Below are 67197 nucleotides of genomic sequence, written 5' to 3' on the forward strand. Positions count from 1 at the left end.
TATATAGAAGCAGTGAAATATACGTTTCTAATACGAAACTAGTGCAATTCCTGGTGCTAGCATTAGTCCTAGAAAACTGCGATTATAATGGCCTTGCTGCCCCTGCTGTTTAGCATCCTGCTAAGTTATCCCAGATTTTTGCTGCCTATTTTGCCCAAATTTTTCCTTAAGTAATAAATTCTCTCTCACCAAAGATCTATGATTCACGGCGCTTCACAAAAACAAGTCCAACGAGATCCATTTGAGGCGCTAAGTAGATCATTCGACATCATCGGGATCGTTACTAAGCCGGTTACCGAACTTGGCGTCCAAAATATCAGTCGATGGCGCAATATATTGCAGAATCTTAAGACGACGCAAATATATGCCTTCTTTTACAGTATCAATTTGCTTGCCGTCTTCTGAAAATATTTTACTTTACTCTTTTTGAATTAGTATTTGACTGATCAGCTGCAGATCGAAATTTGAACTCTTGTAGATCCACTTTATCTCTAAAATACCAGTTAAGACTTGGGATACCTACTAGTTTTGTGGTAAGTAGTTGCAAAACTAGTACTAGTTCTATTTGATTGCAAACTTACTTCACTACAACTCTACCAGCTCACTTTCATATTTCCAGCTATTCTTTGCGCCATCTGTGGTTGCCACCTTTCCGGCAACTGCTCTGTGGCCCACAACAATGCAGCATTTGTAATGCGCTTCACCGTCTCGCTCACTAAGTGCGTTTCGCCACAAAATTCAACGTCTCAAAAGTTGCGAAAAAATCACTATAATTTGTACAGCAAATAGAATTTGCAATTTTAATTTGTTTACTTCGCTGGCATTGTTATTGTTGCTGCCACGAGTATTGAGTGCATGCAAATAGTTGGAAAGAGCCATCCATTCTTTGACTTTCGCGCATGTACAAGTATGTCGACTAGTTGTGTTTATAATTATTGTGGCATTCTAGGTAATTAGTGTACTGAAATGTTTGTGGTAGTGAATGTGCAAAATGTATTTAAAATACTCAAAATATGCTCAACGACTTTTAATGAAGTTGAAATAAATTTTTAAAACTTTTTGGTTTTCTCGGGAAAGAAAAAAATATTTTTTTTTATATAAGAAATAAATATATGATAGTTTTTTTCGGAAAAGAAATAATGATTTTTTGTGTATTGGAAGTAAATATAGCATACTTATATGTTAGGTTTCGTATATTCTACACTCAGCGCTGAAATTTCGCATCTAATTTTGACAATTGATTGCAAAAAACTACATATAGCATTGGTTCTTAAACTTGGATATAGAAACCAACAGACATTTTTTTTCAAAACTCTGCCTATGACGCGGCCTTGAATGCTAAAGGTGAGATATAGTTTCAGCCTCAGAACCTATACACCAAACAACAAAATTATCACTTAATCTTTATAACCAGTTATGACTAGGCGCAAGCTTTTTTGAATATTTGAAAACCAGATAAAATTACAGCGATTTAAAAAAGTGCATTTTTTGACAAAGAAGCCCAAGCTAAAAACGACTAAAAATCGAAAAAAAAAATCTTCCAAAAAAGCTCGTGTTTAAACATCGCGAGATGTTTGGTGCAGCAGTGGCAGTTTACAGATTTCGAATATCTTGTATAGTTTTTAGACTCGTGGCAGATTAAGCAAGTAAGTAAGGCCTAACTTTGGGTGTAGCCGAGCTTTCTATATTCTTACAATTAGCAAAACCAAATGCCGGGAAAATACTTTCAGGTGTTGCAAAACTTAAAAAAAAGTCACATTAAGCATATTCATATGCTGACCGGTATAAAGTAAACAAGTTCGAAAATTTTTATATTAAAGGGCTAATGTAAGCATCGACCCGATTTTACCTTGTTTGAACTCAAGGGTACACTAATAACAAAACAAGATTCTCTCTGCTTTTCCATACAATTTCGTTTAAAGTTTAAACCATATTTTCGGTATAAAATAATCTATAGGCACTGAGTTTCACATGTTCGGCGTCTGTGGACTTGATAAACTATTATCCGATTTCAACTATTTTTGGATTTTGCTCAAGTTTTTATTCCATCACTACATTGGTGTTTGATTTAAATTCTATAAAGTGCAAGAGTCAGATGCAATTTAATAGTTTGTTATAGGCAAAGTAGGCGTGGCTGCTGTCCGATTTCGCTCATTTCACATAGTAACATAGGGCTCTTAAAGTTATGTCACACGCCAAATATAGTTGAAATCAGTCAAGTTGCTACTGAGATATAGGAATTCACCTTAAAGTGGGCGGTGCTACGCCCATTGTCCAATTTTTATACTCGGGCTTATAAATCCTTTCCATACTATTTTGATTGTGAAATGTAATGCTTGTGCCGCATTTACTCAGTGAGTCATCGCACTTTTCGTGGTTTTAATTTTAAACGTTATATAGGGAGTGGGCGTGGTTATTATTTAATTTTACCTATTTTTACAGTGTATGAAGAAGTGCTAAAAAAAACTTTTTCACTGCATATTTGGTTGATTTAGCTTCAGCAGTTTGGAAGATATACCAACTAGGGGGCGGAGTCACGCCTACTTAAAAAAAATTTAGCCAACTGCTGGTTATCATTTAATAGCGTTTTGTGGGCGTGGCAATGGTCCGATTTCCCCCACCAATCCCCTTTTGCGCCAGGAATCATGTGCACAAAGTTTCATTACCATAACTCAAGTTGTACTCAAGTTATCGCTTGCACGGACAAACGGACGGACCGACAGTCACCCGGACTTCAACGCGTCTTGTTATCCTGATCATTTATATATGTATAAATAACCCTATATCGTACTCGATGATTTTTAAGTGATACAAACAGCCGTTGGGTGAACAAAGCTGTTTATTTGTGAAGGTGCAACCGAAGTGAATGTTTTTTTCTTGTTTTATAATTAAACTAAACCCTCTTTTAGTTAAATATTTACTTCTATATACTTCACTCTGAACTGACATAGAGATATTCATTATTCTCAGATCATCTTTCTTAGTCCCATAACCTTGACAATTCAATCATTAAACCCCTGGTAGCTTTCCGCCAACTCAAATGTTAGAAAATAATGCTTCTGTTCATAACTTAAAGCTCAACAATTTTTTAAGTATGCTAAGCACCGTTAAGCCTGCAATATTTCACAGCAGAAATACATTCATAGCGAAGACAAGCTCAGAAGAAGAAATAAATTAAAATTTTTAAATAAGCATTGCCGCAGATAATCTTCAGCTAAGCGTGTGAGCAGGCAACTCTCAACATAAACAACTAAGCGGTAAAGATAACAAATGTACGAAGAAACAAAACACTTTATACCCAGTGGAACGACGAACCAGAGTAAGAAAAATTTTAGATAAGAAAAGGTTGAAAATCTAAAAATGAATATTCAAATGAAAAAAATCTACTTTTTGCGCCTGCGGAACTTCGTAATACTTCGTACAAGTTTGGAATTATAGCGGAGTTGTACTATGTGAGATACTCCTCTCCCCTGCCGAACTTCATACTAGTTCCGGACTATAGAAAAGGTGTGCTAAAGGAAGCAAACGACTCGCCACGACACGGTATTTCTTTCTCTTTATTCATATGAAAGAAAGCGCTGAGTGCGGACCAGCAATGATGTTTGGAGCGCTCGATCCAAAGTAACGCCAAGCTAGTGCACTTCACCGCAGGGTACAAGCATGCGACCCTGCGCAGGCATGCGGCTGTGCTTCAAAAAGACAATCGGCTAATGCGCTGCACCGAAGTGAGTAGCACAAGACTGAGGATATGCGCTCATAAATATGAATGTCACGACACGCTGTTTGAGGTGTTGAAGAGTAGACAAGTGTGAGTAGAGATATATGAGTACATCTACACACACACACACATGCGTATACTCGTGTATATATGCTATATATACACGTTATCTTTATTTTTGTCGCATGTAGCGGCTCATCCGTTTATGCACCTGCAAACATTTATGTATTCAAAGTCATATATCCACTTTTCCTGCTTGCTATTTTGTATAGTAGTTTGTGTGTATATGCTTTTTTTTTATTTATATATGTGTGTGTCTGTGTTCGTTTGTGCTTGCGTGTCTTTTGTGACACCAGCGTGAGAACAATTGCCTTTGGGAACAAAATTGCCGTCATAGCATTAAAGGAACACACTCTTTTACACACACACGTACACACACACGCGCTTTTACGAAACAGCAACTCTCGCAGCCTCACAGCCTCGCCGCATTGGCCACCTTGCGGCACACAAACACTTCGTTGCGCCGTTTCTTTTGGTGCTACGTTTGACTGTGGCACCTGCGGCTGTGCTGTGGCAAGCAACAGACAAGTAGGTGTAGCATAAAATATGTCAAAGTGCAGGTAAACAATGAAACGAAAAAGTGCAGATATGTTGCCAATTCATATAAATATCTAGTTTTTGCCTCCTTTCTCTTTTTTTCCGTTTTTCTTTTCGCTTATTTATTTGCTTTTGCCTTGCTTTTTTATTATATTGCCGGCAAAGCACATCAAAAAGCTACCACACTTTAGGCTCTTCATCGTGGATGTGTGTATTCTTTTGCGCGATAACTTGGTAAATACGCTATTGTTGTTGCACAGCTGTTTATCGTCCCACTGATAGCATGTATTTGTAGGGATTTTCCATTTGTTAGCGCCTTAAATGCGCCGTGCTAAGCTTACTATATTTACATGTTTGTTTATAAATAATGTATGTTACTCGCGTTTTATTAACTTAAATATTTTTATAAACATGTGTATATTTGTATAGCATACATACAAAGCAGCGAAAGTAATTTCTTTAGCAAACTTTTGCTTGGTGCATCTGCTTGAGTGTAGTAGGCAGGTTACTCATACGCACAGCTGTACTGTGAAGTTTTAGCATTCGTAATAAAATTTATTTCAGAAAAACATTTTTTTTTTTAGTTGATAAACGTTATTTTTTAAGAACAAACGTGCACATATCAAGTAAGTTGTTAAAAAAAAGCAAGTGACTGGAAATGGTTAGCGAACTGAAAATACTACTTTATTTATTTCATATCTCAGTTCTATTTTCAATTCAGCACATATCAATCCCTTAGCAAAACACATGTGTATTATAAAAGCGCAAATAAAATTTAATTTCAATTTAGTAACAATTTTCAATCACATAAACTCATTCAAAACGATGAAAAAAAAATATTTTTAAACAATATTTCAGCGAGTTGTTATACATAAAATGAAATATTTTTCATTTTTTTCCCGCTGCATGCATATATACTTTTTAACTATATGATATATTTATTATACCCTACATTTAACATACCCAAATTTGCCGCAAAGTTTGTAACACCCAGAAGCAACCGGCAGAAACCATGTAAAGATGATACATAAATGAACAGTATGGCAAGCTCCGTCGATTTAGCCTTATTAGTCTGTCTGTATGTACGCGAACTAGTCTCTCAGTTTTTGAGATATCGTTCTGAAATTTTGCACACATCCTTTTCTCTCCAATAAGCTACTCATTTGATGAGATATCTTCACGAAATTCGGCCGAGATTATTAACTGAGGCAACAATGTAATCTCCTTAAAAATTGGTCATTTCGGATCACTAAAGCATATAGCTGCCATACAAACTGAACGATCGAAATCAAGTGCTTGTATGAAAAACTTTTTCATTTGATGAGATATCTTCATGAAATTTAGCAAGAATTATTCGCTAAAGCAATAATATAATCACTGAAGAAGTTATTCAGATCGGAACACAATAACATATAATTGCCATACAACTGATCAAACAAATTCAAGTCCTTCTATGGAAGATTTTTTTTATTTTACAAGGTATCTTCACGACGTTTGGCAAAAATTATTGTTAAAAACAATGCCATATTCTCCAAATGAATTGTTTAGATCGAATCACTATAGCATATAGCTGTCATACAAACTGAACGATTAGTATCAAATGTTTGTATGAAAAACTTTTTCATTTGACAAGATATCTTCAGAAAATTTCGCGCAGATTATTGTCAAACGCAACGCTATAAGCTCCGAAAATATTGTTCAGATCGGACCACTATAGCATATAGCATGTCATACTGACTGATCAAAATCAGTGTAAAAATATTTTTATACCTTTTTATGTTATAAGAAATACACCTGTGAAGGGTACTATATGTTTTTATCGATTTTATTTCGATTTTTTTACATATGACAAATAGTTGCGTATACGCAAAGGTGCCTTCAATGTTATCGTTTAAAAAAAAACTATAAATATAAAATAAATGAATGTCCATACTATTGTAGAAACGTCACAGGATTTTATAAGGTTTCGTTGATAGCATTCTTTTATAATAGCATAGTTTGCATAATTAAACCTTTAACCTACAATATTAGAGATCATATTTCTTCACCCTTGGCAGTTGTATAAAAAATGTGACTTAACAAAAAAATAAAAAATACCTCTAACAATTTTACGCATAAAATTTGCTCGTAAAATGTTTTTCATTTTTACCTTTTTTTAATGCGAAAAAATCACATAATGTGCAATTCTGATTTTGGAAACCATATTTACAAAAAATTTTCCAGCACTTTAATTTTCCACAACGTGCCGCTCTCACTAAGCACTTCTTTGCTTTTTATTATGGGTAATTAAGTACTTTTTTTATATATTTATATACACAATTGTAAATGAAATCACTTCAACGTGCTGCTAAAAACAATTAGTTATCACTTTCAGCATTTTAACCTATATTCTACATGTACTTTGTTCATACTTTTTTTTCGCTGCAATGTCACCACTAAACAGCATAATTAATTAGACCACAACACGCTTGTTGCAACCACTTTTTGTGACGACTCTGCTGGCAACTCACTGCACTTGCTGGCTTTCACTATTAATTTTAAATTATTTTAATTACATTTTTTTGTTTTTGCTACAATTGTACACAGCGGCTAAAACAAGAAAAAAATAACAACATTTTTTATTATTTTTTAATAAATTAAAAAGTCTGCATGAAATTAAGTATTCTAAACTTTATGCAATAGACGATTGTTGGTGTTCGTGTTTGTATGTGTGTGTGTGTGTGTGTTGTTTTTAACCGCAATTCCATATAAATTGTTAAATTATAAATACGCAAATTATTTCTGTGTAATATTAGTGTCACTTCGCATATGTTTTACTTACTCACAACCACAAATACAGTAATTAAAACTCTGAATTGCGGTTTAACACCAGCCATCTGTGTATTTATTCGCATTCATATTGCATCAATTTGTGGCCTACACACACAAACACAAGCAACCAGACAGTACTTTCTAATAGATAATAAAGTATGTCAAATGCAATTTATTATGAATTTACACATGCTCAGTCATGCACGAGTTTTTGAAATAAATACATTTAGACTTGAGTTATGGTGTTTATATTGAGTAATTACAATTGTTTTCTTTTTTCAAACTATAGAAAATTCAACCGGAAATTACAGATATTAAAAAATGTAAAGCTTTAACAACTCCGAAGCACACAATTTCCCTGTCTGCTAATTTATAGAAATAATTAAAACTGAAACAGAAAAAAGTAACAGTATCGCAATCAAAAGTCTTCGGAAAAACTGTCGATTCTCATTCGCGGACCATTAATCATTACCTCAAGCTCTTAATGCATAACGGACGGTAATGTTCGAAAGAGTTCTTATGCTGCTCGCTGATACTGCCAAACGGTGAGCATCACCTGATACGGTCAAACCTCAGACAGGGATCGAGCGACATACACTTGCATGAAGATAATAGCAGTTTATAGTATACAGATGAAGTATTATTTAGTATTATCGTCTTTGCACCACTGTACAGCCCTCTGTAATCGATAGCCGCACTGTTGATTAAGCAGTATCTACGTTTGCCACCAAATTTTGCCAGTCCAAATGGAAATGATATAAAAAATTAAAGAAAAATCGTATATACATATACAAAATTCTAACCGCTTCAAAGCGAATTAAAAGGGTTTGAATAACCCTTCCAGCTTGTTAATATTGATTGTGTGCGATATTGCGTGATAATTATCGAAGCGAACATGTGCACACAGACATATGCTAGCTACATATATATATGTTTCCATTCACCGCAAAAATGTCAAAACTTCACAACGCACCTGTTGCAACCACTGACATGCCGATAAAAAAAGTTAACTCGCATTACCTTTGCACTTCATGCCAACTCCATTAATACATGCTCAAATTTGGGTTACGTTGACTTCTAACAATGAGGCTTCGTATAGTTATGAACTCATTCCGATTGCAAGGTAAAAATACGATGCCTGTGAACTTAACCTCACTCGTGTTTGCTTCGAACTATTTCAGGCTCATTTTGGTGTCTGATTGTAGCGGAATCACTGAACTATAAGGTGGATGAGCTTGCAAGTACCAACGTCTCCTAGCCGTCGCGCAGTTTACTATTGAACAGCTGAACCTTACGTGAGCTCTTCGAGCGTTGTGTGACGAGGTCCTTTTGATACAATGTCAATCTTATGATGTGATCTTCTGGTTTCTTTCTGGGGACCTTAAATATCATTGATTTAACTACACAGGAAAATAATCGGGCATTGAAATGAATCGCTTTATCCGATATGTGATAAATTCAAGATGTTTGATTGATATATAAATATTGATTCCATGCTCTGGATGTATATAGTGATGTATATAAACAGAACTGAGTGGAAAGAAATTAATTATGGAGCTTTACGACCTGGTACGCCAGGCAAATCGTCAAGTCCACACTTTAAATTTTCGGCACAACAAAATGAAGTAAAAAAGGTTAACTTCTATTGCAACAAAGCTATAATACCTATCACAAAGGTAGAAAAGTTTCCTTACAAGAACTTGATTCCGATTGTTCAGTTTGTATGGCAGTGATACGATTTATTGCCCAAATCAAATTTCGTGAAGATATCTCGTCAAACAAAAACTCCCTAACAGAGCTTGACTTCGATCGTTCAGTTTGTATGGCAGCTATACGCGATAATTTTCCGATATCGGCGGCTCCGACAAATTATCAGCTTCTTGAAGAGAAAAGAATGTGTTTAAAATTTTAGACCGATAACTCGAAAATTGAGACACTAGTTCGCATACATACAGATGTATAGGGCTAAATCGACTCAGCGTCACGCTGATCATTTATATAAAATATACTTTATAGAGTCGCCGACTATTCTTTTTGAGTGTTACAAACATCGTGGCGAACTTTATATACCCGGTTTCGGGTATAAATATGCTATCCGAACCAAACGCTGACTCTCTCTGTGGTAGGAATGAGCAGCGAGTTATGCATTGACTTTGGGTAGTATCGTAAAGAAAATGAGATTATTCAACAAAGTCATATTTTTCGAGTTTTCGAGCTACGCTAAGCGCCTTACAGCAAATAGATAAGGAACTCAACCTAATTTCTAGAAGAATAGTGTGAGGTCTCTGTGCAAATTCTTCCACATCTTGATACGAGAAATGCAAGATGTGCTGCACTGAATATTAAGTCTATGACTCTCTCATCCATATACGCAAATTTCACTTCGTCTCCATGAGCGAAACTTACCTAACGCTACGCTCATTTAAATTCCAAAACAACATTTTAATGAATTTTCTCATATGCAAATAAATTTAAAAGCATTTCAGCGCTCTGCCAAAAAACCAAAAACATGTGTGTAGTCTTCTACACACTGAAGTACGCAAAGTTGCGACGCATTCTAGGCACGTTTGCCGAAACATCAAACCGCACACGTTGTGGCACACTCGCGCCGCGCCAGGATGCGCTGATACAAGCAAATACCTGCACTCTGGGGAGCGTGCACTGATTTTTCCTAGCTACATATGTTGTGCTTGTTGCTGTTGTTGTCATGGCAAATGTGTTGTTGTCACCTGTTAATGGAAGGGTTTCGCAGGCACAACGATCGCGCTGTTGATGATATCGCTGCAGTTCTACTGTTGTTGTTGTTGTGCAACCATTCGCAGTGCAACTAATATGCAGTTAAGCATCAGAGAGACATGTGCTCCATCGACGACATAGTACCACTCCCTCAACAACAACCAGCCTTGCAACAACAGCGCCGTGCACCATCGCTGCATCAGTGACCCGGCTGCCGCTCTGTCATCCCTAGTTTGTCGGCTGCCTGCCGGGAGTGCAGATTGAAAAACGTTTAAACGCCTCTAAGCCGAAAAATACGTGACCTGCATTGTGGTTGGTTGCACACAAATACAAGTGGTGCATGCAACATGACGCATATGCAGCGTATTGATGCACGTCCCCGCCCGCTCATCGCTCGCAAATGTAAGCAATCTGTGAAAATGTGAATGCTCTCATAGATTTACTGCTTAAATGCTCATACTATGCCATGCCATGCTGTGCTACGTTATGCTATGCGGTGGCTGTCTTTTTTATGCTCTGCAATATTTCTGCAGTCACACGTGCCAATTGGCTTGTTGCACACACGGTACACATGACACATGCGAATTGGTGCGCCGCATTAGGTGTACCATTGAGCTCCACACATGTACCCGCACCGTTTCGGTTGAAATGCAATTATTGCCGACCCGCAAATTGCATTGTTGAAATGTGAACATTTAATGCTGCCACCGCGTTGTTGAAATTTAATTGTCATGCCCTAATTAGATTGGCTAGCGCTGGTGCATGCGAGGGTGCACAGCAAAGGGTGTGGTGTGTAGAAAAAAAATCGGCGATTTTCGCCGGTGTTAATGAAATACTCCATTAGTTGTGGTTGCTGTCACACCAAATTACGATTTCAACGCTCGCATTCGCATGCTCGGGGATATAGTGGTACAACTGTGGATGAAATATCTTGTACAGCATGGACGTAAAGCTGGCAGAGTTGAAACTTGAAGAGTGACTTAACGGCGTCGACGGTGTGAAAATTGTGCACGAGTGCCTTTTATAGAACGAGTCAGAAATTCGTGTTCCAAAAATATAATGTAGTGAATGAATCCAAGCAATTCGAATGATGAAATAGCATTTAAAGCACTGTAGATCAATAAAAAGGAGCTCGCTTAGCCGTTTCTCTCAATAAATTTTGGACTAGATTTCTAGATTAACAGTGACTATTTTCTACTCTTATGAGCGCTATTTCAGCACAATGTCAAAGGCGGTTAGACGCAGAATTAAGCTTTATCGAAAAAGCGATAAAATCTGACTATCGAATCTAAATTTTTTCAAATCAAATTTTTATACCCTGAACAGGGTATATAAAGTACGTCCAAAGTTTGTAAGATCCAAAAGGAAAGGTCGAAGACCCTATGAAGTATATACCTATACGTATACAAACGATCTGCAAGACGATATGAGGCGATTTAGCTAGCTATTTAAACTATTTAGAGAATATTTTCCGCAGTTTTTGAGATATCGATCAGAAATTATGCATACCTTCATTTCTTCGCAAGAAGATGCTTATTTGTTGGAATCGAAGATATCGGATTGATATTGGATATAGCTGTCATATAAGCTGTCGTTCAAAATCACGCCCTTGTACAGAAAGTTTTTTTATTTGACGAGACATCTTCACGAAATTTGTCCGACTTACTGCCCAAGACAATGCTATAATAACTGAAAAATTTTTCCGCATTGGTTCACTATAGCATACAAGCAGAACGATCAAAATCAAGTTCTTGCATGTAAACTTCTTTATTTGTAAAGGATTTCTAGCTGCGGTACAACCGAAGTTAATGTTTTTTCTTGTTTTTAGCTCAAATCAGTTCAGCTAAAGCATAAATATTGCTGATCATGCGTAAAACATTCCTCCAAAATTGGTTCGAATTATTCCTCAGGCTTGGTTCACTTTATACTACCGCTAACTACGTGAAGGGTAACAATGAGCATTCTCTTGAGCTCTGAATGTTACATGAGTATTGATCTATGCGGAAGCAATTTAAAACCAAATCATGCAATTTTGATATACAACATTATATGTAATGATTTCCACCTCTGTTATATGCGATACAAGGATCATATTGGTCAGAAGACAAAATATCTTAATGAAAATAAGTGAGGAGGTTTCGACAGAAGCAAACTATGAACTTATACCAAAAACCGATCTAGACTTTCTACTCCTCACTACGAGGAATACGAGATGTGTTCAGAAAAGTAGGTATGAGTGGCGGTCTGCCGACGCACCTAGGCCTATAGGAGGCCCATTGTGATACCACCAGTATACATGTTCTCTCACTCTATTGTCTCCTCTCTGAACCAACCCGTGCTTCCGTTGAAGTTCATCAGTATAAAAATAACGCTATAAGGATGCCCCAGCCTCCATATTCGACCGACATGCCGCCGTGTGAATTTTTGCAGAAGGCTATCCAAAAATCGAGTTTGAGTAGTGTTTCGACGATTTGAGAAAGCGCTGGCATAGGTGCATAATAACGAATAGGAACTATTTTGAAGGCAACAACATTAATGTAGACGAATAATTTTTTTTTTTTTTTTTAACTGAAATTCTCGTAATTTTTGAAACACACCTGCTTTCCTTTAATCGGCTTGTCTTCGAAATATATATTTGGGATACTAAGTAAGTGTGTTGCCTATCGTAGAAGTTAAATTCATACCAAAAATTAGCGTAATCGGTTCATGACTTTGCCAAATCACGATTACAGATTACATAAGTTTAATGATTGTATTTTGGTTTGGTTGTAATTAAATTTGAATACCTCAGTTATAAAACCGTTTTGAATTAATGATTATGTCGAGTGATTATCTTTATATAGGGGAAGGCTATGAGCAAAAGTACATCCCGCTATTTGACATGAGCGTCGTTTTGTTATCGTATATCATGTTTATAATACCAAATTAAATTTAAAAGCTCTGTTATACAACTTTTCTAACATAACCACACAAATGCATTGTCATATACCATTTCGAGTGCCAAGCTTTTTCTTTAAACCATTTTGATATTCAACAGCATTGTTTGCACATATACATATGCATAAATTTTTAAATAAAAATTAAAATAAAAATATTATTTTTTTATTGAAAAAGAACCACTGAACCCTTAACAGCGCTCGCTGCTATGTAAATTACAGACGGATATGGAAAACGGCGCGCAAAATGTCCTTTATACAAATTGCTCAACACTCATACATAAATTTATGATATACATATGCAAGTATAATCTCTTGTATATAACTACACAAAGCACACTTACATTTGTTTGAGGAAAAAAATGTAAATGCAAAAATGTTTGCACTTTAAAGCAGAGAAAACAAGGCTGTTAAATATTTGTAAAACCTTTATGTGCGTTTTTATACACCTTTACCGTAAGTGGTGAGTTCAAAGGTAGCATATGCAAACACACAATCACTACATGCATACATATGTACATATGTACGTAATTTTTTTTTATGTAAACACACATACCATATTTTGTAATAAAACAAATGAGGAAAACGAATGAGCAGCTGGTCGAGTTGGTCTGCCCACAAACACACACACACACATACGTGACCTGTTAACGAGCATCCTTCCGCCAACCGAGTCAGCAGCGTCGTCGCGTCGCGCCGCAAGTCTTATGAAATGGAGTTAAAAACCAAAATTGTGAAAATAAAAATGAAATGAGAAATCCGAAAATATTACACGGAAAACTGTGGGCGACGGAACAGCTGTTCCATATAAGTTTAACAAATCCACGAATGTAACTTACGATTGCATATTAAAAAATTTTAGTAGATAAGAAAATATATAATTGTATGATTATACATATATGTATATAGGTAGGTAGGTAGAATGGATATCTGACGACGCAGTTAGGTCTTTAGCAGCCCCATTGTGAAACCACCGAGACTAAAATCCTCTCACTCTATTATGTCCTCTCTGAAACACCCTGTGCTGCTGATGTAGTTCATTAATACAAAAAATTGTATCTGTGCAACGTCAAGAAACCATTGACCGATGGTTGCGATTATTTTCCTAAGAAAGCCTGGTAGCATTTATTAATGGCGGTATAACTTCTGAAAGTATGTGTTTCCTAGTAAACAATACTAGCTTTATCTTGCTAGCATTTAAGTTTAGTCTGCACTATACGTTCCAACTATTTATGTCATGTTATATTGTTGAACGAGCGTATTTGAGAATTTATTTCTAACGAAGACCGTCACGTCATCAACATAGGCCACAACATGTACGCCCTTCATTTCTAGATCTAACAAAATTCAATAAGGTCCATAACTCATCCTGAGATCAATGATTTTTACTGATGTCAATGGAATTTTCGTTTACATTTAGTGAAGATAACAACCCTTTTTGAGGTTATTGACCCTTTTGTTTATCTTTAGCGAGATCAACAACCCCTAGTAAGGTTAGTGCCCCTTGAGGTTGTTGACTTCGCTAAGGGTCATTGAATATTGATTCTTCAATTGATTTTGTTGAAATATTTCCGACGGTTAGTTTTAAAAGGACGTTTTGGCTTAAGTCTTTAGTTGACTAAATACTGTCAAATACTTAGATAAAAACTAAAGAGAAGATTTGGTGGGAAAACTTAGAAGGTTGTTATTTGTTTGAAGGTAGAACCAAGAATCACTATAATAATGGGCAAGAACTGAACGCTCGACAGCATTACTCATAACTATTTAGTGAATGGTTTCTACCGCTACAACAACTTAGGGTTTTAATAACGTATTATATCACTGCGAATTTTTCAGTTCAAGCTTCAGTCTGCATAAAAATCTAGAATTGGTGCAAAACTAAATAAAAAAATGCGCAGTTACAACAAATTTCAATATATCTTAAGATGGATTCTTTAAGAAAATGAACATATGTCACTGGACATATGTCACGAAACATTTGAACAGGTCTTTGCTGATATTGATACTAAATTAGTAAGTAGAAATCGTTTATCTGTTTCGTTGGTAAATTGCAGATATGTCTAATTGCTAGTGGCTTTATTATTTCCCACTACCGTCCAAACCATCTGAACGGGTTTTTACTCTCTCATATAATTTTCATTTCACTTTGCTGGAGTTATCTACTAATTAAAAAAGTAGAAAAACCATTACTTGTACTTATTATTGCACTTATTAATTAGTGCTGTGATAATGAGCAGCTGTAAATTCAAGGATAAGTTCTCAGATGGCCTTGAGAAGCAGTTATACGTTTTATATTATATTATATATAGCTGCATTGTATATAAGCAACATTGTAGTAGTTCCAATAATTAATCAGTTTCCTTAGTTATTTATATAATCTAACAAGTCAAGGACAGCACGACATTGTTAGTGTAATTAATTGAGACAAACTGGTATATAAATTATAGAGATGATTTTATATCTACATGTGCTTATGCGAACTCTAACAAGTGCGAAATCGAACAGACAACTGATATAAATTAAATAGACTTGCAAAATGAAAGAAATGAAAATGCTAAAAAATTATACAAGAAGCTTGTTACTCTGAAGCTTGAACATTTTTGAGGAGCACCCACCTGTCCGAAAATAAAATTTACTTCAAAATATTATTAAAGATGGATAGCGAAGACATTACAGGTAAACAGAAAAATAATCATTTGAAAGAACGTTGAAACCTTCTTCAAAGTGTATTTATATATTATTGTCATTATTTTTTCTCAAATACAACTCGTTGCTCCCTGCTTCTAAAGACATTCTCTGACGTAATGCGATGTGAGATTATTGCCTTAATTGCCGCCTGGTTATCGACGTTTATATTGATCTTCTTTATGTTGTTGCCTGCGTTCTTAGCTATCTCAGCCGCTTTTCTGACCGCAAAAGACTTTCGCCTAGAAGATACACCTGGGTCATATGATTGATTTTATTATTGAGAAATGCTGGTATATTCGCTATTTACTTCAACTGATAGTATGTAAACAAAATGTTGGAAATATTTAAAAAAAAATGTTAACTACACAAATGATCCCCTAACAGATTATGACCTCCATTGGAGTATATATTTGTGCAAAATTTGTATTAACCGTAAATCCACCCTCTTTAAATAGGCAGTAAAGTACTCATTTCAGCAACAAATTTGTCGGAGTACATCAAGTAGTATGTTGAACACCTAATACGTATAATCCTATAAAACTTCGAATCATTTTTCAACGCTTTAGCAAAGCAAGTAGTAGAAGCACCGAGCACAGTAGAACCTCACACCTTCTCAGAGAGATTATGCAAATCAAAATATATAAAATCATAGTTTTAATACAGCGCATCATTAGCAAAAAAAAATCTCTAATCTCTAACGAGATAATATTGGATGCGCATAACTATAAGTTTGATGTAGAAATATTTGTAAGCGCCACAGATTAAAGCTCAGTATACTCAGAAGCAGTAGCCTTTCTTCTTTTCGCAGCACATGACACTTTCCAACACTGTTTGTCCATAAAAAAAAGCATTTGTTTTAGTATAATCACACTGTGGCAAAGAAAAACGACAAACTAATCTTTAAACTAGTAAGGAAGAACGGTTGAGTGCCGAAACGGAATATGTTAAGTTGTGGAAACTCCTAAAATATCAAAAGTCCGAAAAACTTGGATAGGTCGTTTGGTTTGTTTCTGAACTTATTCATATAAGTATATTAAGGCAACCAGAGAGTGAGCATCGAAAGCCGATGTCTCAATATCTACTTACTGCTGCCGATAATCTAAATTAATATCAGCGAATCCGAAAAAACAATTTATGCGACGAGGAATGTTTAACACGATCCACGAAAGAGTGTAAACATGACGGGTTTGAATTATAGCAGAAAGGAAGACTATTAGGAAACCCTAAGGTGATTTACAGATAAGTATTAGCAAACCCTACTTGTATATTTATACCCATCATTATGCATAGTAAAAAAGTTAAAAATCAAATTATTAATTGAACAAAACTATTATACTCTTTGTCAAATATGGTTAGCGTATAAAAGCATGACACCAGTCAAGGGCGATTCTTTATTGTTTTAATTTTTGTCCATGCTTTATCTTGGTTACATCACAACGTTGCTTGCTGTAGAAATTGCAGCGCGTCTGCAAACACCCAGTTTTATGCTTCATTTTGTGAGCAAGTCACTATTCTCCATGATGGCCAATGGACCTTAGAGCAACACACATACAATCTACAATATTCTCTCATCTACTTAATAAGGCTAGGAGCATAGTGATGGTACATTAACATCAGAGTTAGTAGGAGAAATCAGACACAGGCTAAAGGTCTACTCAAGCATTAAAGAATGTAAAAGTTCGTCTACCGCAGTTTAATTATTTACAGTTGGCTTTTCAGACAACTGTTTGAGTCGTCTATGTTTTACCATACAAACGCTCTTTGATTGGCTCTCTTGGAGTAAAGCGCACGAACCCAATGTCTATATACATCCTTCTGCTATTTAAAGAGGTCAGTTCGTCAGTTTCTGATTTACACTCGTCGTTGCTGTGTTCGACGCTTTACTGTAGACCTAGCTTAAGTACTGCGCACGTTTCTATGAAATTCGCATTGCTCGCCGTTTTGTTTTAAACTTTTTGCACTAAATTGTGCAAATATTTGTTGAACAACGGAACCAGCGCATATCAGCAGAAAGCAGTTAACTCATTCGCGGTATAGAATATCGGCGGAATAACGGCGTTTGCTCAGCGCACACGTAAGTGGCGTCATTTTGGTGGTGATTTTTGAATAATATGAGGTTTTTATTTTTATTTTGATTTCAAAGTTGTTATAAATTTAAATCTACTCTGCTTTGATTAGTTGATATTAACCTAAAAGAGTATACAGTATTACTATTGTAGGCACCTCAAGACATTTAAATAATAAGATTGCATGAAATATTACAGATTTCAGTTTAAAACCAGAAACAACATTAAATTAGGCTGCACCGAAGCCATAAAACCTTTCACAGATGCATTGTTTATATAATAGTATAAAAAGGTATACAAAGATTTTTATTCTGATTTTGATCGCCCCGTTTATATGACAGCTTTAAGCTTTAGTGGTATGATCTGAACATTATTTTCAGAAATTATAGCAATGCCTTAGATAATAATATATGCCAAACCACATGAAGATAGCTTGACAAACAAAAGAGTTTTGCATACAAGCGCTTGATTTCGAACGTACAGGTTGTATGGCAGCTATATACATATATGCTATAGTTTTCTGTTAACGGTTATTACTATTGTTGTGGTTTTGAAAATTTTTCAAAGTAGAGATATTTTGAAAATTTTGTGAAAGAGTTTTCCATTACATTTATGCCTCAAAAACTACAGACAAATCCGACGCTCCTACATTTACTTTATTTTTTAGAGAATTAAAAACAAAACTCACCAAAGTCACCATCATTTATGTACATTATAAAACATAATTAACGGCAGAGTAAAGACAAAACCATAAAAAAATTAAATTGCTCCACAACATTATTATTTCGCCATTTCTTTAGCTTCTTTGCACATTTTCATAAAAAATGCAGCAAAAACGATGAAAAAATACAGCTAACAAGCGCCATAATGATAACATTAGCGACATACCAGCCTTGTTGTTGTGATAAATGTTAGAAAGCGAGAAAAAGCGCTTAGTTAAGGCAATTTTCGCCTCCTGGTCGACAGCGAAACCAAGTCACGATTTTATTCAATTAATATGTACATGATTGCTGCATTTGTGGCCGCATTGTGAAAAGTGGCAACACTGCATGGCTACTAAGGCAGTGGAAAAAAATATTTAAATCTATTGTGTAGATTAATGAAGAGATTGTGACCTGGTATATAAAAAACAGTCCTTAACTTAAACTTAAGCTTCTGCGCGAAATTCTAAAGTTAAGCTAGATTTGGTTTAATGGCAACCGGTAAAATTATCAAACTTACCGCGTGAACAGCGACAGTGTAATGACCAGTTAGCACACCTAGAACTAAGCAAAGTCTAACCTTGAGTCAAAAGGAATAAGATAGCCTAAACAGTACTCGATTCGTCAAAATTTAGAGAGTAGCGAATCGAACAACAATCTGGTGTAAATTAAATTCGTTTAACTAAGTTAAGTTAATGTTTTGGCATAATTAGTTTACATTTAATTTATATGCAAATTAATTATGATAATTATATGGTAGTATATGGTATACTAGTTTAAGTCCTTATGGTTGACTAAACTGTATATATCGGTCAAACAATAAGCAATTATGCTAATTTGAAATTTACCTAAGCATCATCAGCATTGGTAAGGTAGGCATCAATAAGCGAAAAGTATTGCAGAAACCTTAAGGATTGCGACAAATAAATACACACGCAGAGATATACAAGTATGTAGATATATGGTACATATAGCTAAACATGCAATGGTGACAGCTGCAGATGAGAAGTGACTTTCTTATGCCTAAAGTGCGAATTCACATATGACTGGTTCCCACCGCGGAGACAAATATACGAAGTGCTGCTAAATTTTCATGCATCTGTTCTCTATTTAAAGGCACATTAATCATTTCATGATTTAGTTGTGAACCGTACGTTGGTACAGAGCAAACCACATAACTCATATCGCTGAAATAAGTGCAAGACTAAACTTCTGGGGGCCTGACTCAGTTAAGGTAAAGTTAATTTGTTAAAAAACATGTAAAGAGTTTAAAAGGAATTGAAAAAGAAAACTGTTGAAAATACTAACAAAATGTAAGCAAATAAAATATTTCGACAAGCGTATAAAATAGTCAATAAAAAAGTTTAGCGCAAGAAGGAATAAATAAAATTCAGGAATAAATATAGTGTGAAATGAACATATCTCTGAAACAAAACATTTTATACTCTTGCAACTTGCAAGAATCTAAGCCCAGGAAATTCTTTCAGGTTCTGGCAAAACTTTATATTAAATAATGTTGCGAAAGAATTAAGCATCCATTATTTGATGAAATCGTAAATAAATTACAATCAAACTTGGTTCCTGCTTGACCTTTATTGAAGGCCATAAACTTAGCTTTATTCCTATATTTTAGTTTATTATTAATTATAATAAAGAATATATTGAAAACACCTTCAAATGAGATAGTATTTGTATGTGATATTAATTGACCGAAGAGCCCAAATTTAATGCACTAAGTTGATGTGTAAAACGATAACCGGAGGATCGGGATTCATTATATGAGAGATATGAGGTTTAGGCCAAGGTATAGACCAAATCCCGTGTAATTCAGCGCTAAACCACATAATTTTTAAGAAACTTGTTCAATTGTCGGTTAGAAGACAGGTGGAAGACGGAAATCATTTTACGGGGTATATTGGCGATAAAGAAAGAGACGGGGCATTAATGTTGATATTTCTCAGGTATACTCGAGAACATATTTGAAGCATATAATAAGCAAAATTATATATGAAAAATACTCACTGACCGACATATTTGGCATAAAACTTGTTAGAATAACGAAAATCGTTATAGATAGTATATGCGAGTAAAGTCAGCCGGATGTTCGAATATTCTGATATTATTTGTATGGGGGCTAGGTCAAGTTTGCACCCAATTTTATCCGTTATAGATCCAAATATACACTGTTATGATTAAAACACGCCCTCTACTTTTATTGAGATAACTCACATATTAGCCGATATATGCAGTATAAAGTTACCCGGAAATTCAAATATTCTTATGTTAGCTGTATGGGGGCTAAAGAAAGTATTGACCCGATTAAATCCATTTTTAATATACAGACGTACTATTATCAGGAAATGATCCGCACTGAATTTCAATTATATAGCTCACACATTGACCGTTATTTTCCGTAAAAAGTTAACTATAGGTACTGGGTGGACATATTCGGTAGCTAGAGGCTTGAACAGTTATAAGGTGGTATAAGGTGATATAATTTAAAGGAATAATTCGGGCAAAGTTGTATCCCGATTTTTGCTTGATTTTTGCATACTAGAAAGTGAGAGAATCAGATGGAATTTAACACGAACTACAATAACAAAAATAAAATCAAAGGAAAGAAAATAAAAGTTCTTTACCTCTAAATAATACAGCTGTTGTATTGTTCAGCCACAGACAAAGTAGTTTCCTTTAAAAACTTTTGAGCCCAAATTAACTAATCATATCAAAGCAAACTGCAGTTTTGAAAACTACGAAAAAAATCGCGCCATGCTGGCAACTAGTCCTAATATCTACAAGAATATTGTATATGATCATCTCCATATTTCTGATAAGTTTATTTTATTAGTATATACATATCGGAGAGTATGTGAAATATAAAAAGAAAAGGTTAAAATATCTTTCAGACAAATACGCAAGAGACTGGAAGTCAACAGCACCATGACTAACTACGAAAATCTACCGTTATATGCAATGAATGTAAAAGTATTTGTTAAACTGGGACTCATCGACTCAAGTGACTGGACGAAGCGATTCCTGTTTAGCTTAATATTAGTAATAACATTAGTGGGACTAGTGGTAAATATGTTTAAGACATGGGATGAGGACATTGGCGAGACGAGTATGAATATTCACAAGTTGTTGGCACTGACACATTGTTCAATTCGTTGTTGCATCATGGTGAAGAAGGCCAAAAAATTCGAGAGATTATTTCAAAGCATCGAGCAGTGGTACAGAGATATCGAGGTAGGTATTAGAAGACATAAACTGGTATGATATCCTAATTATATTTTGTGGCACACATAAAAAGCGCAACGGCGATCCAGAAATACTCAGCACACTACAGGAAATCAACAGAAAAACTGACAAACTGAGTAAAATGACTATCTATTTAGCAGCTATGGCAGCGTTAGCCGGCCTCCTCTATCCATTATCATATAATACACGCAGTAAGCTACATAGAAAATCATTTTATTTTAAATTTCTCATTACTCTCATTTAATATGTTTTAAACTCGCTCTTCAAATTGCCTTTTAAACTCAAAAGCACATATGGTAACCGTACAATATCCATTCATCGATGCGCTCCAAACACCATTCTTTGAATTCTTTTTTCTCATACAAGTGTTGTGGTTAACGCCCACAGTTTTAGTTATTTCTCTACCGTTTATGAATATTTTCCTCATAACTTTTACGTTCGGTGTACTGGCTTTAAAGGATTTGTGTGGGAAACTTAGAAATATACGTAGTGAGAATGAAGAAACTATGCTACAAGAGTTCAAGGAGTGCATTGTGTATCACCGAAAGGTTATCAAGTAAGATAATGCACAAGCCACATACGTTCTCACTTTATTTTATTTTTATTTTATAGGTTGTGTGATGATCTTGAAGATTTGATTTCAATAGATGGATTCTTTAACTTGGCGCTCTTTGGGATGATGCTCTGCATTCTACTCTTCTTCCTCTCAATGGTAAGTGCTTATAGTATTACAAAATGAAGTGTTGCTACTGGTGCGGGCTATACAAAAAGATAATTTAAGCTCTTTGCCGTAATCGTATCGAAACGCAAGTGTTTCTCTCTCTCTCTGTCTCTCTCTCTAATTATCTCTCTTCGCCTATGTAAGGGCTAATAAGTTCACAGAACTTAATTTAGAATTATATAATACTGTTGTGTAGCTGATAAAAGGAAACCGCTTATAGTATCCCCTTTAGCATTTTTCCATTTTTAACTAGATAGATGATCTCCGACTTATCCTAGTGGGGCTGGTATTTGTCAGTCTCAATACTTATATGATTGGCATTACCTATTACTATGCAAACAATCTGGCAACTGAGGTAAGTTGAATTTTTAACCTTTTTCCATACCTCCATTACAAATATAATATATGTTATTTTTTTTTTTTTGCTTAACCTTAGAGCGTAGAGGTTGCCAACGCCGCCTACGACACGCCTTGGTATATGGGAAATTTGGAAATGCGTAAATGTGTCACTATTATGATCGCAAGATGTCAAAAGCCTATACAAGTACTAAAATTATTTATTATTTACTAATACAAAAAGATTTGCTTCCTTCTAGATCACGGCCGGTGGACTATATCCGATGAATATGGAGAATTTCCAAGCCATTTTACGTATTTCATATTCATATTTTTCTCTACTGCAAGGTCTCAGTCAACAATAACTCAGAGAAACGGTACCTTAGTGCACTCTAGACCAATAGTTAAATACTTTTCAAATAAACTTAATTTATAATATACCTATAAAGAGTTTTTTTTAAACATGTATAATAATGTCAATAGTATTAGTCAAAGCATTGGCCATCCGAAGCTTATCATTTTCCCATCTCTCTGACAATTTGTGTGTGTTATCTCAAAATAACTGCGCTGGCTTGGCGGCTAGGAACACATCAAGACAAATTTTGATACTCTATAACTTTTATTGTAGCGTTCATGCAATATTTCTGCCATGCAAAATCGTCTTTCAGCATTTCTTGGATTCCATTCATATGATATCAAACTTCCTTACATTTGAATGTTTCTGGCTACTTTTAAAAATTTTGAATTGGTTGCTTGCGTGCTACCAACGACTCTTCAAGCTTTTCTTGTGTTTGGCAACAATCTTCATCTAGTAATACATACAGTCTCTCATCTTTAAGCTTGTCTTGTCATCTTTTGGCCATATCTGCTTCGCTATCTTATATTTGGTACTAGATTTCAATATGTTTTGAGCTTCATATTTATTCAAATTGGTCGTTCTTAGCGGAAACGTATTTGTACGCTTCAAATGAATGACATATACTGAAAAATACGCACAAGGATAAAAGCTTTCCAAAGCATGTTCGGAATATTGAAACATTGGAGCAATAATTACTCCATTTCTTAGCTAAGTGCACTAATATGGTTATAGATCCAATAGTATTTATTTTTACCTTTAGAAGAAGATATATGGGTGTCGCCATAGTCACATTATTATCTAAGAGTATATTTATTCTCCAGTTTGTGTCATATTCGAGGTACCTACTGGCAAGAACAAGGTATAGCTTTTTGCTCATATAATTGATAAATTAATCTACCAGGTATATAAAAGCTTTGGTGGTTTTTTTTAAACCAAATCTATCTTCTTCCTCTACTTAATTTATACTCAAGTTATCGCTTGGGTGGACAAACGAAACAGAAGCCAATTCCTCTCGTCATCCTGATCTTATTAAACTATATAGCCCATATCTGTCTCTGTTATTTTTAGATATTAAAAATAACCGTTAAACGAACAGAACTACCATATTTCGAGAATGGACTGAACTACTGTAAGAGAGTATTCTTAAAGTATGAAATTATTTTCGAAGGTAAAATATCATTCGTTCCCAAATAATTATCCTATCTTCTTGTTATGGGAGTTTCTACACGTCAATACATAACTATGTTTAAACTGTCAATTAAGAATCCTCGCTTTACTCGACCTTTAAGCTTTTAACACATACGTGGAACTGCACTCAAATATTATGCAATTGGCAAAAAACAACAACAACAACTGCTCATGATTCGCATTAATTATAACTTAAATACTTGTACATACAAACTTTTACGAGTACACATCCGTTGACGTAAATTGCAGCCGCGTCTGTGAGAATGTCTTCTTAACACACATTGAAAAATTATTTGCATATTGATTTCCAAAGTAGCTGTATACATATACAGTGATATGTCTGATTTTGCCTCCTTTTCCGTGAAGATTATATTTTACTTAATGGCACATTACTCATTTTGTCAGACAGCTGTCGACCGAATCCTGCAACAGCGTTGGCCACAGCTTAATAAATTTAAGAAGTCATTTAAGACAACTCGTGTAATACGATTTCAATCATTTTTTTTTTGTTTTAAGAAGATTGAAAAATACGCGAAGTTTATTTTACAAAAGAACTAAGGCAGGATGTGGTTGTATTTAATTAATACATGACACCAAATAACCATTTACTAAGTCAAGTCTCACCTAATATTATTCAGTTATCTTTCATAGTAACCGATATATATGGGCAAGTTAAATTAAAAGCCAAATATATATATATTTTTTTATATAGGGAGTCTAGTTGAATTATACATCGATTTAATTAACTTGTGGTCCAATTAAAGTCTTTCAGCCTTTTATATTTCGGGATTTGGCAACCTTAGTGTTGCAATCTGACAACTCACAGCTTTATCGTTAAGTTTGACATTTTTGATGTTATACATACTCAGAATGTTTTGACATATAAGCGCTATTTGTGTTGTTTACAGTAACTTAAAATATTCATATTGTCAAAAAAATTTAATTAAACTGTGTACATTTTCGCGCGATTATTTTTTACAACTTTCGATGTAGATTAACTTAGCATTGATGCATAGATAAACTTAATTTTATTTTTGACGATGAAACTCCATCAAGGACCAGTGTTTATCGATGGTATCGTGAATTCAATCGAGGTCGTAGATCACTCCAAGACAAATTTTGTAAAGATCGTTCAAAAGCAATTGTTATTCCGGAAACTATTGATGCTGAGCGCAAACTGATATTGCATGATCGTCATGTGACCTATCGTGAGATTGTGGCAACGATGACATCATGGAAGCCCGAAAGTAAGCAGTCAACTGAATGGGTGTTTCAAGATGAGCTGTATCCAAAAAGAAAGAACAGTAAATTCTGAGTGGTACATAACCATTTGTTTGTCAGTTGTCTTTCAAGAAATCAGGAAAACCAACATTTACCATGAAAATACGAATACTCACACATCGACTGAAACAACTACAATTTTGAGGACTCAAAACATCGATTTGATGGGTCATCAAATCCGAATAGTCCTGACTTCGCACCGAGTGACTTCTTTTTATTCCCGTACGTAAAAAATAAGCTAAAAAGTCAACGTTTTTCGTCACCTGAAAGGCGGTTAATGCGTTCAGAACGCATGCCTTGAAGATAACTCAATCATCAGAGTGGGAAAAGTTCTTGGGCAATTGGCAACTTGCCAACAATTCCATGAGAGTTTACAACTTTCTGCGAGAACATAATTAATTTCATTCAACAATAATTATTTTCTCTTCTTCTTTAAATTGTTAATCTGTTAATGTTTCGTAAAAATATTTTTTTCTGCACGAGCGGTCCGACATCATCCTTCTTGCCAAGCACCAGAGAACGGCTACGCTTTCGTAGCCCTGTTAAACACACAGACGTTGAAGAAAAACAATTGTTGGCGATTCGTATTAATTACAGCTGAGACATACATATGTACATATCTGCTCTTCCTTTGATTTAAAATTCCGCCGCGCAATTGAGATAAGAGCACATTCTCACGTCCACAACGTAGAACCAATTGTATACTTATTTGGAAGCGGTCCGACATCATCCTTCTTGCCAAGCACCAGAGAACGGCTACGCTTTCGTAGCCCTGTTAAACACACAGACGTTGAAGAAAAACAATTGTTGGCGATTCGTATTAATTACAGCTGAGACATACATATGTACATATCTGCTCTTCCTTTGATTTAAAATTCCGCCGCGCAATTGAGATAAGAGCACATTCTCACGTCCACAACGTAGAACCAATTGTATACTTATTTGGAAGTAGATTTATGTATTTACAGTTAATGAGTAAGCACATGCCTGTTTTCCCAGTGACATATTCGCATGGCCGAGAATCATTCGGACGCATCGAAGAGCATACGAGTGTGTATAATTGTGCTGTTTTTTAGTATTCTTCACATTCACTCAATATGCTCCAGTTAATGGAACTGGAATCAATTTGTCAGACCGTTCAAAGAAGAAATACCAAATGACCATTTACTAAGTCAAGTCAACGGTTTAGTGTAGTTTGTAGGCCGGTGGAATCATCGGTCCATACCGTCAATGTCGACCGTTATCGTGCCATGATGGCCGACTATTTGATGCCTGAAATTGAAGCTAGTGATCTGGCGACATTTAGTTTCAACAAAACGGCGCCACTTCCCACACATCGCATCAATCAATGGATTTATTGAGATAACACTTCGGTAAGCAGATAATTTCAGGTTTTGGGCCGGTCGATTGGCCAAAGAGATCGTGTGATATTACATCGTTAGACTTTTTCCTGTGAAAATATGTAAAGTCTAAAGACTATACGGACAAACTCGCTTCGATTCAGGCCTTGAAGCAAAACATCACGCGTGTCGTTCGCCAGTTACCAGTCGAAATGCTTGAACGAGTCATCGAAAATTGGACTCAATGGTTGGACCATCTGGGACGTAGCCATGGCCAACATTTGAAAGAGATTATCTGTGATATGATAATAAACCTTTAACCATTAAATTTGAACTTTCTCTCTTTTTTTCTTTAAACCAATAGGGAATTTCAAAATGGATCATCCTATAGAAAAACATATGTATGTCTAATATATGTATGTGCAAATACACATATGACTGGTTCACACTGCAGCGACAATTATAAAAAGTCCTGCTAAATTTTCACGCATTTGTTCTCTATGTAGAGGCACATTAATCATTTTATGAATTAGTTATGAACTGTGTTTGCTATAGTAAGTTAACAAAAAGGCACATACCGCTAAAAGAAGTGCACGGAGAAAATTTTGGGAGCCTGACTCAGTTAAGGTAAGTCACAGGTTAATTTCATTAAGGGAATCCCGACGTATTGAATTCTGTGCAATTTTTGCCAAAATATCGATAGTTGAACGAGATATAACAATCAAACTAGAAGAGCTGTGTTTCCCTGCTAATAGTGTGTGTAATATAAAAAGTTTCAAATTGCCGGTTGATCTTATACCATATATGTATACCTATATATCGGCAAATATCATATATGATTTATCTTAAACAAACTGAGGGACAAATGAGAAATATGCTTAAGATATGGAATGAAGACATTGTCGAGATGATGGATTTTCAAGTATTGTTGCTTTTGACACATTGTTAAATTCGTTTTTGGGTCGTGATCAAGAAGGGCATGAAATTTGAACGACTCTTTCAATGCATCGAGCAGTGGTAAAGAGAAATCGAGGTAGGTGTTAGAAGACATAAGCTAGTATAAAATCCTAAATCTATTTTCTGGCCCACACAAAAATCGCAACGGCAATCCAGGAATTGTTAGCAAACTACAGAAAAACACCAAAAAAGCTCAAAAGCTGACCAAGATGATCGTCTATGTATCCGCTGTAGCCTCGTTAGTCGCATTCTTATATCCACAACCATAATTTGAATTTTGCATTATTTTAAAATAATATATTTTTAACTTATTCTTCAAATTGTCTTTTAAACTCAACCATACCATGTAGTAACCATACAATACCAATTTTTCGATGGCTTCCAAACACCATTCTTTGAATTATTTTATCTCACACAAATCGTGTTGGTAACGTCGGCATTTATGCACTTTTATAACACATTTGCGAATATTTTTCTCATATCTCTTATGGGGTACTACTCGTACGGGGTACTGGTCTTAAAACCTTTGTGTTTGAAGCTTAGAAATTATACGTAATAAGAATGAAGAAACTATGGTATAAGAGTTCAAGGAGTGCATTGCGTATCACGGAAAGGCGTGGCCAGCATTTGCGCCGGCTTCGGTAAGTTTAGACGAAGTTATGCACCAATTTCATTCATTGTTGACCCAAATCAAATTGCAATAAATAGTTGATTGGAAATAGAAGAGAGTTTCTATATGGTTTTCTTACATTCTAAACTGAGAGATCAAAAAAATATTTGATTGGTTCCAAAAACTATATTATGAACTATCCAAATGTCATAACACAAAAGCATATTGCTAATTGAAGCTAATATGAAGGCCATTTAGCATAGCCGTAATTGAAATATAAAAAAAAATGGCCAGACATTTTTCTACACTTAACCTAATTGTTGCAATTTACAGTTAAACGCAACAATTTAATGCAATTATCAGCGCTAACAAGTGTTGCGAGCTTTCAGCACCTCAAAAATCCTACCACCGTTCACAATTCAATAAAAAGACATGTCTGTAATGATTCTACATTCAGTATTTTTCATCGTATAACGGACTTGAGGAACAACGCAACAAAATGCAGAACTATAAGAATTTACCGTTGTATTCAATAAATGTGAAAATCTTTTTGCAACTAGGACTCATCGGTCCGTCCACCAGGGCAAAGCAAATTCTCTTGGCTTTCGTGCCAGTAACCACATATTTGGGACAAATCATAAATTTATATAAGACGTGGAGTGATGACATTGGTGAGACGGGCTTGAATTTCTACATGTTGGCGCTCGTAACACACTGCTTGGTTAGATTCTTCATGGTGGTGCGAAACAATGAGAGATTTGTGCAATTTTTACAATGCATCGATCTCTGGTATAAGGATATTGAGGTGCAGGCTAATAAATCGCGAACGAACTAAGATTAAAATTTATATTTTTTTGACATTTGTTTACTAATTTTTTTCCACTTAAAAACAGCTAAACAGTGATCCGGAAGTGGTCCGCATGTTGCAAGACGTCACCACACACACTCAGAAGTTGACACGCATCGGCTTCTACACTATCCTCACTGGCGGTCTATGCTCCTATATATTTCCATTTTTATTCGAAGAACGCAGTAAGCAGCAGTCGAATAAAGTATCCGCATTATTTATGTATATTTTGGTTGTTTCTTCTCTTTTTAATTCGAAGAATTTATACTGGATATACATTATATTTTCTTTGACGCCAAACAAACGCCATTCTACGAATTCTTCTTAGTTCTACAAATAGTGGTGTTGGTGCCAGTATTCATTGTCATTTATCTGCCATTTACGAATATTTTGTTAACGTCGCTCAAGTTTGGCGAGTTGATTTTGATGGATATGTGCACGAAGTTGAAAAACATCAACAACCAGGATGAGGCGACACAACTGCGAGAGTTTAAGGAATGCATTTCGTATCACGAAAAAATCATTACGTAAGGCAACTATTAGCTTTCAATTTAATAAAGGCGCAGTAAATGCGTTGCAATAATATTTTGTACTTTGTGTTTCCACACAATTTTCGATTTCGCACCAATTTTATGTCTTCTTGTTTACTTGTTTTTAAATTGTATTATTCACTTTTCTTTTGCAGTTTCCGCGATGATCTCGAGTATTTGGTTTCAATAGATGGATTCTTTCATGTAACTCTCTTCGGCTTAATGCTTTGTATGCTGCTTTTCTTTCTCTCATTGGTAAATGCTCTTATAACCGTGATATAAGTAACATATAAGCAAATAGTTTTAGAATATTATTTGAAGTTTCACGCCTAATGGGGGTTTCGACTTATTCAATTATGAAGGGAAGACGAGGGAAATAGTCAGATTTTTTCGGTGATTGAGTTTAAAATTGAGATAGAAAGTGAGATTGAGATTGAAATTGAGATTGGGATTAGAATTCATATTGAAAATGAAAAGGTTGAGGAAAGGTTAAGATGGAGATTAAGATTATGATTTATATTGAAATTGAGATCAATATTGAGATTGAAAAAGAGATTAAGATTGAAATTGAGATTGAGATTGAAATTGAGATTAAGATTGAGATTGAGATTAAGATTGAGATTGACATTGAGATTGAGTTTATGGTTTATATTGATATTGAGATCGATATTGAGATCGATATTGAGATTGAAAAGGAGGTTAAGATTGAAATTGAGATTGAGATTAAGATTGAGATAGATTGAGTTGAGGCTGAAGTTGAAGGTAAGGTTGAGGTTGAGGTTGAGTTTGAGATTAAGATTGAGATTGAGATAAAGAATGAGATTAAGATTGAAATTGAGATTGAGATTGAGGTTAAGATTGAGATTGAGATTGAGATCGATATTAAGATTGAGATGACATTGAGATCGATATTGGAATCGAGATAAAGAATGAAATAAAAATTTAGTTTGAGATTGAGAATGAGATTAAGATTGAAATTGAGATTGAGATTGAGATTGAGATTGAGAATGAGATTGAGATTGAGATTAAGATTGAGATTGAGATTAAGATAGTGATTGAGATTGAGATTAATATTGAGATTGAGATTAAGGTTGAGGTTGAGTTTGAGATTGATATTGAAATTGAGATTGAGATCGAGTTATATATTGAAACTGAGACAGAAACAAAGATTCAACTTAAAACTGATATTGAAATAGAAATTGAAATTGCAATGAGAATGAAAGTAAGAGTGAGGGAATGACATTTGTCCTCTGGCTTTTCGTTGACTTTTCTAAGCAAATTTTTTAATAAACTTTTCGACAACTTGTGATCAACGCAGAAGTGCATAAATTCTTAATCTAAAATAACTTGTATATTTAAATAGATACATACTCTTCAACTGTTATTACCAGCTGTGGCGTATATCACTTTCAACTCTTATGTAATCGGTATAACCTACTATTATGCAGATAATTTCTCGCACGAGGTAAATGTGTATTCTTTGTATATTTTTATTTAAATACATTCTATACAGATGTTTTTCAAATTTGTATCTGCTTATACATTATATATACTTCTTTTAATGCAGAGCTTAAAAGTTGCCTATGCCGCCTATGATACTCCGTGGTATGAGGGAAATCCAGAATTACGCAAATGTGTGCAAATTATGATCGCCAGAAGCCATAAGCCACTTGAAGTATATTTTTACAAATAACAAAATAATTTTTAAATGCGTTGCAAATCTTATGAAAACCTATGCATTCTTCCAGATTAAGGCTGGTGGACTCTTACCGATGACCTTGGAGAACTTTCAAGCTATTTTACGTATATCGTACTCCTATTTTTCGATGCTGCAAGGCTTCAGTCAAAAATAATTTAGAAAATTAAGATTTAAAGTATTGTAGAATCACTAGCACAGCTTATATTATATAACATTGTTCTCTATTCACTTTTAGAATTAAATAATATTTGCTTTTGATATATTAAATTCAATAAAATCATATTTGCACACAAAAATAATTGTTCAAGCATAATTTGAATGATTTCATTTCATCTCAACTCAGCTGCTATAGTTCGAACACACACTTAATGCACAAAATGTAATTACAAACATACATACAAATATACAAAATGTTCTTGCATTCGGCACACGTTTGCTTTTTGTAATTCAATTGCTTCGTGAATAAAGTGTTAATTAAATTAATAGCATTATTTTTCTGGTCGCAACTAATTCAATTTGCTCTAAATATTTCCGAAGAAAATACGAAACGGTATTTATAACCAACGGTACGGGCGGACTTTCTCGAAAAGAGCATAAAAGCACCTGGAACAATAAATCAATGTAAATATGTAAATACATATTTGAAATTAATTTATGTAAATAACGGCAAATACAAGCTCAATGTGTTTACTTCAATTGTTGCGTATACGCAATGCCATACTGCTGCTCGGTTTGCTAAATCGCCAGTATGTAAACGTAGTCTAACGAATTTATAAAAAAAAATCTAACATTTTTAGAGTTAGAGCTTATAGAATATTACGGAATGCATATATATTTGTATATTTATGGAGACATCGTTCTGAATCACGATTTGAAAACTTAACTGGTGTGTGTTCTTGGAACATCAAATAAGTAAATATATCACTAAAATAGACATAAAAGGCACTTATACCGTTACTAAATCTTCGGAGGGACATATTTTTCTCTGACATTAATTAATAAAATATTCAGAAAGTGTTTGAAATAATAAACAAGAAAAAAACACTAACTTCAGTTGCTTCGGAGCTATAATACCCTTCTCAAATACAAAAGGTTTTATACAGAGACTTGTTTTTTTCGGTCAGTGGATATGGCAGTCATATGCTATAGTGTTCCGATCTGAATATTTTTTCAAGAATTTTACCAATATTCCACGCCAAATTTCATGAAGATATCTCATCAACTACAAAATTGTTCCATACAATGACTGGATTTTAATCGATCAGTTTGTATGGGAGATATATGCGAAAAGAGTCCGATCTGAAAAACTTCTTCGGAAAATTTATCATTGCTTTGTACAATAATCCATGCCAAATTTCATGCAGATATCTTGACAAATAAAAAAGTTTTCCATACAAGTATTAGATTTCGATGGAATGGTTTGTATGACAGCTATATGATAGAGTGCTCTTATATTGGTGGTTCCTACAAATGTGCTGCTTTTTGTGAGTAAAAATATACTTGCATAATTTTAGATTGATATCTCAAAAACTAGCGGACTAGTTCGCGTATATACAAAGAACAGACGGTTATAGCTAAATAGACTCAATTCGTCACGCTGATCATTTATATATATACCTATATATATATATATAGCATATTACACGATGTTTTTAACACCGTATATATAGGGTCTCTGACGTCTCCCTCAGGGTGTTAAAAACATCGTGGCAAACTTAATATACCCTATTCAACGTACAAAAGCAATAAAATCTAAAATAATAAATAATCTAAAAAAAAATGCAATTGCAAAAAAAAATCAAAAATAATTTTTAAAAAAATGTCGTACATTTACATAAATATATATTAACTAGAAGGAGTAAAATCAATTTGCGCAAATCAAATTTCGATAAAAATACTTGGCTGCTAGCAGCTCAAACACAACAACAAGTCAACACAGATATATCAATATATATTCATCTGTATAACTTATTGAGTATAAGCAAGCACCCACAAACATGAATTAGTTGGCATGAATGTTTTAAAACACACATATAGGTATGTAGATACACATACATCTATCTACACATACATAAATTCATACACATATATATAAAATGTGCCCATTATAATGTGTGTCTGCCTGACGGTCACGTAAAATTGAATATATTTTCATTTTACAAAATATTTTCCGTCTGACGAATACCTGCACAACCTTACGCATGCCATGCTGGTATGAAACATGAAAATATTTGCCAGCATGCATCTGCTTTTGCATGCAATTTCACCGTTTTGCCTCATGCTTGTCGTTATAGAAATACTCATTTTGCGAAAATCGCTTGTTGAATTTGCATGCTGTAGACATTTCCTGCCTAGACATATGAGAGCAAACAAATTTGCAAATATATGCATATGTATATGAATAAAAATTTATAACTGCAGTTATTGTCGAGCACGCCCACACATTTGGTGAATATTCTAACAAAATATGAAATATTACAATGACACGGCAATCAAATAGTTTTTTTAATGTAAAAATATTCACATTATAATTGTTTAGTTTAGAAAAAAATATAATTCCGTTACAACGATTTTTTAAAAATAAATAAATACCTATGCTTTTACACTTCTCAATAATCACAGCTATGAAACGACTTTTAGCATTCACAAAATGCTCTCACCCTCACTTGGCACATATACGGCAGATTTTGACCAGTTAACTGTAACGGATAATTTTAAAAGTAATAAAATCTGGAATATTTTCATCGTGCACTGTATTTTCTCTTACTATTTTAATATAAAAATATACGCGGTGCTGCACTGCGTATACGCAACATTTGTAAAATCGAATTAAAGTAGCGTTTTTGATTATTTACTTTGATTAAATTGTTGACATTGCTTAAATAATGAATACCGTTAGCAGCAAATACCGTTGCAGCGTTGATTAAATTAACACTTTACGTTCTAAATAATTCAATTATAACGAGCATTCGTTCAGTGATTGAATGTTATGAATATTTGAAAACATGTCTGAGCTCACATACGTGCTGGTGGCAGATGAGAGGGTGAAAACTTTTCATTTTCGCAATTATATATTTTGTTACAAAACATAGAAGAAAAATTCAACAATTTTTTTTTTTTATGTCAAAAAGATTTCTCAAAATATTTAATTTTTTTTTAGTTTTTGTGATCAAAACCAAGTGGAAGCAACAGTGCCGATATTTGTAAAGCAAACGTCGATACAAAATTTTTTGCAATGTCAAAAACAAAATAAATTATACTTTCAGTTATTTAAAGCTGCGGACTTAACATATACATCTTGTTTAGCAAAAAAAAAATTCAGTTATAGCCGCAGTTATTCATATTTGGTGGATGTTGAAGGCCTTTTAATTTGATTAGTCTATGGTTTAAACACATATGAGTACACATAGTGTTATGAAAATGGTTTGAAGTAGAAATAATAAAAAAATGGTAAATACGTACAGCATAACTTCAAAAATACAAATATATTAAAACGTAATGATATTTAGTAGCGTAGAGCTAATCGTGATAACCAGAAAATAAACAGCAACTTTCAAAATAATATTTTAAGGCATAATTACCTAATTTCAATACAATGAGTAAGCATTTTTGTACTTTGAAATTTGTAATAATTGCCTACATTTAGGGTTCACATGAACGTATATATCAAACCGAGAGAAATGCAATACAAGTACAAACACATCTAAACAGATAGATTACTTCATGAAACAGTTATAAACATAATAATTTATCAAACACATAGGCATATGCTCGTTACAGTATATTAATCTCATATATCAATACATATATACATACAGTTATAAAGTTGCATTTCCAGTCGATCTATCAGAAAACCACTATCACACTATAATTGCCCATAAATTCAAACTACTAGAGCTGCAAGCATACATAATTGCACTTCAACTTGGTTACAGTGTTTGCGAGACCACTCAAATACGAGTCAAAACTTAAGAAGGACAAGAAAAAAAGGTTAACTTCGTTTGCAACGAAGCTATAATACCTTTACAAATACAAAACGTTACTTACATCAATCAAGTTATGATTTCGATCGTTCAGTTTGTATGGCAACTATATGCTATAGTGATCCAATCTGAAATTTTTTTTGGAGATTGCACCATTGCTTTAAGCAATAATCCATGCCAAATTTCGAGAAGATATCTCGTCAAATGAAAAAGTTTTCCATACAAGCACTTGATTTCGATTGGTCAGTTTATACGGCAGCTATATGCTATAGTGATCCGATCTGAAAAAATTCTTCAGAGATTAAACTCTAGTCTTCGGGAAAACTCCATGTCAAGTTTTGAGACAATATATCGTCAAATGAAAAAGTTTTCTTTACAATCACTTGGTTCCGTGTACAGTATGTGCCATAATTTCTGAGCGTACCTCACCTTAAGCGCTTATATTTATATATTCTAGCACAGCGTCTGCTTCCACTTACTTGTCGCCTAGAAATAGGCAACAAACGACGAAACGCCGCAAAAAATCACTGGTAATAATCGAAAAGAGCATAACATAAACATACTTTGAAGTCTGACTGAAAATTTTCCATTGCAAATTGCTTCCAACATACCAATATAGCAAGAAATATATCTGCAAGACATATCAAGATATATTCAGTTTAACTTCAGTAAGCATTTGCAGATACTGGTTGAATGACGTAAATATGTACAAATACATATATGATTTATCGATTATTTTAGGGTGTTACAAAGCTAGTAGACTTCGTGATATATTGCCAGAGTATCAAAAATAGTGGTAAAACAATAATTTATTGTATTTTTTAACTTCCTACAGGCAACGAGATTAAAGTGATGCTTGCAGCATAAAATTTCATATTTTGTTGTTGTACACAAATATGATTTCATATTTGTTGCAGGCATAAACGTTTGATTATGTGTAAATTTTCAATTTTCTGCAAATTGAATATTTTGCAACTGGAAATATAGAAAACAACAACTCTTTTGATCCCTCGTAAGTGCTTAAATACATATTTACCACAAAACCGAATAAATGGCCATAAATTGCCGTTGTGTCAAATTTATTACCAACCGCAAATTTGTCCAAATATCAGTTTACTAAAGCTTTGAAAATCCTTACCACTTTTTACTAATTTATTTATTCTAAGCTAGATTACTGCGTAGATTTATTATTGCTGTAATTTGCTGGAGAGCAAATATATTAAATATTTTCATATTTTAACTCTTGTTCGATGGATATGTGGTGCGATTGATAGAAAGTAAGAATACGGAGAGTTTAGAAGTGTTGATGTTCAGGGTGGTCTAATGTATTTAGATAGTCGCTGAGTAATACTTTACTTTACTTTACCTGTTGCAATATATTACTCGATCTCTACCACGACTATATCACCGATTTAGAGAGTGTAAAACTTAGCGGAAAAAAGTGTAAACTCTCTCAAAATGAACTGTGAGAGAAATTTATAAGTGATTAAGTGACAGACCACCTTAACTCGAAGTCGATCTGACAGCGACCTTCTTTCAAATAATTTTAGGCATATGGGAGCTTCAAACTACCTAATAAACGACCTAAACTTTTACCATTGCCACCATTTTTCTTAAGAACCCTACGCCTCAATACTAACTCACCTATATCGACGTCTACTAGGGAGTGAAGTCGATGTCATTATTTCGTACCAAAACTTACAACAATTTTGAATTTTGAAAGCAACAAAATCTTTAGATACGCCGTTATGAAGACAAATTTTTGAACGGTTTTAAAAATAAAAGTTTGTAAGGCTGCCACCTGTTTAAAAATTTGATTAAATAAATAATATAAGCATTACAATCTAAAGAGGTTTAAAAATACAGAAATTTTTTAAAAGGGTTGCCACCTGTTTGCAAAAAATAAATAACTAAATTAACTCGCAATATTGCCATCAAACCAAAGCAATAATAATATGAGCAGGCTTACATTTTTAAATACCGTTTATAAGAGTTGTCATCTGTAAATTCAATATTATTGTTAACAATAGTTTAACTGCAATATGGATAACATATGAAATAAGTTTTAAAAAGCTTACAGTTAAAAATTTTGGGAAGAGTTGCCACATAGGTATTTATATTTTTTAATTGTAGGTATTTTTTATTTATTTCATTTTATTATTTTTTTTTCGCGAAATAAAAAATCTCAATTAGTGCCATAATATTGTATAAAATATTTCATATATTAAAGAGCTATATATATATAAGAGAGGTATAATACAATTTTGTAAGTATACGGTTTATATTTACATATTTACTGTTATTTTTTGTTTTACTTAAAACTGTTTGATAGGATTCTTGAAGCAGGAAGCACTCGTTACAGTAAAGAAGTAAAACCACCGAACTGATATAAATTGAAATATTAAAATAATAAAATAATAAATAATATTAATAAATCACTTATAAAATCACAAAAGTTTTACTGCTTTACTGCACACATTAGTCAACCTAGATATGGTAGGTAAAATTTATCACATTTTATATAATAATTTTTTTTTTTTGCTTCACTTTAACGGTGGCACCATGCCGTCAAAACTACCGAGTATATTTCCAGGCGGATTGTAGTTACAAACGACGTACGTAGTATCACCTCTTTAAAAGCGAAACAAAAATTTAAATTATATATATAAGCAGAGCGCGGGAAAGATATTCGCTCACCTTGTCGCAATACCCACACCTAATTGTCGACTCTCGCGCCACACAATTTGCGTAAAATGTCCGGTACCAGGCTTATAGGTGGCTTTTGAGAAATCATAATTGCGTATCTCATCGTACCAGTTTTTCACCACTGTAGCGCCATCTACCTCCATGCCACGTGATGTGTACAAGTTTTCTCCGTATGTGTGCACTTGACGGTGTTCCAGGCGACCAGTAGCGGCCAGATGCTATATGAATGAAATATATCGAATTACGCGTATACACATAAGTATTTAGATAATATTTGACATATATCTGAAGATATGGTTCTTGAGACATATTTATTTGCACTACTAAAGGTACGCCATATTTTTATTGAGTTATCGAAGATATTAAATGAGCAAACGGAGAACATTACTTACTACTGTATATACTGGTATATACCCGCAGTAGGATTCTCACTCACCTTCGCCCATTGTTGCGCATATCTACTCAATTCTTTGCTCAGAGATAGAGGTGGGCAGTTCTGATGTCGGCCACGATATCTATTATGAGCGTCCAAGCATTCATGATGAAAATCTGATACCTCATCTGAAGTAGCGCCACCACTGGGAAGAAAAAATATATTTCTTTGTTAAAAGATATTACGCTTATATCCCGGTAGGAAACCATAGATGTAATTTAACATAGTACACTTTCTGCAAACAAAATGGTATAAGAAAGTTTGTAGTCCTCAGATGGCACCTGCGTCTACGTCGGGACTTTTCTTGTATTCATTAATACGCCAACTCTGAATGAAAGCTTCCTCCTCGAGTTTAGCCACTACTTTTACAGACTACACGACTACGCTACTCAAGACGCTATCTTTCATAAATAAATCTCTTAGAACTCTTTCATATCCTTTGAGAGATTTATACACATACAAATTTCGACAGAGTCGCGACAAAACTTTACCTCGATATCATTCCGCCATCGTAGCATACTTGTAATTGCGCTGGTTTCGATGATTGGGTTTGCACGATGCTCGAAGGCATCCGGTTAGACGTGTCTGCATAGGTTTCATCCCTATATTTGCACGCTTGACTTTCCCTTGAGATGGTATTATTATGGATTCGCGTCGAAGTAATGGGATATGCTTCGTCCATGTATTTGGATGTTTGGGTTTCATTTGCCACTGAGCTCTCGTGTATTCGCGTCGACGTAATTGGCTGGGTTTCACCCCTGCACTTGGATGTTTGGGTTTCGCTTGGAGTGGAACTCTGATGCATACGCGTCGACGTATTTGCGTAAGTTTCATCCCCATATTTGCAACAACTCCTTCCTGAACGTTCTACAGATACTTCATTTTGTTCTCTACGGTTCCTTTCACGACTCGTGTCATTCAAATTCCTGTCAAACGCTGTACTGCGCGCAGCTGAGTATGGCTCTATGTAGCCCTGAGCGCCACGGCTACAGCCAGTACAAGAGTTGTCGATGGTGCAGGCAATACGCTTTGGTGCCGTTGAAGTTGACGCCAATTCGATAGGTGACACATAAGTTGGGTTGGCGGCGGCTGATGGACCTGCCTCATATGCTGCTAATTTCTCATCCTTTTCGCGACAGGCCTTACAATTACACGATTCTATCGGATTGCGCACTGGTTGCTGCTGTTGTTGCGGACGTGCCTGTATTGGAGGTCGCAACGGTTGAGGTCGCCGCGGTGTTCTCTGTGTTGAGAGCATAGAGGTTTCTGATATTGCTTGTGGTCGTTGTGGTGAAATGCCAAACTCGCGTACACACATCTCTGCGCCGCTGTGTGAAGATTTCGGCGTGCTGTGTTTTTGTATTCTCTTCGGTATCCGTTCCCTTACCTCATATTGGCTCGGTCGGTCTATGTACGGAGTGCCATGCACAACAATACGTGGGCCCACGCTCGCTTCGTTCACATTTCCTGATACATTGTATTCATCACGATTCCGCATCTGTGGTCTTGCTTGCTCATAATACTGATAGCTTTGAGGCTGTGAAGATCGATAAGGATCACTACGATTACTACTACCGACATTGCCCATTTTGTAAAAGCCGCTTCAGCTTGTGCTCCGAAATGTTGACACCGTTTTGTATGGCCGATCACCGGTCTACGACCACAAGCGAATTTGTAATATTGAATTTTGTTTACGAATCACGTTTTTCCCTTTTGACACCAGAAATTTTGAGTCAAAAATATTTTTCCAACTTTCTTTTAAATTCCAAATAATGCTTTGACATTTCCTTTCGGAAAATACTTCAAATATTATATTAAATCAAAACAAATTTCATGTATTTGTATTGTCGAGTTCGCTGAACAAATCTAATTGGGACTCTTCTTACAAATTACCACACGCGTTGCTATGAGATGACACTTTGACGGACTTAAGCACACATTTGTGTGTGAGCGACATAACGGCGGTGCTTCATATCGACTTTGGCTCTGACCGCGTGTACCCCGTCTTCCGTGTTGAGTTACTTCGCATTCTGGATTACAACAACCACATGACTCTGAGCTTGAGTCTCTTCTTCTATTCGGACGACTTGGTTTACATCCCATGCTTCGCCACACAATTGATCAACACCATTAGAGCACTGCTTCGACGTTCGACCAGTCACTTTGCTTGCAAACAACCCGAGTGTGATTGCAGTATATTTATTTAAGAAGCATAATTTTGTTGAGCAAAAATAATAACAATAAATTTTCTGCCAAAGAAATTTATAATTTATTGCTTTGAAGGTTTGTGAAAAGCAGTTACAGAAAAAAAAACAAAAAATTGAAAAAGGAATTGTAACGCAGGGTTGTAAGTCTTACGAAACTACAGAAACGATAAAATTCTATGTCAGCACTAAAATACACCAACGTGCGGTTATCTTCGACGTCGAACTTTGGCTCTAGATCGAAGGATTTGGACATTATGCCAGTACGGACCTGAATTTATATCCGGTAAAGCATTGTTAACGCAGGAAATCTCTAAAAAACTATTTAGAGACTACAACAAAAGTCTTCCCTTTACAAGAATGCTGTGACAGGCTTACTTTAAAAATTTTGAGATTGACCTTAATAGCCATGATATAGCTTATTATTATCGGAAATCTCTGCCAAATAAGAGAAAGACGTCAACTGCGAGAGTGTTTGAACTAAAGCAATCGGATATTGGTGTGAGCTAAGTAGATCAAACTGAACCATAAACAACAATGTAAACGAGTAGCATTCAATCGAGTGGAAAAGTTAGTACAAGACAAGAATAAAACAATGAAAGTTTCATTGTCAGCGAACTGTCAGACTTAATTATAAACAAAGCCTTGCGTTCTACCGTTCATGGCAGCACGAACCAATTTTCTGCCGAATGCACTTCAAATTAAGTAACGGGACGGAAAATTCGCAATCTCTATTTATAATATTTTCGCATACTATTTACATACCGCAGCAGCTAAGGTTATGATGCCACATTGCGCTAGTGAACTCGTTAAAGGAAAAGACGATGCTCACTATCTCGGAAGAAGTTGCAGAGTCTTTTCATTTGTAGCAGATATTTAGACTACTTAAATATCTGATTCAAAGTCATATATGCGCTCTTAAAATTTAATTTATATCCAATAAGAGGTTTTCATAGTTCTATTGTTGTTATTGTAGCGGCAGAAAGCATTACAGAAGCAATTTCGCGAAATGGTGCCGAGTTGACAGTCCTTGGACGAATAAAAATCCGGATCCGCTCCTGTTACTGAGACCCGACGGTCGTGGAACGGTGCATATTTAATAATATCACGCATAGATGGCTTGATTCCATGACTCAACAAAGCTTAATAAAAAAGAAAAACAACAGCAGCAGCTCGTGCGTGTAACAACTGATGATTTAGTAAAATTTCAACCAATTTATCGCCTAATTCCAAAAATATAGATCTCGCTCATGTGCGGACACTTTTTGCAGCTAAATTGCTTAGGTTTGGTATTATTGCATGTGGTTAAAATAAGTCATGCGAAGCGCAAGTGAAGCTTAAAGCTCCAACTTTGTATTTGCTCAAAGAATTTCCGCTGCTCCTTCGGTAGATCGACATTTTCTATGCATGTTGAGAAGCATTCTATTTATTTTAGGCATAAGTTTAATTGTAAAAAGTAGACTTCTTCTCGTGGCAATTTTTAAAAGTTTTTCTAGACACAATGTCTACTAGTTCCAAAAACATTCTTCTACACTTTTCACAAACTTAATTTGCCAGTTACTTTCGCCTTCTGTACTAAATGTTATGCACGGAAATTATAAGTCTGACATCAGTTTTTTTTTTTTTACAGATATTGCATTTAAAATAATTGATTTTTTTTAGCATGCAACTTAAGAAAATAATAAGAAGTCACAAAACTCACCAGCACCAACGAAACATTTTTTCCAGCAATAATTTAGTAGCACTTCTCGCGAAACGACGTATTCAACTGAACGGAGCAAAACAGAATCAACGGATGTGAAGTATGTAAAAATATATATATCTTAGATGTATAAATATATAAATATGTATATATACATACATGTATACATGCGTATAATATAATATTACACATGAATAGCGATAAGGCGCGCTCTACTATACCATAGTAGTGGGTCTATAAGAAAATGTTTACGTTCATATCATAAGGTTTTTATTGTAAAAAAAAACAATTTCTACTTATAAATATATGTTATATATATATATATAAGTGCGTTATCATACATATCACAAATGTTTCTTAGTTTGCTTTAGAAGCTACACAGTCACATATTTATAATAACTCTAAAGAAGTTTTCAATTGCAGCTGCTTATTTGCACTTATTTATATACGCTATGCATATAGTACAATAAAATATATATTTCTTTTCACTCGCTTAAATAATTAACGAAGAACACGCCCGCTTAATGTGTCACCGTTAAACGTTTACACGTCATTGAAGCTGATAACTCAGCAACGACACTCATAAGCTTTTTATATTTATTTATTTTATTTAATAATTTTGGTTTGTATGCTCTTTTTTTTACCTTTTCTGCACTTTTTTATATTTTGCAATGCAACTGGCACTGAAACATTGAATTCGAAAAGGCCCACAAGCAAACAATTATGGTTTAACAAAAAGCGGCAACTGCACACAATTATTGTTGTAGTATTGTATTGTATTGACGAGCTGAGTTCAAAACAATTAGCTACCGACAGTCGTAGAGCACTTGGCTTAAATACAATTAAATATGCAAACAATGAAAGCATTATTGAATACGAACCAAATATGTCCGATATGTGCCCAGCCTAATGCGGTGACGAACTATTTGGGCAACATAAATAAAAAACAGTAATTAAAGCCGAAATAATTTTCTTTTATTTTACCTCTTATTTTATAGTAGCAGGTTTGTATTGTTCAGTGGAGTCTTTTTTTCCATTCTCTGAGAAAACTGACCACGGCCAATGTATGTTTTTGACACCATCAAAAATTTAAGATTTCAACGAAGAAAATGCCTACCAACATTTTTTTAAAACTAGATATTTTGACGACGGAATTTTCGGCTGCAAATTATGGTTTTTTTTATATAACATTTTTTCAAAAGTATGAAAAAGATGAAAAAATAAATATTTTAAATCAAAAAAATTACAGCATGTTTGGGACATAAAAACTTTAGTTTACCGCAAATTTGGTGAAATATAACAATTTTTGAGAAACATAATAAAAACCAAAAAATTAGGTATTTTAATTTTTCACATGAATTTTGAGGTTATGTGAAAAAGGTTTTAATACAAAAGTTATAGATTTTTTCATTACCTGCGACTTTGCAATATAATTTTTTTCCATAGGACGCGTAGTTCTGTCGGAAATCGAGATATATATTTATAACACTTAAAACTACCCCTTTTCTTTTTCCCCACCACTGATCACACGTAAATTATTGTTCCTTTAAAAAATTTTTTTTTCCAATGGGTCTCATCCGCCGATGATTTTTTTTTTGACTTTTTAACATTTTCAAAAGCTTCTGCACTGTCATAAAAGCATTTGTTTATGAAATTTAAAGTAAAGTAATTACGGATAATTTTTTTTTTTAGACAAGTAAAATTTTCTTAAGAAATACCACAATTTTATAAGTTTAACAAAAATGCATCATTTATTGCATCAGCTTTTCTAAAAAAAATCTACTTTTTTTAAATTTTATCAAAATATTTTACTGTCGTACACGTTTAAGCGAGCGACAAAAGAACACTCGCTAAAATAAGAATATGCAAAACACTAAACAAAAGTGACTTCAAACGTAATGAAAACACAAACAAGTAAATACCACTGGATTATCAAACAACCGCTAACGAAATTCTCAAAAGTAACAAAAAATATGTAGTATATGGTAGAAAATACATACACAACATATGTATATACCATATAATGAGGGTACACCTAACTTTGCTGCTATCAGTTATGAAATACTTTTCAAGAGAAACCTGACGCCGGATTTCAAATGAGTCACAAAGAGTCTATCATAAATAATTGAAAACGAAAGTATTTATGTAGGTATATACCATAGGTAGGCTCGTTTGTATATACATAGCAATTATCGCTATCAGCTAGTCTTATCACTGCGGAGCGATAAAAAAAATGCAGTTAGAATTAAGAATATGTAATTAATTTGTTGGTTGAAAAAAATCAGATATTTTATTAAATCCACTGAGTTGCTGGATAAACCTTATATGGTTACTACGTGGAAGCACAATGAGCCTAACGATGGCTTAGGTGCGGATGCTTGCGGTCTAGCGCCTTCCTCTTTAACCAAGCTTTAGTCGTACCTCTACAAACAAAATAGTTTTAATTTAAAACAGAAACCTAATTATATTTCCAAATATTATATATCATAAAAGGTATAGTGATATCACTTATAATCCAAAAAAGTATAAAAGCAATTAAATATGACTTCAAGTACTTCGCGACACAGGCAGGTGCGCCCGTCTCTGTTTGCCGGCGGTGTCATTAACCAACTCAAGCGTGATTTCTTTGCTTGCAACTGTCTACAATTCGCACACACATTAGTTTTGATTGTCAGTTAGATATATATATTGCAAACATTAATAAAACCAGCAGTTAGCACGTAATGTATGTATGTACGAGTATATGCATATTTACATTTGTAAACGAACATTACATTTTAAATAGCATGTGTAGGAACGCAAAAGCAACCCTGCGGTGAAATGCAGTAGCTTCCTTGGCACTAATATGAACCACAAATCTAACTGGACAACCGACAATCATTTTTTCAAGCAGACGACTAGTTAGAGTTGCGCGAATTATAAAAAATACTAAAATTCCGCTAGGTGGCGCCAGTGTTGAATTATTGAATAAATTAAATTAATTATATGATCTGATATTGCACATATCATAGCTGTTAAGGTTAAAAATATTCTTTAAAATGCTGGTAAACTAAAATCCTAGACTCCTTAAAAAAAATAGCTCATCAGTAAGTCATAAAATAACTGTAACAAGTTTGGTTCTTTTCGAACTAACCCATTTTCGAACCGAAAATTCTAGTTGCCAGTTGGTGTGTTTCGAACCAGTTCGATTGCGATTATGAATCTCTACTTAGGAGCTAGTATTTTTTTTGCTAGGTCAACATTTGGCTAAGGGGAAGTTACAGACACATATATACAGACATAGGTATGTAGTTATCACATGATAATGTGAATGAAATTCCAACGCAATTACAATTATGGAAAAGAGCAAATAACTGCAAGGATATTGCAAGCTCTCTGATTTCATATAAAAAAAAGATTTCTGTAAATTTTTTACAGTTTTATAGTACAGTGCGACTTATTGTTCGAATATTGAAATACCATATTAGCGATTCCCATTGTGGTATTTATTAATTTTAATATTTCTACGGAGGCAAAATAAAAATAAAAACATGGATTACAGGCGCGTAGATATACATACAAACATATACATTAATATAGGTCACTTATGACGCAGACTAATTGACAGTTAACAAGTGACAAGTTAACCTGAAGATATGTTCTCACATAAATCTTACTTCCTAGTTAAAGCACTGAAGTAAAAATTTAAAGAAATCAAATTCCAGCTTTCAACAAGTCATCTGCTATGAAAGACATACGAGTATGCTTACTTTGACATAAATCTACGATTTCTTAAAGCAACTGTAAAATGCCCAACTTCTGGTAGCGAATAACGGTATCCTCTTTGTTGCTGATATTGCTATTTTCATCGTTGCCGCTGATTTCCATTGCTCTCGGCGATGTTGCTGTAAATGGTGTTGTAAGCAGACAACTCGACAGACAGACATGCTGAAAAGTAGACGCACACACACACACATGTACGAATGCTTGCGAGACGTGTGCTTTGCATACGAATCCCCGTGCACCGGAGCATAAGCACGTGCGCGAAATTGTCGGAAACTTCAAGAAAAGCAATGCGAAACGCGTTCAAAAGTCAGCGCCTCATCAAATTACATTTACACACACATATGCAAATATTTTTTGTATACAAAACATACATATATGCATATCTATAAGTTGCATAAAGTTGTGTAAAAAAACCGCATGTGGTATAATTTAAGGAGAAAAGAAATGTGAATATTGCACACTTGTTAGTGGGTGTGTGGAGTTGTGCACAGGTACCATAAGCAGGCCTGTTCGGCTTTTCATAGTAAAATTGTATATTCAAGCTTACAAACGTATATTTAGCCTAATTGTAGGCAATGAAGAAAAGTGAGTTAAATGTGGCCTACATTTAGGCTCCATTTAAATTGCTGCGATATTTGTAATTTCTTTATAGAAACTAAATTCTTCGCTTCAGTTTTGTACAATGAAAACGTATTTATAATATATATATCCAAAAAATAATGATGGAGAGACACCAGTAAAGTAATCCAAAACATAAAAGCTCAGGAAACTATTTCAGGCTCAAAAAAGCTTAGTAACCTGGCCTGTATCACATTCCGCAGTAAATTTTCGTATTCCAGCTTTTAGAGATTAAAAAACATTACATATGTTTATGTTATTGATGACAAATACGCCTAATTGTAGGCAATAAAGAAAAATAAATTAAATGTGGCCTACATTTAGGCTGATTTTAAATTGAAAACTATACTTCGCTGCAAATTTTGTAAATTCTTATTGAGGTAAAGTATTGCGAAACTAAATTTATCGCTTAATTTTTTTTATATAATAAAAAAGGATTTATAATCATTTATTTCCAGAAAATGATGATTGAATAAGCGATGAGGTAATCGAAGTCCTAAAAGACTTCCAGTATTTCATAGTATTTCTGATTCAAGAAGGATTAGTGCTGATCAGATTATAATTCGAAGAGAGTTTTCTGCTTTCAGCTTGGAACAGGATTGTGTTAATAAACTGTTTCATAAACGGGCGTTTCAGAATCAATAAGCAAAAGTCGCATAACCTTAACGCTACGCTTGCCGCACCAGATCGTTATGTTACCGTTACTTAGTTTAGCATTGATAAAAGGACTTATTAAACGAAGCAGAAGTCTCGGCAAATCATATTTGAAAAACTATGAAGTAAAAACTCAATATTTTCTAAATTTTACGCTTATGCCAACTGTTAAATAATGAAGAATGGAGTAAATGTAGAAATTAAAATTTACGTATACTCAACAACTGACAAACCTAAGGTGAAATGTCAGCTCTTCTCAAGTCAAAATGAAATATGGGTCAGTAAGTAAGCCTGATCGGCAATTGCTAAAACCGTTTTTGTGTATCGTAACTAAGCATTTGTACATGTTGCTTCCCCCACTAGCAGATAACATAAGAGGCGGAACTGCTGTGGTCTACTTGCTGACCGTCAATATGGTTTTTACACATTTTTGGCCTAAATTTAGGCATAGACTTAACAGCGAAGAATATTCCTTAGTTTATGTTATTGTTGTTTGGCATTACAGCACACATGCATATAAATATTTACCTAAAAACCTACAAAATCAACAAAGAAACAATTTTAATCTCATTTAAAGTGTCACAAAGAGAAAATTGCAAAAAATTATGTACAAACACACACACTTACAAATATATGTAAGTGCGAAGAATAACCGAATAGTAGGTTATGGCAGAAATATCAAAAATAATTAGCTGACACAAAAGTGCAAATGCCAACAATTAACAGTGGCAACACCATTGTCGACATACTGCCATCAAACGAAAAAAAAAACAAACAACAAAAATAATTGACCGCAATTACAAGCAAGCGTTGGTCAGCGGACACAGCAGTCATGCGACATTATTATTGTTGCGCAACAACAACAACAACCACAACAGAGGGTGTTACTTTTGGAAAAACAACGCGAAATACACATAGAAGAAACCACGAAAAAATTAGATGCAAGTGGCGGACGATAAAAAATTTTAAGAAATCGCAATAAAATAAGTAAAAAAACGGGATATTTGCAGCGGGCGTATGATTGTGTGCGTATGTATGTGTGCGCATTTCGGTTTACTCTGGCAAAGATACGCTTGTGCCACATTAAATTTGCCTGCGGCCACACATTTGTTGCACTTTTTTTTCTACAGCGCTTGCCAACGCCACTATTTTTTTATGTTGTTGTTGTTGTTCATCATTCTTGTTAACACCATTTTTTGCAGCATGCTATTAAGTCGCCGCACGCTGGCAACGCCAAGTTGCAGCACCCACAATTGCACTCGCCGCGCTGCTTCAGTTTAGCGCTCTGTCAACCGTTATTTTCGCCTATTTTCGGCTCTTTCCTTTTGCTTGTTGCTCTTAATAGTGCAATAAAGTACAATAACAACTTAACGGGCATGTTAAACGTTTTAAGCAGCATTTCAACACATTTCGAAACAATTCAGTCCCTCACGAACTCGCCCCTCATTTGCATCTGCGGTGCGTTGCCGCACCGAAGCCAGCAAAGCTCATTATGCTCTAGCGAAAAGATAAGCAAAAGAAGCATTTGGTACAGCAAATAATAATGACTTAGAAAGCATGAAATAAGTGTCAGTGCGAAAAGAAAGCGCAAGCGTAAGACAAGAAAATGACAGCAAAAGCACTCGAAGCGTTATGGCATGAAAACCTCATTAAGAAGTGACCGATCGATGTGGCAGTTAAATGCAGCGCGTGTACGGTATTCTTTCTCTTTTTTTTTTAATATAGAAATGCATTTAACTTTTGGTGCTAGTCTTACGGCGACTTGAACATCAGAAATACTATAAAATATATGTATATAAATGATCAGCATGATGAGCTAAGTCGTTTTAGCCATGTCCGTCTGTGTGCCTATATATACGCGAACTAGTCTCGCCGTTTTTGAGATATCGATCTGAAATTTTGCACACAGTCTTTACTCCCAAAACAGCCGCTTATTTTTCGATACCACCGATATCGTACTACTATAGCAGCTAACTGTCATACAAACTGATCGATCGAACTAAAGCCTTTGTATAGAAAACTTCTTCATTTGACGAGATATCTTCACTGAATTCGGCATAGATTATTTTCCAAGTCAACGGTGCAATTTTCGCAGAAATTGTTCAAAACGTATCACTTTAGCATATAGATGCCAAACAAACTGACCGATCTAAGTTCTTTTGTAATTGTGAAGAAATATTATAGCTGCGGTGAAGCCGAAGTCAACAGTTTTTCTTCTCATTTTAAATTTATGTTTTAATCAATTATATATATATTAATATATACACTAAAACACAGTCATGTACATATAAATTGATTCATCTTGTATTGTTCTTATACGCGTAAATGTTTTATATTTAAATACTAAGAATATGTGGAAATATTTTAAACATATATGTGGTTTTCCAAGAAATTTAATAATGGTCATCGCCAAAACCAAACCGGAATATGTGGATTACACACTCACAATCAGATTTAATTGCATTCGCAAAATAGTTTCCTAAAGAATTTAGTAAACACAGCATTAAATACATTTGAATATGTAGAGTGTAAATAGAAATTTAGAAGTGGTTATTGCTATGCCAGTGAGAAAATCAGAGGCTTGCGCACAATTTTTTTTATTGGTTCCAAAGAAAATCGCAATAGTCAGATATAAAATGTGCAATATTACGGATTTGAACTAAATTCGGTATAAAATATTGCCATCAACCTTATTAGTGTGCTCTAAAATTTGGCAAAATTAGCCTCCCATTATATAACAGATATTATCGAAGGGCGGGTCTATCCTTCCGGCTGACCTTATGTTATATATAGTTATATCACTCCATAAGCAAGATAGCTAATGAATTTAAGTGGCCAGCTCTTAGTATGGTAGTGGTCACAATGTAATTTGCTTTATTTCGTAATTCAGAAAAATTATTATAAAATCAGTTAATATTAGCAAATACTTCACACTAAACTCCCCTTCAATTACACGCCACTGACTTATTCAAAATCACAGCAAATCAAAGATATTTTCATTTGTAGCCAGAATGCTGCATTTAAAGAGAATTTTAAATAGAACTCGTTCAAGTAAGTATTAACTGAAATTCTTGCAATTCCACAAATTGAACTCTTCGAAATTCTAACTTCAGTATTAAGTATTTTAATATATTGGTAATTCGAAAGGAAACTATTCGCCAATAATTGGTAATTGTCAAATATTAGTAAATTGCTAATAATATACTCGGAAATAGGTTGAATGTTGAAAGGCATACAAAAGCTCGTACTTACCAGACACTTCACTGCTGAGCGATCTGTAATGAAATAATGCAAAATCATGAATATACATGTATGTATGTACATATAATATATATGTATATTAGGATGGAGCGAAAAAAAATTTTTTCATTTTTTTCTTCGACTGAGGGTTAAATCTGTAAATTATAAAAAAAGAAAATTTCTGAAAAAAATTTTTTTAACATCGCACTCACTTTTAAAGTAAAATTTTGAGTTAAAATTTTTATTTAGTAACAAATTTTTTATAAGTGTTCTAAAAGCTGTGGAGAGCCCTCTTTCTGGCCAATTAAAAGTTATCAATTTAAAAAAAATGTTTGTGGTCATTATTGGAGTTTTAAAAAAGGTCTTAAACAACAACATGCCGTAGGCCGCCATGTAAAATGTAAAACAAATTTTTTTTCTCCAAAAATTTTCTTTTTTTTATTATCTAAATATTACCTTTTAGGCTAAAAAAAAAAAAAAAATTTTTCGCTTCACCCTAATATGTATATATCAGCATAAACCATTCTTTTAAGTGGAAACTTTACACTTATAAAAGGTTGCAGTTATACTCAGAAAAGCTGGTTGCTTGGCCGGCTCGAGATATATATTAACACTCTGACATTTTTTAGGGAAAATGCTGGAGGTTAGGATCCACTCGGATATTTCTATTAACACTACTTCAAGAGGAGCTAAGTTCAAGCAGAACAAAAAAACGTTAACTTCGGTTGCAACGAAGCTCTAATACCCTTCACAAGTACAAAAGATTGCTTACAAAAACTTTGATCGTTCAATTTTATGGCAGTTATAACTATATAATCAACCAATTTCTTCGGAGATGACACTACTGCTTTGGACAATAACCTAAGCCACATTTCGTGAAGATATCTCGTGTAATGAAAAAGTTTTCCATGCAAGCACTTCATTCCGATCGTTCGGTTTTTATGGCAGCTATATGCTATAGTGGTGCGATTTCGGTGGTTGTGTCAAATAAGCAGCTTCTTCTGGAGAAAATGGCGTGTGCAAATTTTCAGATCGATACATCAAAAACTGAGCGAATAGTTCGCGTATAGAGTACAGACAGACGGACATGGCTAAATCGACTCAGCTCGTCATGCTGATCATTTATGTAGTATATATTTTATAGGGTCTCCGACTTTTCCTTCTAAGTGTTACAAACTTCGTGGCAAACTTAATTTACACTGTCCAGGGTCTAAAAATATATTAAAATCTCTCGCAGCATACATTTGTGATATAAGAGAGCTGGACTACGATAGCAACTAAACTCATTCGCTTTGGGCACAAAATCTCATCCATGCAAATTGGAATACAAACTTCTCACATAATCTCATAGATATAGCTCTTATACTATTGTAATTGATAAAGAAGATATTAAATTAACACCATGGCAAACGTATATAGCGAATTTCTGGTTTGAGGAAAGATAAAAGCATCACTCAAACTTTTATTGCAATGAAAAACGGCGTTCGTATTAAAAAATTATGATAGGTGTGGTTGCTCATTCTTAAACTTTACTTATGATTATAATGATATATATATATATCACATGACCGTTATAATAATATTTTATATTGATTTGGTTAAAATTGTTCGAAGAGATTTCAATAAAATACTTTAATATCCACAACGAATTTTTGAAAATTTCACAACTAAATAGGATAGATTTAGCTGACCATTCGTCCCGGTTTAGCCGGGGCAGTTCGGATTTCGAGCCAAGCATCGCGGCCGTCCCGGGCTTAGAAATTAAAAAAAGAATGAATTGAATAATATTATGCTGCTCTCTCACCTATTATATGTCGCGATTTCCAGTGAATTATAATATAGAAAAAATCCATGACTAAAAAAACCGTCCCGAATTTTTCCGGGAAAATTATGATCACCTAAGAATAGATGGAACAGACAAACTTCATAGAACTTATCTTAAATTTCTCCAAGATTTGTTTAAATGTTGCAAACAATAACATTATTTTCTCTGTGCAATATGTTGCAACTGTTCTTGAAATTCTATTTCTTCAATCTTGCAAATTACTCAACTGAGTTATGTATTTACTTAGTAAATAGCTGTGTGTTAGCATTACAATTCTACTATCTATAGTTGTCTACATACATTTCTAAGCTTGCCACGGTAAGCATGCAAAATCGCATTTAATTCATTACAATCAGACTGTTTGTTAACGTAATACAGTTGCAAAACATAATTATAAATTTCGCGTCAGTTGATGGCACATAAAAATCTACCAACATATCTACCTGAAGCATGATAATATGACTTTGTACCGTTAGAATGAACTCCCCTACAAGTATTCACATATCTATGTCAGTATATTAATATCGTTACTGACATCTGATCACCATTGCTATACATTAATGGATATCCTTCCAGCTGTGAGCGCTCCCTAGCCATTTCTATACAAACACTTATGGACAAAGCCAATTTACAGTGATGGAGATTACGATTAGCTGGTAATGTGTTTATTATTATGATGAATTATTTGACAGTAATACTTCAGAATGCAGGAAGGTTACGCTTTATATAAGTCCGTTACTTAAAAATAATTTTTTGACAACCTGCGACGTCAGCATATTATCGCATGAATCTTTAAAGTGAATATCGATTTTTTTTTGGCGTTGACAGCTCAAGAGTACAGTTTGGTAAGTAATAAAAAGACATGAAATAATACTGTAGGATCCAAGATCGCCTGCACTCTTATGATCCTGATTTTCTTTCAAGTTTAAATTATATATGCTAACTTCGGGTGGTACCGAACACTAGAGACTACAAGTAGAAGTTACCATATTCTTACAATACTTGAGTATACGTAACCGGAGCGGACCCAGATTTTTGCCCTTTCAAAACATGTCAGCTCGACAGCTTTGCTCAAAATTATTTGGGAATTTTTCCTGCAGGTACAGCAACAACATATACCTTTTATACCGTAAAGAGGGTATAATCAGTTGCCTAGAAGTTTGTAACACTAACGTATATTTTGCAGATCTTGAGTATATAAATGCTAGAAGACATAGAGGGTATGATATTCATTTTGGTTTCAACTTTTTGTCCACCACTGTAAATCTAATTTCAATTAGCCACGCATAGTTATAAAAATACATATATACCTATGTATGTAAGCATTTACCTTACACTCAGACTACGGGCACAAATTGCTTTAATATCGTAAATTGATTGTACTGCTTCTGTAACCGTAATTTCGTTATGCATACTCGTAAACATATGGTAATGTAAGAAAAATGGTAATATACCCTGTAGTGATCAACTGTTTAAAATAGAGTAGCCGATATATGACGCAGAGATGATATGAATGAATTTAGTCTATATAGAAATGGTATAGGATAAAAAACTCGTAGCGTATGTGTCTACCTAATTTTAATAAAATACCTTTAATATTGAAAGATATCGCGGCCGACACAAAGTATAAACCGATTTTCATATATTTAGGAATGCTCGATGCACGTTCCCAATACAATTTGGAACTGTTTCACAAAAATGAATTTATATATAATATTTTCCATCCATTCCAGTCCAAGTTATATAGGAGGCGGGCGTGGTTGTTATATAATTTTTTCGATCGAGTTGCGTACCAACTTTTATCGAAATAATCTGCAATTTACGAGAGTTTTTGTTGGATTTAACTCGCATGAACATATCTCGTTTCAGCCTCGTTCCGAAATAAACCTCTAAATAATTCGAGAGCGCTCAGAAAGATCAATAGACTGCGTATACATAAAATGTTTCCACTAAGTTTACAAGAAAGACTTACAGAATCTGCTGAAAATTTTAAAAGCAAAAATAGTCTCCTCACACTCAGTTTGGAACTCTCGTAGTAATTCCAAGACTTTCAAGCGACCAACGCACAATTTTGCAGCATTCAAACTTATTAAATGCAAACGCTGAGGTGTCAAAGTGAGGATGATCCCCACCAAAGCAAAGGAATTAAGGACGTCGAATGTTAGAAGAAAAAGCGAAAAAAGATACCTAGGTTATCAAACAAAAGTGAAGTGAAAAGAAGTAGTAACGTGGGAACGGCAACGAATTGAAATGCAGAACGGTGGCTGCAAACACTCTGTAAAAGTGCAACGTTGTAAAGTCAATGAGCATGAAAATGCAAATTCAATAATGGATGCTGAACGTCAAACTTAGTTTGCTACCGAAACACTGTGTAGGAGTAAACTAACAAACAGGTAGAGCAACCCAATTGTTGTTGTGCTTTACGTACGGTGTGCGTACGTTCACGTTTGCGGCAAAGAAATAGTAAAACTAACTACTAAGTCGTGTATTTATATTGTACAAAATCATTAATTAAACGATGTTTCTAACGGGCTTTATTTTTAGTTATTAAATATACTAGCTGATCAAGCGGACACGCTAGAGTTTTTGTTGGCCTTTCCATTCGGCTATTTTTTCATTCTAAATCAATTTTTCGTTTAGTTTGAATGGCAACTATTTTCTCCGATCTAAATAATTTGTCTGCAAAATAAAAAAAAATTTCTATACAAGGACTTCATTCTGATCGATTAGTTTCTGGGGCAACTATTTTCTATAGCGATCCGATATCGGCGAGTCTGACAAATTAGCAGCTTCTTGGAAAGAAAACAAAATTTCGAATCGAAAATTTAGAGACTAGCGCACGTATATACAGATAGACGGACTCAAGAACAGACGGACATAGCAAAATCGACTCAGTTCATCACGCTGATCTGGTACATATTTACATAAAGACCAGAAAGTTTCCGGAAATTGTTGGCCCACAATTCCGGCCATTTACGATGGATGTTTTCGCGCAAACGCCTCAAAATGCTTAAATAATGCTCTTGACCGTCTGTTTCGTTGGAACGAACTCATGATGAACCAAACCGCGAATATCGAAAAAAACAATTACCGAAAACTTTCTGGTTTCATGTACAACATGTTGCTACACAGTATATTGAACGATTTGAAGTCCAAAAACTCGTTAAATTTTGTTTTTTGTTTCCAAAACTAAAGTTACTACTCTGTGGAACCCGTTTCGACTCATTTGAGGCTGTAAAAGAAAAGAACAGAAGGCGATCCCGGACGCGGACTTACAAGGCATGTCTCGATGATTGGAAAAATAGGTGGCATATGTGTATCGCTTCAGTAGTAACATAATTTGAAGGCGACAAAATAAATATTGATGAAGATTAAAAAATTTTTGGTTTTATTTACAATTTCCCGAAAACCTTCTGGTTTTAATGTACCTATATATTTTATAGAGTCTCCGACGTTGCCTTCTGTGTACTCGTATTACAAATTTCGTGATAAATTTAATATACGCTGTTTAGAGCACAATATATAAACTTAAAAATAATACTTCACCCACACAGTGCGACAGGGTTCAAAGGTATCATCCACTCAAGTTAGATAGAGCAAATTCATTTATGATAAGCGAAACAGTATACTCATAGAACATAAATACACACGTATACATATTTAACTACAAGGATATATATGTCCACAACAGCGGCTTCGAGTGACTACTAGGGTCATCTAAGCAACTTTTTACAACAACAACATTATCATTCGCTTTTGTATCGGTGACCGGAAAAGTCAATCATCATTCAACGCTGTTACTGCTGTTGTTGCTGCTTCCACTACCACTGCTGTTGACATAACGAATTTGCATGACACGTAGCCGCCGGTGTTGTTGACAAATGAAATCGCACAGCGATAACTCAAGCAGCCAATCAGTATTTTGCAGGTCAATGCTTATCTATTTGCTTAGCAAGAGGGGATATTTCATTTCATTCCTCTTTCCGTTTTATTTTTGCTAAGTCAGCACTTTTAATACGAAGGGAAATTATGTAAAGTGCCAATTGAATTGTCTTCATTTTTCTTTGCAATAGAAGTGTGTATGCAGCGAGAAGATTAAATCCGTTTCAATTTGTTGGAATGTGTGTTGCAAGTATGAATATTTTAGGAAAACTTTAACACACCCATTTCTATAAAACTACAAATGAGACGGACTTCTGTGGAGACGTACTGCCTAAGTCTGTGAGGCCCACAACTAACGCCGCTATCATTGTTCATGCTTTGGAAGCTCCACTAAATGGACTACAGCATTACCTGACTTAAGGTTTATACAATTTTCTCTGAGCTTCCCCAATACAATACGATAATAACAGAATTAGAAGAACTACAAAGTGTTATAAATTGGGAAATTCATAATCTCTGCGAGTTTCCAACAAAAATCCCTGGTGTTCTCATTAACATAGAGTTTTCTAAACATTTTTGGACTTACTTCAACTTTGGCAAAAATGTCACTTATGGGAGTAGTTGGTTAAACACATCTTCATCGGCTGACGTTTGTCTACCTGGAACATTATACACTGGGCAGACAGCCAAATATGTAATACCAGACCTTTTTCATGAGCTTATAACCAGAAAATGACAGTCGGTTTGGCCACAGCTTTTAGTACCTTGTACATACATAGGATTTTTTTACACAAGATAGCGTAAAAATTGTGTTCGAACACAAAACAAGACCACAGACTCCTTAACATCTGATCAACAACTGAGGAGTATTGCCTAAGAATATAATGGTGAAAAGGATGTTTCCAAAGTTATTGCAAATTAACGAAGGGCTTGGGAACAGAAGAAGTTAGGGGTTGGAGTATAAGTTATGCTCGTATTAAGTATGTTTTGAGTAGTATTTACCCCTCTCTCTCCCAAAAGCACTTCGAGCATATAATTTCAGAAATGATAAGTTCATATGCGGAAAATAAGTAAGCGAGAATATTTTACGGCTAGGATATTTTACTTACGTATTTCTGGCATCATTTTATGCGGCTTTTACGTCTCATATCACTACAATCCACTAAATTTATTTTCAATAAATAACTCTTCGGACCTGCTGAATTAATACCACTTAAATGCCGTTGAGTGTTTAGCTTCAAGCATTTTTTCTTTTCTTTTTCAAATTATAAAATTCACTTACTCAATTGAAGTGTGAAATTTTATTTTCTTTCACCTCTTTCAGCTACTCGTATCATGCTGTTCGTGATAAAAAGATAGAGTATGACGGATGATAAGTTATAAGTAAGTAGGAGCAACTCCAAATAACTCCGTCCGGGCATACACCTTTACAGCCACACACACACCTGAATGAGTGAAGCGATGATTCAATGCATTTTCGACTGGATTCGACTTCGCCGATGGTTCCTATAGTGAGACAATCAGTGAGTCAGTCAAAAAATAAGACTGCTGTCAGTGAGGCAAACCAAACGTCCATAGCAATTCGATTACCCGGCGCGTGTCTGTCTAGTATAGTGGCTGACGTCTATCGACGTTATTCGCTTGTGATGCAACCGACCGCAGAGCCTGTAACCGCATATTGACACAAACTACAAACAGACTTGCAGCCGTGCGGCTCGCTGTGAGCGCAAAGGTCGGAGAATACTAAGAAGATGATAGGCGAAATTTTCCACATCATTTCGTTTTCATTTCTGCAGCGGAATTCAGTTAGCTGAGACGCTGGCACAACCAACTATCAGTTCGGTGGTGTCAGTTTACTCACGCGCTTACTCAATTTGTTACTCGGCTCCGATTGATTTGCTTTGCCAATTGATTTAGACATAATTTCTTGGATTATAAATGAGATGAGACATTTTTTATGAACTCAGAATATTAAATTAAATAATATTTCTCTCATCTTTGTATATCAAATACTTGAGTTAAGCTTGCAGCAGAGCGAGTTTATAAAGAGTTTGAAGAGATATATGTAAAGACACAGTACTTTCTTTTACCTGCACTATTTAAGATGCCACAGCAAAAGCAAATAAGTTGATTAGGTTTAGGGATATGTGGAGCAAAGCTAATGGATTGATGAAGGATGGACATTCATTAGGTTCGATTGAATACCAATTACTAATAATTAGGCCTAATTTTTTGGATATATTCGTAAGCAGACAGGTAATCTCACAGTATTTCTTCAATTTTCGAAAAGTAACATGCTGACAGTCTTAAAACAAAAAAAGGTTAGCTTCTTCTGCAGTGAAACGAGAATACTCGTCACAGCTTTATCTCTTATAGCATAAAAGGGTATAAAATGATCTCTATCTTGATTTTGAGTGATCAGTTTGTGTTACAGCTGTATGCTATAGTGATCCGAACTGAACTGTATAGTCGGAGATTGTAGATTTACCTTTGACAACAATCTGTACCGAATTTCGTAGACGAACTTGATTTGGATCGGTATGGCAGCTATACACTATAGTGACGGAACAGAAATATATATCTGGCTGGCTGCTTACATATATTATATATAAAAAGCAGGCACCTTGCCCGGCCAGTGCTTAGGTGACTTTTGCGCCGCGATGTGATTCAATTTAAAAGTCATGAGGTGACCTCAGGGGAAACTGGCTGCCAGCTGGCTCTATATAAGAAAAGCAGGCACCGTGCCTGACCAGTGTTTAGGTGACTCTCACACCGCGATGTGATTTGATTTGGAAGTCATAAGGTGACTTCAGGGGAAGCTGGCTGCCAGCTGGCTCTATATAAGAAAAGCAGGCACCGTGCCTGACCAGTGTTTAGGTGACTCTCACACCGCGATGTAATTTGATTGGGAAGTCATAAGGTGACTTCAGGGGAAGCTGGCTGCCAGCTGGCTCTATATAAGAAAAGCAGGCACCGTGCCTGACCAGTGTTTAGGTGACTCTCACACCGCGATGTGATTTGATTTGGAAGTCATAAGGTGACTTCAGGGGAAGCTGGCTGCCAGCTGGCTCTATATAAGAAAAGCAGGCACCGTGCCTGACCAGTGTTTAGGTGACTCTCACACCGCGATGTAATTTGATTGGGAAGTCATAAGGTGACTTCAGGGGAAGCTGGCTGCCAGCTGGCTCTATATAAGAAAAGCAGGCACCGTGCCTGACCAGTGTTTAGGTGACTCTCACACCGCGATGTGATTTGATTTGGAAGTCATAAGGTGACTTCAGGGGAAGCTGGCTGCCAGCTGGCTCTATATAAGAAAAGCAGGCACCGTGCCTGACCAGTGTTTAGGTGACTCTCACACTGCGATGTGATTTGATTTGGAAGTCATAAGGTGACTTCAGGGGAAGCTGGCTGCCAGCTGGCTCTATATAAGAAAAGCAGGCACCGTGCCTGACCAGTGTTTAGGTGACTCTCACACCGCGATGTGATTTTATTTGGAAGTCACAAGATGCAAGCTAGCTCTATATAAGAAAAGCAGGCACCGTACCTGACCAGTGTTTAGGTGACTCTCACACCGCGATGTAATTTGATTTGGAAGTCACAAGGTGACTTCAGGGGAAGCTGGCTGCCAGCTGGCTCTATATAAGTAAAGCAGGCACCGTACCTGGCCAGTGTTTGGGTGACTCTCACACCGCGATGTTATTTGATTTGGAAGTCACAAGGTGACTTCAGGGGAAGCTGGTTGCCAGCTGGCTCTATATAAGTAAAGCAGGCACCGTACCTGGCCAGTGTTTAGGTGACTCTCACACCGCGATGTGATTTGATTTGGAAGTCATAAGGTGACTTCAGGGGAAGCTGGCTGCCAGCTGGCTCTATATAAGAAAAGCAGGCACCGTGCCTGACCAGTGCTTAGGTGTCTCTCGCGCCGAGATATGATTTGATTTATGAAAATCACGAGGTGACATCAGAGAAACTCGCTGCCAGCTGGCTCTATATAAGAAAAGCAGGCACCGTGCCTGGCCAGTGCTTAGGTGTCTCTAGCGCCGAGATATGATTTGATTTGGAAGTCACAAGGTGACTTCAGGGGAAGCTGGCTGCCAGCTGGCTCTATATAAGTAAAGCAGGCACCGTACCTGGCCAGTGTTTAGCTGACTCTCACACCGCGATGTGATTTGATTTGGAAGTCACAAGGTGCAAGCTAGCTCTATATAAGAAAAGCAGGCACCGTACCTGACCAGTGTTTAGGTGACTCTCACACCGCGATATAATTTGATTTGGAAGTCACAAGGTGACTTCAGGGGAAGCTGGCTGCCAGCTGGCTCTATATAAGTAAAGCAGGCACCGTACCTGGCCAGTTTTTAGGTGACTCTCACACCGCGATGTGATTTGATTTGGAAGTCACAAGGTGCAAGCTAGCTCTATATAAGTAAAGCAGGCACCGTGCCTGGCCAGTGCTTAGGTGTCTCTCGCGCCGAGATATGATTTGATTTAAAAGTCATAAGGTGACCTCAGTGGAAACTGGCTGCCAGCTGGCTCTATATAAGTAAAGCCGTGCCTGGCCAGTGCTTAGGTGACTCTCGCTCCTCTTCTTAATTTCTTCGAATATTAGGCAATAACCCACGTCAAATTTCGTAAAGATATCTCGCCAAGTGAAAAGATTTTCCATACAACCACTTGATTCCGATCGTTCAGTTTGTATGACAGCTATATGCTATAGTGATCCCACCTGAACAATTTCTTTGGTGATTAGGCAATAACTCATGTCTAATTTCGTGAAGATAATTAATTTTCAATGAGATAGATAGACGAGTTCGTGTATACACAGACAGACAAACATGGCTAAATCAACTCAGCTCATCATGCTGATCATTTAAATTTATATTTTATAGGGTCGCCTACGTTTTCTTCGTGGCAAACTTAATATACCCTGTTCAGGGTATAACCAGGGCGAAAAAGGGTAGAAGAAGTCGTTAGTCTGATGGTCTCTAGAAATTATCTAGTGAATGAAGAACTTAAAAGCAGCTTGAGAAGCTGTGCTATGGATAGGATCTGTAAAATAAGCTCCATGTGCGAATTTGTAAATTATAGCTAACAAGCTTAAGCTAAACCGTGAATCGATAAATACAACTTATTTCATATCAAAACAAATGAATTTAAATGAGATTTGGGTGCGAAGCAGTTTAGCTCCAAAATGTTGACGGAAATGAGAGAGTCAAAAAAAATTCTACCGGCAACTGTAATTTGGAATTTCCGCCGCACTGCAGGAGGTGTGAACATTCATCACTCAGCTGTCATTTATAAATCCATCACGTAATTGCCCTAACCGAAAGCAGCGTAGAAACGCGGCAAAATCGAACAAATACATACAAATAAACATTTATAAATTGAGAACCTTGCGGAAAAATTTACGCAACCTAAATTACGAAAGCTGCAATAAAAGTAAAATAAGCATAAATAACTTGCCCGCAGACCAAAGGAACTGATTGAAATGCTTAGTTGATTGCTCGAAACCAAAAACCCCACATTCAACACAGAAACTGTTAGACTCCATAGCCTATATAAAATAAGTATCTTTCTTTGCTAAAAATTAAAAACTTATTAATTCTTTTCCACAATAAGATATTCTTAGTGTATAAGCATGATCATGTAATGCTAAAACAATATTGTTCTGAGGATTTATGAAACTTAGCTGGCCTTTGATTAAAGCGTAGATGCTTTGGGCGGCAAAGATATACATCACGAATTTCAAATTAAACAGCTGTATCATGAAAGTCCAATGGACACAAACAGCCTCTATATTTCACTTGTTTGGCAACAATTTTTTACATATAGCGGAGTAATAAAAGTTCAGAGCTTATACTGGGCGGAAATTAAGATTTTTATGTTGCTAATTTCACAGCGTCATTAAGACTCCAAAAAACTAAAATAAGTATATGAGCTGCAAGCCTTATTGATAGGCGAGATATAATTCTAGATAACTTTTAAATTATCCGGTAACGAATCGGTTACGTAACCAAATCAGAATGCAAAGCAAAAACTCTCTATCAGTAAACACATTTTCTATGACAAAGGTGAAAATTCGATTTTAGCGTCGGTTAAAGTATATACAAGTATTTACTAAGTTTATGTAGAGATTCTTCCTTCTTATCCTGCTTATAGTTCAAAATTTTAATTCGCTTGCGTATTTAAATTTTCCTGCAAGGAACTCATTCGATATGTACAAATAAGTATGCGATTATCAGTGCCGTTTCGATGTGCACATACCCGCACATGTGACGGCCTCATGCCTCAATGACTTACTAACTGACTGACAAAACTCGTCGACCTTTTGCCGCTGTCTATTTGACCCACTTGTTGTTGTCGTGCTCCATGTAAATTTCGCTGTAAGAATTTCTTTGAAAATTTAACTGTCAAATGGTAAATACCAATCACGCGTACTTACATACATACACACATATATGCATATATAATGATATATATATAAAGACCACTTATGCATAAGCTCGTAAGCACGTAAGCACGCAATAACACATTACGCATTGACAGTGTTGAAGATAAATGCTATCAATCTGCCCAAACAAATCCGCTTCAGCTGTCAGTGCGGCGATTGCGTGTGACCACGTACGCTCACGCTTGTGATATTGACGTTGCCAAAGCATGTCCTTTCGCGTACAACGCATTTCCGCTGTCAACAGACGATTTAAAGAATTTGATATGTGCTGGCAGGCATTCGCAGACGATTGTAATTAAGAGCACATACATAAGTATGGCTGTGCCTGTATTTGTGTGCGTAAACGTATGTGTGTTGTATTGGCAGTAAAAATGTTTGATGCAATCAAAGGTAAAGAAAAATAATGTTCTACGGTGTATTTCCTAATTCTGTAATCACAATACAAAAATGTATTTATGTTGTATGCTTTAATGGACAGGATATTTTAAGTCTATAAAGTATATACATACATATATACAAGTAGTAAAGAAGGGCTAAATTCTAGAGTAACTGAACATTTTACACTTTTGCAACTTGCAACGATCAAAGCAGGAGAAATACAGCAGCATTTCTCTTAGCATAAAAAGGTATAAAAAAATATTTATATTTACTTTGATCGATCAGTTTGTATGGCAGCTTTATCTTATAGTGGTCCGATCTCGGTGGTTCCGAATAATGAACAGTCACTTGGAAAAAAAGAACAACTTTGTTTAGACTTAGTGGCGTCAATTGCCCTTTTGTTAACATATTATGAAATCAGTGACCCTTACATAATTTTAGTCAAGTCAAAAACTTTTGCTTAGATTTATTTCAATGACCCTATTATTTAACTCTGATAATGACTCTTTGTTTATATTTTATGAGGTTAGTGACCCTTTTTTTACCTTTTATTAGGCCAATGACCTTTTTGTTTACATTTAGCCAAGTCCACAACCCTTGTTTACACTTAGCCAAAAGTAGCCAAGTCAACAACCTGTGTTTACACTTGGGGTCAATGACTTTTTTGTTTACATTTTATGGACTCAATGTTTATATTATTAGGTCAATGGCCTTTTTTGTTTACATTTCGGCGGGTCGCTGACCCCTTTGTTTATATATTATGCGGTTAACAACCATTTGTTTACATTTAGCCAAGTCCACAACCTTTAACATAAGACTAGGCGAATGCATGAACTACCTATCAGGTATGCCTTCCAATAAACTCATACTCTCGACCTCAGCGACCTTGGCTTAAAAAAAACCAAAAAATCGGACCGAACTTTCCCCGCGACCTTATATAAACGTTAAATTATTTCTGTTCTCCCTGATAACATCAAGATTTATGTGGTATACCCAACAGAGTATAACTTATGTATGTCATTTCAGGATTAATTAAAGCAAAGGTGCCGTTAACAATGCGAACTCTTGAGATTATTATTGCCTGTGTTTCAATACATCTGAGGATAAATGTGAATATCGAAATAAATGCAAACTCCGCTGGGTTTAAGCCAAAAGATTAATAAATAGTGACCATGTATGTATATACAAACATATGTTTGCTTTTATCACATATACAAACATACATATAAATAGATACAGATATTTGGAGAAGTCAGTAGTTGTCAACATCCAAAAAGCACAATTCATTTTCATCTTTACATATCTCACATAGAAATATAAATGTATGCGACTACATATCTGAAACCTCATATAGGTATATATGTATGGTAGCATTTGTAATCGCAAAATAAATAGGAGAAACTCCAATACAACGCCACTCACAACCCACCACCCACAACCTGCTAGCCACAGCATGCCCAGCACAGCCGCGGCGCTCCATCACTCAGCAGTTCCACAATTCTAATCAACTTCGCTTGCAATGCCCATGGGCTAGGATCGGGTATTACCAGTGAGTGCTTTAGCGCAATTTTACGTTCATAAATTATTTATAAGCAATAAACATAAAATTTAAATAATCGAATAAAACCGAAGTATACTCCGTTGAGGATATGTGAACGATACTACTTGCAAATTCTAGGTTAACCTATTCGTACAGCGGTATTCAGAGGTGTTTATGTATAGATGTTTGTAAGGGGACCGTGTATGATGTGAAGTGCTCGTATGTTGCATAATCTTAGGCGCAATGTTATTGGCAGGTTGGAAAAACATTCACTCACCTCTACCTTTCGACGCCTAGTACCGGCATTGACACTGGTTAATGCAATATCAGTAATGATAATGGTTATGGTAATGTTGTAAAGGTTCCTACAACATACAGATACTTGTGCATGTGCGCTTATTCCACCGATTGCCCTAAAGTGTTGAGTAAGAGCTTTCAGTTAGATGGAATTTATTATGATGAAGTGAGAAAGGACTAAATTCGTAGAGTACTAGATACGCCCATACATTGCAAGAATATACAGCATAAACATTAAAAAACAAGAAATGAGCACTAAATTGTAATGAAAATGTATGGATCTTGAAATATTGCTGCTGAATATATAGCTGAAGGCATGAATTCACCACAGATATGTAGCTTTGGACGGCAGTTATAGGGAAAAATAACAGACTAGATGTGTATATTAATTATATCAGTTGACATATTAAGCAAGGGCAGGCAATACACCACAGTTATTGGCCGGACCGACTAATGTGGGAAAAAGAATCGTTTGCCTAAGGCACAAAATCTCGGTCTATTTTGGATCCAGTCTGATATACGGCTACATCGAAGCCTTCTACTATGTGGATATAAGAAATCTACAGGATAATTCAGTATACACAAGCAGTGAGCTGATAAGATTTTACATTCCTTATATCTTCACTTTAAATAATCTATAATCTTAACTTGGTTTTCAAGATGAGTGAATCGAACAAACAACTAGTATAAGGCATATAAACTGGTATAATTAAATATAAAGAGAATATAAAGCATTTAAAGAAATAATCGCATACTACTTTGTATTGAAATCTACTGCATAACTTCGTTGTTGATTTTATATGAAAACTGTTAGACACAAAAGCAGAGCTCTTATGCTTATACGCAAGCTGAGAATCGGCAAATCAAAAACGACTACTGAAACCACAGTAAGGAGACTCATAAATTTTTAACTAACCACATCGATTTGAATTATGTGAGGATAGCTTCAGCTAAGTTAGCCCTATACCTCCCAAATCGTACATACCAAGAATGGCTGCCTTTATTTCGCCTATTTATTTGTTGTTGAATAGTTAATAAATATTCCCACCACTTAACTACTCCACAGCAGCGCACACAACTCTAATCGAATTGAGATGGCCAAATAAGTTATTGAGCTCTCGTTGTTGTTATTTTACTAAGCAAATTGAATTTTAATAAATTTATGCGCTGAATTCTCCGGCGGCACTGACATAAATTTCAATCAATTCATACTAGATTACACGCTCTAATACACATGTACAGTGATTGTGCGCTGTTATGCTCTGCTTATGTATGTATGTATGTATATGTAAATGCACTGCAGGGAAACACAAAGTTGTCCATTAAGGTTATAGTTCAGAAGCAAGTATAATTACATTCAAATTCTCCAAAAATTTACCAATTGTGTCTATGAGCTAAGTGATCGGGAACAGACGCATTATAGTTTTTTATTGGAAGGAAAGTAGAATGGAAGCAATATAAATAAAATAGTTCAATCATGACTTTAAAGTGAGATATATTTACCTACTTTTATCGCATAGAGAATTTCATCTTAATGAGCAATATTTGGAAGCTACAGAAATATATCATCAACAACATATCTATCGACACGTAATATTACAAAATTATATTTTATTTATGAACTTGATCTAGTAACTATGTTTTGCCCAAAATCCGCCAATAAAATCTATTTCATTGGTAAATTTTCCTACAGGGCAGGTACATCGCTCACATACGCAACAAAAATACAGTTAATATTTCACGTGTACATGTTGCTGGTAAACACAAGTTGGTAATTGGTATTTAAATAATATTTTTGTGTTTTTGTTTTTGCATTTCTAAAATATAAATGTAAACTTGTTAATTTGCTTTATGCTTTGTATAAATACTACCTTCGATCCGTATGCTTAAGGCTAGTGTTATGCAGTTATATTTTTTTACTAAAATACAATAATTTCAAAGATGCAATAAAATAAAGACTTAGTGAGTGCATACCAAGCTCTAGGGAAGCTTTGGAGATGGCTAAATCAAAGAACTATTTGTCCATATCCAAATTTAGCAATCGTTTGCACAAAAAAGCCCTTAGGTTCGACCGCTTAATGTCAGGCGGCCTGTCTTGGACATATTGTGTTCATGTTAAATGATTTAAGGGGATCTGATCTCCA

General features: G+C 35.0%; 2 protein-coding genes and 1 non-coding gene across 3 annotated transcripts; 2 read left to right on the plus strand and 1 right to left on the minus strand.

Annotated features, from left to right (window-relative positions):
* Positions 1-19357: 19357 nt before the first annotated feature.
* On the plus strand, positions 19358-22987 carry LOC106622743 (odorant receptor 10). The gene is made up of 8 exons (XM_036366350.2): positions 19358-19487; positions 21160-21499; positions 21564-21702; positions 21800-22067; positions 22124-22223; positions 22486-22587; positions 22669-22776; positions 22829-22987. The coding sequence occupies exons 2-8, from the start codon at positions 21194-21196 to the stop codon at positions 22931-22933; spliced, it is 1128 nt and encodes a 375-aa protein (XP_036222243.1). The 5' UTR covers positions 19358-19487; positions 21160-21193; the 3' UTR covers positions 22934-22987.
* A 5594-nt stretch (positions 22988-28581) lies between these two features.
* Positions 28582-31801, plus strand: LOC106622741 (odorant receptor 10-like). Its single transcript, XM_070107459.1, has 7 exons — positions 28582-29107; positions 29196-29334; positions 29409-29676; positions 29835-29934; positions 31043-31144; positions 31247-31354; positions 31428-31801. The coding sequence occupies exons 1-7, from the start codon at positions 28802-28804 to the stop codon at positions 31530-31532; spliced, it is 1128 nt and encodes a 375-aa protein (XP_069963560.1). The 5' UTR covers positions 28582-28801; the 3' UTR covers positions 31533-31801.
* Positions 31802-37550: 5749 nt separating this feature from the next.
* On the minus strand, positions 37551-42275 carry LOC106622742 (uncharacterized). Its single transcript, XR_011395660.1, has 4 exons — positions 38992-42275; positions 38504-38645; positions 38059-38285; positions 37551-37992 (listed from the first exon to the last, which is right to left on the minus strand). It is a non-coding gene; the product is annotated as an uncharacterized protein (transcript).
* Positions 42276-67197: the final 24922 nt, after the last annotated feature.

Source organism: Bactrocera oleae, chromosome 3, assembly GCF_042242935.1.
Source record: "Bactrocera oleae isolate idBacOlea1 chromosome 3, idBacOlea1, whole genome shotgun sequence".
In the NCBI taxonomy this organism is placed as follows: Eukaryota; Metazoa; Arthropoda; class Insecta; order Diptera; family Tephritidae; genus Bactrocera; species Bactrocera oleae.

Bases quoted from the DNA above. Each gene is read 5' to 3' on its own strand.
- LOC106622741 (XM_070107459.1), top strand. From the start codon at position 28,802: ATGCAGAACTATAAGAATTTACCGTTGTATTCAATAAATGTGAAAATC. The intron at 29,677-29,834 runs GTAAGGCAACTA...TTTCTTTTGCAG, and splicing joins TATCACGAAAAAATCATTAC to TTTCCGCGATGATCTCGAGT. The intron at 31,145-31,246 runs GTAAATGTGTAT...CTTTTAATGCAG, and splicing joins CAGATAATTTCTCGCACGAG to AGCTTAAAAGTTGCCTATGC.
- LOC106622743 (XM_036366350.2), top strand. From the start codon at position 21,194: ATGACTAACTACGAAAATCTACCGTTATATGCAATGAATGTAAAAGTA. The intron at 21,703-21,799 runs GTAAGCTACATA...TAAACTCAAAAG, and splicing joins ATTATCATATAATACACGCA to CACATATGGTAACCGTACAA. The intron at 22,224-22,485 runs GTAAGTGCTTAT...ATTTTTAACTAG, and splicing joins TACTCTTCTTCCTCTCAATG to ATAGATGATCTCCGACTTAT.